This window comes from Trichosurus vulpecula, chromosome X (assembly GCF_011100635.1).
Source record: "Trichosurus vulpecula isolate mTriVul1 chromosome X, mTriVul1.pri, whole genome shotgun sequence".
Taxonomy (NCBI): domain Eukaryota; kingdom Metazoa; phylum Chordata; class Mammalia; order Diprotodontia; family Phalangeridae; genus Trichosurus; species Trichosurus vulpecula.
This window is the reverse complement of record NC_050582.1, coordinates 18052393-18124481: the sequence shown is the minus strand read 5'-3', so window position 1 is coordinate 18124481 and position 72089 is coordinate 18052393. Positions and strand designations below refer to the sequence as shown.

Here is a 72089-nt window from a genome sequence, read left to right as displayed (position 1 = left end):
GCAAATGACTGAGCATAGAGGACAGTGTAGTGTTTAAATGTTTAACTTTTAAGATCGACAAAGAAAGACAGGAAGGCCAGAGCAGGGGTGATGGCCTGTGGGAAAGGGGAGGAGTCATGATGAGGATGAAGAATAGGTTTCTGAGAAGTGAGGCATAGGATGAGACGGAAGGATGCAAAGTTATAGTTCAAGGGATTTCAGAGTTCATGCTCCTGAAAATGCAATGCTTCTTGGTGATGGTGAGAGCATAGGTATGGCCATCCTTGTCTGTGGCTGACGTAGAATGAAGGTGTACAGGAGCTGAGTGCGATGAACTCAAGGATGTTTAAAAGGATACCAATGTGTAAACTGAGCCTGTGGGGTACCATAGATAGCATTATGCCCATTGTATTGCTGAAAAACCGAGGCTTAGAAATATGAAGTGATTTGCTCCGAGTCACGCAGCTAAGAAGTGTCAACAGTGGAATTTGACCCGAGGGCTTCTTGGCACCAAGTCCAGGCCTCTCTCCACTATGGCATGTTTGGGAAATTTCTCCTTTTTTTTACATTCTCGATTTTTTATTCTGAACTTTAGAAATAAAACAAGCATTTCCATAACAAAGTGGAATAGAAAAAAATAGCATTGCATCTGAAACTGCAGATCTATTATGTACAACTTGCTGTTCCCATTAAATATACATCGAAGTTATCATGTAACTTTCTTCCCCTCCCCACCTTAGAGATGGCTACTATTAGACTCAAGTATGCGTGTGTGCATATATACATATATATATATATGTATGTATGTATATGTGTATGTGTATGTGTGTGTGTGTGTGAGTTCTTTCTCTGGATGCAGATAGCACTGGTTTCCAAACTCACTGAAGGAATCGGGTATACGGTAGTTAAAAAGATAATGATAACTACTAGCATCTACTATGCCAGACACTGTGCTAAAAATTCACCTTATTTGAGCCTTGTAACAATTCTTCATGGTAGATGCTATTATTAGTCCCGTTTCACAGTTGAGGAAACTGAGGTAGACAGAGGCTAAGTGACTTGGCCAGAGTCATGCAGCTGATAAGTATTTGAGGCTGAATTAGAACTCGAGTTCTTCCTGGCTCCAGGTCCAACACTCTATCCACCAAACCACCTTGCTGCCTCATTCAAAACCGAATCAAAAAAGTCTAAGTGACACATTTAACTATCTAACTGGCATACCAACCAGGGATTTGAGGTATATAGGGATCCCACCTCTTTCTAGAGAAATCAGAACTTTTCATAGTAATTTTTCATTTAAAAAAAGAATGCTCATCATCTATTTACCTTTGTCTAGGTGGCCAGCCTCAAACCCAGAGTCACCTCTGGGCAGGAAAATGAGCACGGAGACAGCAGATGTTCAGTGCAGGGGCTGCGGCTCCCACTGTTTTCTCTGGATGTTCAGATGCAACATTTTGTTCTCTTTTTTGAGGTTAAATTTCAGCAGCCTCCTCCAGTTCTAAATTCTTCTTATGTATGTACCTTATTGTCTCATTTGTGAATGTGACTCTTTCTTATTTTGAACAGTTATAATATCAGGAAACTAGTGAGCATGACTACTTTTGTCCAAGAGATTCAAAAAGTGAATATTAAAAGTTTGCCCAGTTTTGAACAATACCAAAGCCATATAGGATTTTTCTCTTTTTATTCATTTTTTTTCCATTTAAAAAATTCTCTCCAATGTCTTTTTTCGTGCCTCAGAGCTTCAGAATTGTGATTGGAACAAAAAGCCTTTAAGGATGCTCTGAGGCTAATTTCAAAAGAGCTTACATCTAGGTAACTTGCTACCTCCCCACTGAGAGATAAATAAAAGCAAAAGATGAAATCAGTAGATTTCATTATGTCACTGCTCATCCCAAGTTTTTAACATTTAAATAGCTCGAGTTCTATTCAACACATTCTGTACATTTTGTCCATGCCCTAATACTGGCCCATTATAGAAAAGAAAAAAAAAACACTGTGCTCTGTTCTGTCATATTTTACAATGACATTTTCATCTACTTAGTGGCAAGATATTCTTCTGAGAAATGTACAGCCAGGATGATCACCACCTAGAATGCCGGGGGAAGCAGGTACATCAATATTCGATTAGTGGCCTTTACCTATCTAAGCCAATCAGCAACACCATGAGTCCATAGATCCTAACTGGAGCTTGGAAAAAAACCCGATTAATTTTCATTTCAGCTTGTGTTAGTCACTAGCCTTGGGTCCCAAATGTCAACATAAGAATTTGTTAGCAAAATTTACTGATACGAAAAGCTTCATTAAGGAATTAGGAGAAAGGAAAGAGGAGTGCCTGTCCAGAAAGCCCAGAGGCTTACTCAGTTTCATCCTTATAATTCAATCTTGGTTCCGAGGTCAGAAATTCCTAAATCTGATTTGCCTGTAATGTGAAAAGTGTGCCCAGTTCACTTTGCCGAATTACACGGGGCAGAGGTGCAAACCTTCACCAAGTTGGAGTTCACATCTTTGTTCCCAAAATTCCTACAATTCTGGAGACCTGCATGTTAGCACATTTGCAAATGTGTGTTAAGAGAACTCAGTGAAGCCACTGGCTTGGGGGTGGCTTTGTTTTCTGACTATTTGGTAGAACCAAAAGGAATAGAGACAGCTGAGTGTTTGCATACCACTAGAGAACTCCTGCTTATCAGTTTCTAGAAAGTACAAATTGAAAATAATCTTAATATTCTGTTACTTTGTGAGAGGTGTCACAGCATAATGGATAGAGGGCCAGCCTTGAAGTCCTGCCCTGGGCATATACTGACTGTGTGACCCTGGGCAAGTCACTTAGCCTCTGTTTCCTCAACTGTAAAATGGAGATCATACCCATCTCATAGGATTGTTGTGAGGATTGAATGAGACAATATTTGTAAAGCACTTGACATAGTGCCCGGCACATGGTTGGTGCTTAATAAATGCTCTTTCGCTTCCTATTCTTCCATGAAATGCCTTGTTCAGAAGATCATAGCTTTAGGGATGAGAGGTACCTTAGATGTCATTGAATGCTATCCTTTCACTATACTGATGAGGAAACAGGCCAGCGAGAAGCAAAGTGTTTTTCCCAGAAGGGGCACACAGCAAGTCAATGTGTAAGGCTGGATTTGAAGCCAGGTCCTGCTGATTCCACGTGCAGGACTCTAACTACTACACTGTACTGTTTCCCAATTTCTATTCCATGGTTCAGAGGCTTCACAGTCTACTTAGTCTTTGAAGGAGTCCCCAGGATCATATTACTTTGCCACTAATTCTAGAAACTATTTCATGGGAATAGGCCATCTAGACATTACGGATTATTCATCATTGTGTGTGCTCAATCTGCCTAAAGATGGGACTCGGCAAGTTCAAGGGTAAACTAGCCCTGCAAACAATTTCCTGGGCCTCCTTTCTCCATTAGTTTCCCAATCAGTTGGGGGTGGGGCGGACTCTTAGCCCCAAGGCTCTCATGCTAGCACCTGCTCATCCCTCTTCCATTATTGGATACGATAAAATGAAGTCTTGCCCCTAAACCATATGTGGAAGAAATAGCTACTCTGTCCTAGTCATTGAATTAGACTAGCTTTGCTTGTCATCGGAGTCAGAAGTAGGAGGAATGGGTCAAAGTTTCAGAGACAGAGATTTCAGCTTGATAGAAGAGAAAATGTTCTAATTTTTAAAGTTATTCAAAAGGAGAATTGACTGTCTCAGCCATCAGGCAGATGGCTTGCCCTTCCTCACTGGCCATCTTAGAGCAAAGACTGGGTGCTCACTTCCTGTACTAGATGGTGGCCCCAGAGATTTCATCCAATTCAAAGTTTGTATGTTTCTATCACAGAGGATAGGGGCTTCAAATGCAATTGCCCAAGTTAAAACGAATTTGTAGGAAAGTATAGTTAGTTCCTCTTAGTTCAAGAACTGGAAATTGTGTTGGTGTGGATGCTCCCTGAACTGGCATAGAGCATGACCTCACAATAGACTAGTACAAGGTCTACAAGTGTCGTGATGGCCAAAGAATTCATCATTCCTTGATCAACCTGGCAATGAGCCAACTGTTCCCTAGAAAAAAGACAATACCATCTATCCCCAAGTACGTAAAGGAGTCAAGTTCTAATAAAATGAAATGCAATAGAGATGTATGGAAAGTCTTGTACATGGGTTTAAAAAATCAATTTGGCAAGTTCGGCATAGTGGAGACATGGCTAGGGAACAATTGATCTGAAAAAGATCTAGGGGTTTAAAGTGTACCACAAGCTCACTGTGAGGCAACAATGTAATACGGAAGCTAAGAAAGTAAATGCCATCTTAGACTGCATGAAGGGAGGCCCAGTGTCCAATACTAGGGAAGTGCTAGTCCAGCTGTACTCTGCTGTGGTCAGATTACATCTCAGGGGCCGTGCTCAATTCCGGGCACAGGAAGAACATTGATAACTAACTGAAAGTCTGGCATAGTCCAACTGGGAAGGTGAAGACTCTCAAGTACATGTTGTATCAGGACAAGTTAAAAGAAAAGGGGATGTCTGTTAGACTAAAGAAGAAAAGACTTAGAATCAATGGGATGTTGTTGTTCAGTTGTGTCTGATTCTTCATGACCCACCGGGGATTTTCTTGGCAAAGATACTGGAGTGATTTGCCATTTCCTTCTCCAGTTCATTTTACAGATGTGGAAACTGAGGCAAAGAGGGTGGAGTGAGTTGCCTAGGTTCACATACCTAGTAAGTGTCTGAGGCAGGTCTTGAACTCAGGAAGATGAGCTTTCCCAACTTGAAGCCCAGCACTCTATCCACTATGCCACCTAGCTGCCCCTGCATTTATTAAACACTTACGATGTGCAAAGCACTGTGTTTGACTTTAACATTGAAGTGGGAAACGCTTTGTTTGAAGAGTTAAAGGCTGCACTTCTTTATGCCACGTCAATTGCTTTTTTTAATTGACAAATAAAAGAAATAGCAGGATCTTATCCTCACTATGTTCTTATGTGCCATACTTGCTTATTGGGGAGTCTGTTCTTTGGTATAAAGTCATCTGGAAAAGTCTGGCCATTCCTTTTTTATAATAGATAATGAAACTGATCATTCTGAAGATGATTTTATAAACAGTAAGCATAGGAATGGTTCAGTCACTCAGCATTATTATCATCGATAATAATAATAGCTAGCATTCATGTATGGCTTTAAAGTTTACAAAACACTTTATATGAATCATCTAGGTGTTGTATACGATAGGGAACTGGTTCTGGAGTCAGGAAGGTCTCAGTTCAAATCCAACCTCAGAGGCTTACTAGCTCTGTGACCCTGGACAAGTCACTGAACCTCTACCTCAGTTTCCTCATCTGTAAAACAGGGATAATGATAATATGTAATTCCCAGGGTTAAAAGGATAAAGTGAGATAATATTTATAAAGCACTTTTCAAACTTTAACTCACTCTATAGATGCTAGCTATTATTATGTTACTGATAATAATGATAAAAGTGAGTAGCTACTATTATTATTCGTTGGCGTCGTCATCATCGTCATCACCACAATCATCTCATTTTACCCTTATACCAACCTTATGTTATTATTGTCCCCATTTTATAGATGAGAAAGCTAAGCCTGAGATAGATTAAGTGACTTGTCCAGGGTCACAAAGCTGGTAAATATCTGAGGGAGGATTTGAACTCAGATCTTCCCGACTCCAAGTTCGACACTATACACTGTTATCATTTCACTTAATATTGTAATGATTAAAATTTTACTATTTTGATAATAGCATTATCCATAATCTTTTCAATTCTTCTGTGATCTTCTATTCTTTGAGATATCCTAAAAAATATCACCTGAGTGGCTTCTAGCGCAGACTTTTATGCATACATTTGGCCAAATCCAGCTTTTTTTCTTAATTTCATATTAAGTTCCAGTTTCTCACAGCATATTATGATAGAGCCCAAATGAAGTGATTCCACTTTCATTGCTAAAGAAAGTGCTCAGCGCTGTACCTGGTACACAGTAGGTACTTAACAAATGTTTATGGACTGGCTATTGGCTAAAGAATATTGATCACTGTAGAAAAGCCAGCACAACTATTTCATTTCACGTATCTCTGTTATTCCTGTTTTCACCTACAAGTGATCATGGGAATACTTGGCTTCCCTGGGTATTATATCAAGCTCTCCTCTAGCTCAACTGGTTTTTGTTGGTTTGTGAGGTAATACTGCTCATAATCTTCCATCATCTTCTTCCTTAATGGGGGAAAGGAATTTGTTCTAGGTCTACGTACCTTGATTCCCCTCGTTGTGGTTAATACCACACCAAAATATTTTTTTCATTTTACATAGATTTGGTTTTTATGTATATTATTTGTATGTGTTGTTTGCACTAATAGAATGTAAGCTCCATGAGGGCAAGTACCATTTCTGTTTTTTTGTCTGTATGCCCCTAGCAGTTGGCACAGTGTATTAGTACATGGTAGGTGCTTCATAAATTCATGCAAAAATAAATGGTTGAATAAATGAAGAGTATTTTGAAATGAACATACACTTTCAACTGGTGTTACCATGCCTACCACATCTCTTCTCTAAAAAATGATAATAGAGTTAACTTTTGCCCATTACACATTTTTTTGAAAATGACAGCTTGTTTAAACAATTGCAGCTGCTTTTTTTGCTCACAGCGCCTCTTCATCTTTATTCTTTCCTTTAATTTGGTGTTGGGTTTGCCCTTTGTTCTAAGCAGTCAATGATGTGACTCTATACAGATAGCTTATGCTGACATGACTTTGATTTTGGTAACAATCTTTTCCTGCGTAGGGTATAGGTAGATATAAATTTGTTAATGTTGTTTGCTGTTTTTATGCTCTTTCTCCAAAGGAGGTCAGCCCAGAGAGAGTGAGAGATAATATTTAAACAGCCTGTATGTTATACAGGTCTCCAGGCAGTGTAAAAAAGCAAGGAGGCCCCCAGAACATTTCCTGCACCCCTCGTAGAGGATTTAGGAGAGGACGTAGCCAAGAATTGCCCAGAATGACAAAGCACAGATGGATGTGGTCTCCACACTAGGAGGGAATACCCAAATTGATGAGATCACAGATCCATAGAACTATCAAAATATGCCTATTACTTCCTAACTCTTTTCTAGAAAAAAAGGATTCATGCTGTACAGGTGTGGAACTTCTAAATAGCCTATAAACCTTTGATTTTTTACATTTTGGGATCTAGAATCTTATCTCCCAACATGTTTCTGTTGTTCTCCCCATTGCCACTTTCACAGTGAAGTCACCAAAGATCAGTATAGATGTTGACTTCATCCATAGGACCTTATCATTTTTTTCATAGAATTCCTCTACATTCTCACGCTCTGCAACAGACATTGACACATCTGCTGTAGTTAAGAATATGTTGGTCTGTTTGTATGTATCCACCATGAGTACCGGGAGCCAAGATGACTGAATATTCCATGAAAATGAGTTTCTTTTCGCCTTTGAGTAATGAAAGCACAAGTTCATCAACCTCCCTTGAGAAGACTCTATGCCCAATTCTTGCATTTCACTGCAACTTTATATCTTCTGGTTTCATGTGTGCCAAGGATATATAGCATATGGTTCAGCTCCTCCAATAGTAAATCAAATCATTAATTATTGAAGAAAGATCTCACATAGAGGACCAAGAGTTAAATTAGTAAATGTAGAATACGTAAAACCTTGTTGTTTTAAACATCTTCTGCCTCCTTTGCTACCATCTGCTACCATGCCTGCAAAAGTGGGAAAGGGCAGCAGATAACTATGGGACATTTTATATTTTAATCAATTTCATGAGTTGCCTCAGCCAAAAAAAATTGTGATGTTGTGGCCAACCTGCTGCTAACAAGCTTCTCTGTAATTTAATTGACTGTTCTCAGAGTTTAGCATAGTCTATCACTAGGCCTGTACTCAAAGCCATTCTAGCTTAGTAGAAAATGCTAGAGCTTTTTTGTCTTTGTATCCCCTGTGCCTAGCACAGTGGCTGGCACAGAGTAAGTACCCAATAAATGCTGATTGATTGGTTTTGCTCCGTTGGAATGGCTTTCCAGAGTTCAGGGTCAATTTCATGCCATGATAAGATATTACAGTCAGAATTTTGTGTAGGAAAAATACTATTACCAATATAAAAAATGTTACTACCCAAAATCTGTAGCTTTAGAAATACTTGCCACAGGCTGGATGAAATTAAGCAGTCAGTCAGACTCAGCCCCCAAGCCCCAGCTGTAGACAGAGCCTAATAGGATCTATAAGTTAGCAAGGGAACCCTGTAGTCAAAAAAGCAACATGAGGTAAATATTTAAGGATCATGAAAAAAGTCTCTCATTATAGACAGTACTGGTCACCTCATGACTAGTACTGTGTCTGCTTCTGAGATAATGTAGAACATGGGAAACTTAGAATTCAGAAGCAAGTAACAGATTATTTGAGTGAAGTAAATTAAAACCCACAAGGAAAGGGGCTTGGGATTATTTGGTTTGGAAAAGAGAACGTCAAGGAGCAATTTAGTAGCTCCTTTAAAATAAATGCAGTTACTGCACTAAGGCCATAACAAGTGACCATCAACTTCAAAGCCACTGTGAGGAGGAATTTCCTGAGAGTGAAGGTTCGACATTGGAATGAATCCCCAAAGGGTGTCATTGACTCTTTTCTGGGAAGAACTATAAAAGCATATTAGAGATGGTTTAAGCTCTTATTATAAGCCACAGAGCTGCTCAAAGGCAAGGAGATTGTTCTTTCTCTTTGATTTGGATTCCTGCTCAGGGCTGAGTCATAGTGAAAAAGTCAAGTTAAAAAAGTGACATAGTTATTATATTGCCTGTGGGTGGAGAGAAATACATCCTCTGATATCATTAGTCACTTTTAATATAAAGTTCAAACACAATATATTACAAAGATATCCCACACTGGCTCCAGATAAGGTTTTCATAACTGCCTTATGTTCTCATATGAGGGAACAAGATTTGGAGAGATGAGAGGAAAAAGAAGACTTTTGTTCCTTTGGGGGGGAAGACAAATGAATGAGTGTATAAATGTGCGCAATTCTGCCATCCCTCCAAGTTTCACACAACGTGAGAAAACGGAAGCACAAACTTGTAAAGGGCCACCCAGCTTAGAGTATTTAATGGAAGCAACAGCAAAACAGTCAAAGAACTTGGTTTTACATTCTCCAAGCATATATCCACACATTGTGATTGGAACTCCTCCTTGGAACCCCTTAACCCACCTTTCAAGGCTTTCCACCAGCTGCCAAACCCTAATTTTCCAGCTTCATCTCACACTGATACTGTCTATGATCCAATACTGCGGAATCCAGTCAAACTAGACTATCCACCAACCCTCATCCATTTTCCCTAGAATTAGAGTGTGAGAGCAGGAAGGGACCTTAGAGGTATCAAACTCCCTACTTGCAAAACTCCCAGGTGCAGCAGAACTAAATTAAAATGGCATGGGGGTGAGGGGAGGGATGTTTAACAAAATACATAAAAATTCAATGAAGCAGAAATAATGTTAATTTGCATTTTTAAAGCCAATATGTAGCCTGCAAGGATCCATTTCTATTTGAGCTGGCAACCCTGCTCTAGTTCAGTCTCTTTATTTTACTGATGATAACACCAAATCCCAGAGTAGTGTGGTGCATAGCCGAAGGTCACTCTGATAGCTGGCAGTTAAGTAGAAATACTTTTAACTCTGAATCTAGTGCCTTTTCTACTGTCCCAGCCTCTTCTTCCCTCATTATTTCTCCATCTCACCGTGCTGAATTCAGGCTTGAAGGCCCAGATGAAACACCTTCCTGGCCCTCCACATCCACATGCTCCTTTCTTGCTTCAGTCTTTAGCTAGCACTTTGTGCTTCTCTGATATTCAATTTTGCATTATAATTAGGTGTCTCTGGCACATCTCTACTATTGAGTTATAAGCTCTATGAGAGTAGGGATCATGTCCTAGGGATATCTGCGTCACACACACACACACACACACATACATACACGCTTACTGCTCTTCTACACTAAGTCAAAGCCCCCAAATTAAAGTTAATTGGGATAAAATGTATCCCTATGGGTTCTTGCCTCTTTATTTTTTTTTTCTCCAGATGCTAGGAATAACACTCCCCTCCACACACATATACAGACAAAGAAACATTGTTTAAATTCCAGCTCAAATGCCAGTTCCTTGTGAACTGGTCCAACCATCCTGGAGAGCAATTTGGAACCATGCCCAAAGGGCTATAAAATTGTGCATACTCTTTCACCCCACAATGCCACTACCAGGTCTATATCTCAAAGAGATCAAAGAAAAAGGGGAAAAGGACCTATATGTACAAAAATATTTCTAGCAGCTATTTTTGTGGTGACAAAGAATCAGAAAATGAGGGGATGCCCATCAATTGGGCAATGACTCAATGAGTGTAATGGCAAGCAGGATGGGACTTTTTGCTGTCTTTGTTTTAGAGTGCTTCTCAGCACTAAGGTAATCAAGTGCCTTTGAGTCTTGCCCTTGTTTCAATCAAGAGTCTTTGACTGAATTGGGAGTCTTTGATGATCTGCTTAAGTCAAGGAAAGGCCTAGGTCACATGGATTTGAGTCACATGGTTGTGATACCCTCTGACCCTTAAGAAGTGTATATATACCCTAAGGTTAACATTTTGCTTGGGGCTCACTCATTGGAAGAGCATTCTTGTGATTTGGCCAGACAAGACTCTGGTTAGTGGTTAAGGAACCCCCAGGTTTGAAAACCTAGATGTTGTTGCTATTCCCTCTGATGACCATGTATGTATTGCTATGGTCAGAGAGAAGCCTGTCTGTCGATTTGTGTTATTTTTCTCTGTTTATAAGTTTTGCTTGTAATTTCTGTTTGTATTCTCTCTGAAGTCCAGGGTGCTGACTTTTCCCCCTGTACTAAGTAAATGATATATGTATGTTTAATTGAAGTAAGATTGTTAATCCTTTAAAATTGCTTTCCTTAGAAAAGAAGATCAAAGACACTGTGCTAGCAGCCCTCCTGTGTGCTGGTGTTATTGGCCTTACACAGCCACAGTAGCTGCAAGCAACATTGTTGTTACAACAAGTTGTGATATAGGATTGTGATGGAATATTTTTGTGCTATTAGAAATGATCGGGAGGGTTCAGAAAAACCTGGGAAGACATATGAATTGAGGCAGAGTGAAGTGAGCAGAACCAGAAGAACTTTGTGCACAGTAAAAACAACATTGTTGTGATGATCAACTGTGAAAGACTTAGCTATTCTGATCAATATAATGATCCAAGACAATTCCAAAGGACCCATGATGAAAAATGCTATCATCCTCCAGAGAGAGAATCGATGAACTCTGAGTGCAAACCAAAAAAAAAATTTACTTTATTTTTTCTTGCTTTTTTGGCAACATGGCTAATATGGAAGTATGTTATGCATGATTTCACATGTAAAATTGACACCATATTGCTTGCCTTCACAATGAATGGGGGAAGAACTCAAAATTTTTTTAAAGAACCTTAATAAACATTTTTAAAAGAAAAAATCAAAAACAAATGCCAATTCCTCCAGAAAGCCTCGTGTAATCCCCCAGTCACTGAAATTGTTCCTTTTTCAGATCTCACTTAGCATTTCATGTAAACAGCTCCGCTGCATCTATCCTGTTATTTCTTGTATTGTGGTTATTATCCTCCATGTATTATGGCTAGGATTGTGTAATATTTAATCTTTGCATATCCTTCAGTCCCTCACACAGTGCACTGCACATAATATACTCCTTGAGGGCAGGGGCTATTTTATTTTTGTTCTTATATCTCCAGTGCTTGGTACATAGTAGTTACTTAATAATGCTTGTTGTTTGAATTATCAAATTGAACAGACAATAGCTTTCTCCATGTTTGTTTCACACATTTTTTTCCTTTAGATTATAGCTCGCTGCATTTAGTACTAGGGAACCTGCAAGAGACAAAATATCACTTTTTCTTGAATAGCTGTGATTGAAATCAAACTGTTTATCAGGCTGCTACTTCTGAATTCAGTCAGAAATACCATTTCCTCTTTGATCTAGGCCACTCTGTCCTATGAAGAGGAAGCTGTCCAGGTGTAGACATTAATGCCCAAAATGTGCGGTTCCTGTTTTGGATGCATTACCTTCAGATTTCAGCCAAGCAGTGTCTCCAGAGGCTAAGCTAAAACATGTATGAGCTACGAATGCCTTCATCAAAGAGGGAGGACTTGACTAGGATATTCAAAGATGGATAGGATTTCTTTAAGCAGAGAAAAGGGAACCAGAAGGAACAATCCCAGATGCTCAAGAGTTGGAAGGATTTTCAGACATCATCAAATCCAATAGGTGTATCTACAAGAACCCCCAAAACAGCTCTAACAAGTGGTCATCCAGTGGACTTCCTTTGAAGGGGAACCCAGAGCCTTCTGAGGAAGCCCGTTCCATTTCAGGACAATTCTAATATTTAGCAAGTTTTGCCTCCCACCAAGCCAAAATCTGATTCTCTGTCCACCCTTCCTCCTAGTTCTACCCCCTAAGGTAAAGAAGACCAATCTAACCCCATCTTCTACATAACCCCCTAATGTAGTGAATAGAGAGATAGCCTCTGAATCAAGAAGACTGGAGTTCAAATCCTGACTCTGACATGCACTGGTTCTTTGACCCTGGGCAATTAATTTTACTGGGAAGTTCCTAATCATTGTGTTGGTAGAGGTAGTTCCTACCACCTGCTCTCTAGACCAAAGAAATCATGGTCCTTATGCCTATGGCGGAAATGGAATAGACAAGACTTTGAAACTCATTTGATATGGAGACCAAGGCTAGGAAGGAAACAAAGATGACCCCACCCTTATGAGCATAGGTAACTAGGAAAATGAAGGTGTCATCAATAGGGAGATTAGCAAAAGAAAATTTCTGAGGAAAGATGAGTTCATTTTGGACACGTCAGGTTGGTAACAGGATATCAAGGTGTGATGTCCAATTGGAAAAGGGGGCTGGGAATATAAATGCAGGAGTCCCCCAGAGGTGATAGTTGAAGCTGCCATAGAATTTGACTTCACCAGTGGGAGGTAAAGAGGACATAGGAAAGAGCCTAGAGGAATGCTTCCATGAAGGAGTAAAAAGGAGAAAGGGCAACTAAGGAGTAGAAAATCAGGAGAATGCAATGTAATGCAAGCCAAGAAAAGGGAGCTTATGGAGGAGGCAATTGTCAAATGCTTCAGAGAGGTCAAGTCATATAAAATAACCAGGGTATAAAATAATGTCAACTGAAGCTAAGAGTCCTTATACATTTTTGTTTCCTTGAGCCCTCTGGCACCCTGGGGAAGCCTATGAACCCCTTCTTAGAATAATGTTTTAATAAAGGGCAGCTAGCACCAGCCCTGGAGTCAGGAGGACCTGGATTCAAATCCAGCTCCAGATACTTAATAGCTGTGTGACCCTGGGCAAGGCACTTAACCCAATTGTGGGACTGCAAAGGAAACAAATCGTATGGAAATAAAGTGATCAAAATGTTTTTATAACCATTTTCACAGATCCCTGTTTAAGAGCCCCTGATAAACCATTCCAAAAATATTTTGTTATCTTTAGAAAGAGTTTCATAAGAGTGTGGCATCTTTCCTCCCACAAATTAAGCCTTTTTTCAGCTCTGGAATAGGAATGCTATGATATATCTATCATATATCTAATATATCTTTCCATCTTCCTTCAGCATTTCCCTTTTTGTTACTGGAAGTAACGGGCTTTCACTAGATGGCAGCATCAGATTATGAATATTAAAAAAAGTTTCCCAACTACTTTTTTTGTAACTTGTAATAGCAATATTAATGCATTTTCCTCCCAGGCATATTTCACAATTATGTTTCATAGCATGTACATGAGAATGTTTGATTTCATTTTTTAAATTTTACCCAATTGCTCTAACTTTTTTTCCCCAGACTAGTAAGTTATTTTAGACTTCCAAATTCTAATTGTCCTATTTAAAAATGTTTTTTAAACCCTCTATTTCAACCTGCTTATCTGGAAGAGATTCCTCTGGAAATGTTCATGTATTAAGGTGATACTTCAAAGAGTGCTGTGACTCTCCTAGATGCATGGCAATTCCTAGTTGCCAAGCCATGGGCCAAAGAACATACTGGGTTTTAACTCACAAAGTGAGAAAGATGTGGGAGAAGAGGTCCAATCTATATGTAGTAAAATGATACTTCCAAATTTCAATGGAAGGACCATTTGTTGTAATGGATGAGTCCATTCTATGGTCAAATCCAAGAGTCTGTAAAATACAAATCAAATCAACTGGATCGATTTTTTAAAAAATGTGTATATACAGTCTGTCTCTGAAGGAACAGCTGTGTGGCAAATAAACTGCAGGAAACAAAGAGCTATAGAACGATCCTACTCAATTCTCACAGGGCTTGGAAAAATTGGCAGCCCCAACATCTCTGGAAGTCAAAGTTCCCTTTGAAACACTGGAATCAAGAAAAGAAAGAGCAAACTTTCCCAGAGAAAACAAACCCCTCTGAAGCAGAAAAAGCTGCCCACTGACAAGGAGTGAGCCATTCAGAAGATAGGAGAAGATAGGTACAAGGTCTAAATAGGTGATCTTGAAGGGCTCAGAGGGAGATGTGGGGATTCTACTTAGTCTACTGGCCATTTTGATCAGATGTATCAAACAGAGTGAGTTATTGAAGTGCTAGCAGCTTACTGACATGTGCTTTATTTCATCATCTCCAGTATTTTTTTTCTAAAAATCAGCTTCACAAGTATAGGATGGGAAAAACAGTTAAATAACAGCTGGCTTGAAAAAGATCTGAGGGTTTCAGTGGACTACAAACTTAATATAAGTCGGCAGTGTGATGTGGAAGCCAAAGAAGCTGAAGAAATCCTGGGCTTTATTAATTGGAGTATAGCTTCAAGAAATAGGGAGATCAGGTATCCAGACCTCACCTGGAACATTTTATACATGTCTGGGAAACATTTAAGAAGGAAGTAGAAAAGCTGAACATTGTCCAATGTGAAGACCCTTGAGTCCATGACATGTGGGGATTGGCCAAAAGAACTGGGAACATTTATCCTAGAGAAGAAATAATTCAGTGGGACATAATAGCAGGGTTCAAGGATTTGGAGGACTGTCATGTGGAGGAGAGATCAGATTTGTACTGTTGGGATCCAGAGAGACAAATTAAGGCTTAAGGTTAAAAACAAAACAAAACAAAAATACAAACAAAAAACCCCAACAATTTCCTAACAATTAGAGCTATCCCTAACCATCAAGTAGAGAATGGCTGAACAAGTTCTAATATATGAATGTGATGGAATTCTATTATAATGTAATAAATGATGAAGGGAAAAGTTTTAGAAAAACCTGGGAAGACAAACCCTGATGCAAAGTGAAGTGAGTAGAACTAGGAAAACATTGTACACAGAAACAATAATATTATAATAATAATCAACTGTGAATAGCCACTCTGATAAAATAATGAACCACAACTACAAAGGATTCATGATAAAAAAAAAAAAAAACTATCCACCTCCAGAAAGAGAAATGATGGACTCTAAGCATAGATTGAAGCATTTTTTCCTCTTTCTTTATTTTTCTTGCTTTTTTGATAACATGGCTAATGTGAAAATAAGCTTTACATTACTTCATATGTTTAATGGGTATCTTATTTCTTGTCTTCTCATTGGGTGGGGGAGAGAGGGAATTTGGAACTGAAAATAAATTTTTAAACCCCCTCAAAATTAAACACACACACACAATTAGAGCTACCCCAAAGAAGAACGAGACACTTTGGGAGGGAGAGAAACCTCTTTCATTGGAGGTCTTCAAGCAAAAGCTAGGGGTCCACTTGTTGGTTATGGAGTAATGGAACCTAAGTTCAAATCCTGGCTCTTACGATGTACTGTCTGTATGACCTTGGACAAATAATCTAATTTCTCTAGGCCTCAGTTGTCTCATCTGTAAATGAGGGGCTTGGAATAGAGTAGTGGTGTCAAACTCAGATACAAACAGGGCCCACTAACATAATAAGGATCCCTGAAGCCATGGATTGACGTGGTTTAAAATGCAATGTTATCTATATTTCGTTGTATTTTTATTTATTTTGTTCAATATTGCCCACTTACATTTTAATCTGGCATAGGCACACTCAGGAGTTGGGGGGGAGGCCCACCTGCCCATGCCATTCACGTCTCTGGCCTACATGACTTCTGAGGTCCCTTCCAGCTCTTGATCTGTAAGCCTACGACCTAAGATGGGCAATGAATGGAGAGAGAGCAGTTTGTCTGAAAAACACCTGGGCAGTTTCAGCACAAGTAAACAGTGCAATGTGGCCACCAAAAAGGTTTGTCTCATCTTACTTTGCATTCCCAGAAGGGGACTGGCCACGTCACAGTGTGCGTGTTGTATCTTCATTCCTGGTCAGAGTACACATGCACTGTCCCATCATACCGTATAGCATTCAGGGTGCAACAGCATTCTAAGAAGACTCTTAGATGGGTGGAATGCTACAGAGGAGAGTGAGAAGAAGAGGGAAGGACTTTGAGTTCTTGCTCTACAAGGACTGTCAGAGGAAACTGGCAAACCTACAGAAGACAAGGGTGGAGGAACTGGCTGAGGGAGTGGGAAACATGAATCATACAGATCTTCCTAACCAAAAGGACTCCTTACCCCAGGGATTCCTTACCTTTCCAGACTGCCCCTCACCCCATTGGCAGTCTGCTGAGGCCTATGGATACCTTCTCATGGTTTTAAATGCATGAAATAAAATACAAATGATTACAAAGGAAATCAATTATATTGAAATACTATTACCAAATTTATTTTAAGTTCACAGACCCCAGGTTAAGGACCTCTGCTTTATGCAGATTTAGGTTCTGGCTGCAAACACAAGCCACGGTGGATGTTTTGGCTGGCTTGACCAATTGAAGTAGTCAAACAACTTATTTGACTTTTTAAAGTGACCTGACTAGCTTTCAGCCTTGACAGAGCCCACTAATGAAAATGTTTTGTGCATAAGGGAAGAATTCTGGGATAGATTGACTAGGTAAGTTTTCCCTTAAACTTAGACCCTCACAATAATATCTGAAATTAAGGCCGAAGAAGTAGCTAAACCTATGACATGCTGAGGATCTATCTAATTGATTGCCCTACCCATTTGACTAGAGAAGAAAATTAAAATAAAGGCCAAGATTATTTAGAAAACCCATCATGACAATAATTATATTAGCAGCTGTGGACACTGAGTTAATAATGTGCAGACGGCTTAGACTTCCCAATGCCTCCTCCCCTAAGAATTCAGCCTCATCTTGATGGTTACAGAACATTTATTTTGGAATACAGTGATCACTCATAATTTATACTGTAGAAATAGTAAGGCTTAATAATTATTTATTACTGGCTAATTATTCTCCATAGCATGTAAACTGACACTGGAAAATGGAGCAGCATATGATCTAAGGATATGGAATCTGAACCTTTCTTTGGTTAGATGGCAGCTACCACTCCTTTTTACATCATGAAAATGTCACTTTTATGACTGAGCTATCTTCAATCAACTATGAATTTGTTGGCCACCTTTTTTTTCTTATTATATGAATCAAAGCAACCCAACCATGGCAGCTCAGTAGACAGGCAAATATCCTGTGTGTCTTCAAGGAAGAAATGTTTCCATAAATCATGTTGATAGGTCAAAATTCTCTCTGGGGTCAAATATGCTTAATTAGCACTTTGGAGATTTACTACACAATGGATTGGGTTACAATGGATGGGACTCAACCCTCAAGGTAAGAAAAAGCAATGGATTTCAAGTTCCTCACCCTGTTCTAATACTGTACCACCATCCCTACTAGCCTGTTTTGGAGTTTTATATTTGCAGACTAGAAATCAAGATTCAAAATCTAGAATATATTCATTGGCAATCATCAATGTTGTCAAATAGGCTCAATGGTGGTGCCCTTCTCAGTTGTGTACCACTGTGTCCAACTCTATTTTCCTGTGGCAGAAGAGCCCAGATAGTGAAATATTTTCTCTTGCTCTCCTGCCCGACACTTTGCTATTTGTTGACTTATGCTTAAACTCAAGAAAGAGATAAAATATTTGAGGGTCTTTTTTCACCAAGGGTAGCAATAGGTTTGGAAGTTGGAAGACTTAAATTGATAGAGTTTGGACCTGGTTGTAGATTTAACTTTGCTCCAATTGTCATATGTAAGTGAAATTGTCTAGACCTGCTAGTCAGTTTGAGAGAAGAGAAGGTTAAATGTATTCAATCAATTGGTTATTTTGAAACTCATCAATTAGTAACCAGTAGTTTGATTTCATTTGTTCCAAAGGAGAACATGGAATAGTGCTTGGTGGGGGGAGAAGAGTTCAGATCACTTGAGGATGGTAAAGCAATATTCACTGCTGTCATCAGGATGTGGGCGTGCTTCACACTGGCAATGAAGGAAAGTGAGAATATTTTAAAATTAAAACCAACTTTAATTTAAAAGATAAAATGACACCATTCCAGCAGCACAGTGCATTCAAGAAGTAGAATCAATGTTAAATTTCCATAATGATATGAAAAGGTATTTAGAACAGCCATCAATTTAAAAATACAATGGCCACTAAAATTATATTCAGTGCAAAATTTTAAATCCACTGCTATTTTTTAAGTCAATTAAAATTTTAAAAGATGACAGCATCCCTAAGCCTTGGGAATCCATAAAATGATTGCTTTTTATGTATGTATGCAGTTTTTGATATTCTACCAAACCCACATCTGTTTGTTCTTTTGAAAAATATCACTAGCTGACAGTTACGTTAATGCTTCAAGGAGGTGTAATTTTGTTAGGTAGGGCCCCACCCTCCACCCCTTCTAATTTCATAGGTGGCCTTTGAGATTTGCTGTGACCAGTGTGTGTGTGTGTGTGTGTGTGTGTGTGTGTGTGTGTGTGTTTGTATGTGTGTATATACACATATGTGTGTGTATATATATATATATATATATATATATATATATATATATATATGTATATATACAATAGCTAACATGGTGATGAGCCTCCCCTGGCTCCCCAGATAATGGACATAGAGTCCATTATATCACTAGACCCACAACTGAAGCTTTTGCATCCTTGCAGTGCCATCATGACTTTGCACTTGACTGACATGAACTTTGAGAATCCAAGTTTACCTTCATGCCACATGATGTAGCTTCTAGAATTGCTAACAAGGGTTTGATGAGAGAACAGATCCAATCCAATATAATCCAACCAGAATTTATTAATTACCATTTAGTCCAATCCATTACCTGAAGGAGACTCTTCATTACAACAGTGACAACAAGTGGTCAAGACTCCAGTAAAGGGAAACCCATCTCTTCTTGAGGCAGTCTATCCCACTTTAAAACAGTTCACATTGTTGGGAGACTTTTCCTGACATCAAGTCTAAAGTTGTCTCTCTGCAACTTTGCCCTGGTGCTCTTAGCTCTGCCCTCCAGAACAAAGAAAACCAAATGTAATTCCTTTTCCAGATGGCAGCCTTTCAAATACTTGAAGACAGCCATCACATTCTCCAGCATTCTCTTCTGGACTCTAAACATCCCTAGTTCCTCCAACTGATCCTCTTATAACCTGGATTCCAGGCTTTGCTTTCTAGCTTCTGAATGGCCCTAGTAAAACGTGGAGCCCAGAACTGAACAGCACATACCATGAACCAGATGTTGGTTTGACCAAAGCAGAGTACATTGGGATTTTTATCTTGTTCCTGGAAGCAATACCTCTCTTAGTGTAGACTGAGATCCCATTAGCTTTTTTCATTGCTACATCACAGCACTGACTTATACTGAGCTTGTAGTCCACTAAAACTCCCAGATCCTTTTACAAAGAAACTGCTGTATAACTGGGCCTTCCCCTTATTGCATTCATGAAGTTGATTTCTTTAGCCCAGTGCAAGGCTTGACATTTATCACTATTAAATTTCATCTTATTAGATTTTACCCCATTTTCCTAGCACTTTCTAGTTTATATTAAAGCCCTATTCTAAAATCTGTAGAAATGTGATTGAAAAGTTAGATTGCTAAGATGGGAGAAGAGTAACAAAGGGGCTGACAAATAGGAGTTAGCATAGGCTGTCAGGAGAGGAATATCCTCCCAGTACCCAACACAGAATGGTAAAGATGGGCATCACTCTGATCCATTGTCCTCTACTCTGAGCCATTTCCAATTTCAGTTTCATTTGTAGCTCAACTATGAGAGTTTAAAGGCAAGAATGTCTTAGAAGCAGAACTGCTGTCTGCCAAACTGACCTCCTTAAGACTCTGACAAGTGGTCCCATATTTTAGATTTCTAATCTAGTGACTCCAGACTGAAAAGTAATTATACTCTTTCTTCATGCGATTTGAATGCACTGATTTGAATGTGATTTATATTTCAGAATTGACTTTTTACCTTGCCTCAAGATAACCATTGTCCTTTGTTTCTAGACAATCTTTTTCATTATTTTATTGGCAGGTCTAGTTTATCCTTGACATACACACATGAAACACACATTATTCTTCCAAGGAATTATGGACATGCCTCCTTGTTGTCTAGTTTGCAAGAGGAGTGAAAAGATGAGCATCTGAATTATTGCCTGGTGGTATATTTCACCTTGTGCACATTTGAGGTTGATATCATTCTTGCTGATCATTTAAATGAATTAAGTTTTTATTTGCTCACTGTGCTATGTTTAAAAAAGATGTACTGACAACTTCAATCAGTCTTCTAAGGTATTTTTAAAAACCCCAACACTCCCAGATAACTATGAAAAATTAAGCAATCTGTTTATTGATGGATTGAAAACATCTGACTCTGATGATTTTCTACTTGTGATCAATTCTGAGCAAAGGCTGTTGACTGCATCAGACCAGATAAAAATAACAAGTGTAAATTTCCCTGAGGTTTTGTAACTTGAAGAAATTGGACTACCACATATAAACTCTCATTTCCATTTATTTTGGAATTATTCGAGAAAGCAAATCAATAGCTTAAATAAAAATAAAATATAAATAGCTGACTTTAGAATAATTATAAATTCTAGGACGTCCATTTATTATTAACTTATAAACAAATCAGAATAGCTATGTCACAAATACATTTTAATATATACATAACCATTGAATCTCAGAGAATTTCAGGGTTTGCTTGGAGTACCCTCAGCTGACTAGAAGGCACACATAGAATGATAACCCTACTGCACCTATAGATGAGTGGTTGTCTAGTCTCTTCTAAACACCTCTCTTGAGGGGAAACCTGTTGTTTCCTGAGGCAGCCCACTACACTTTCAGAAAGCTCTAATTGTTAGGAACTTTTTTCTCTGACATCAAGCCTAAAGTTGTCTCTTTGCAACTTTCACCCAGGGCTTTTGGTTCTATACTCTCGGGTGAAATGGAGCAATTCTAATCTTTCTTCCCAATGACAACCTTTCAAATAAGACAGCTTTCTCTTTTTCAGGTTAAACATTTCTAGTTCCTTCAATTAATCCTCGTGTAGCATGAACTCAAAGGCTCTTCACCATCCTAGCTGACCACTTTATCGAGATCCTTTCTAAACTACGGTAGACAAAACTTAACGTGCTTCTTACTCTAAATACAATGTGATGAAACCGAGTTTTCGGGAGATTATTGTTACCTTATTCATGGAAACCGTGTCTATGTTCATTTAAACCAAGATCACAATAAGTTTTTTTTTTGGCTGCTACATCATACATACTACTGACTTACCTACAACTTTTTCCAACTGCTAACTATACCCCTCCTCCCATATGGTAATTGCAAAGTTGATTTGTTTTACCCAAATATAAGATTTTACAATTATCCCTGTCGAGTTTCATCTTGTTAGATTCTTCCTAGTGTTCTGGTCTGTCGATATCCTTTTGGATCCTAACTCTATCATTCAATATGTTAGCTGTCCCTACCAGCGTGGTACAACCGGCAGATTTGATAACTGTACCAATTCTGCCTTAACCCAAATCACTGATAAAAATGTTAAAAAGAACAAGACCAAAGACAGATCCTTGGCTCTTTCCACTAGGCTCTGGAGATACCCACCTTGAAAGGAAGATAGATGTTTGTGGAAAACAAAAGCAGTTAACAGTTTCCTACCTGCTAATTATTCCCCCAGGATATTAAGGATATGTAATAATGGGGAAGTTCCACTATTTGGACATTTGTTGGAGGTTTTATGCTTCCAGAATTAGAGCCAGTGATAAATTTGAGCTGCTTTAATGAAATATCCTCCTTCAGAAGGTGGAAGAAACAAAGGGGGGAACTGTTGTCATAGACCTGACTCTAAACAACCAGGAGGAGCAATTCACTAAAATAAGAACAACAGGAATGAGAATGCTGGACAAGCAACCACTCCATTACGGAGTTTATGAGAAAGATAGAGCCAAACACTGACAGACTCAAATGTGGGGTTGATTTCATCAGCCAACTCAGATCCTGAAAGCACAGATACAGAAGGTAGAAGCAATGTCAAATTAATGAAGATGAATTCAAAAGAATAACATGTTTCATTGGTGATAACATTTGGAACAAGGTGAAGCTGATAAAGAGAGCTAAAGCTGACAGAACAGGGGAAAGGAGGAGGAAGTGGCTTGTGACTTCAGGTGGACAGGACAGTGAAAATGGATGAGAGAAGGAAAATAGAGCTGCTCCAATCTGATTTTGTTTCAGTTTTCTCTGTCCAAGAGAATGATGTGTGCAAAGGGCAGAACAAAAATGGATAATAGAAAGTTGAAATGTGGGATAAATATGGAATTGAATGCTAAGGACAACAACAAGGAATTTCATTTTTTCTTGTTTATTCTGAACTTAACAATCAGTAGCAAACACAAACATTACAACCTACAAAGAATAACAAAAAAGGATTACGTATAAAACTGTGAGTGTCTATTACATACTCTGCTTTTAACAATGAGTATTATATTTAAAATGTACCCAGATAAATTCCTAGAGAGAAGAGATTTTTAAACTATGTTGGGGACATCAGAAAAATCAGAGAAGAGACAACTATTGTTCAGGGGAGATGATGATGATGGATGACAGTGAGAAGGCTGAAATGCTCGAGTCTCACTTGCTTTCTGCTTTCTTTTCCAGGTAGAATACTCTCTGGACTGGGAAAAACAGGTCAAAAATAGCAGGGAATGGAAAGTCAAAATAAATGGCGCAATGGCTGAAGAACATCTAGTTGCCTACCGTGAGCTCCCCAGCCCCAGACATACTGTATTGTAAGTACTGAAAGGTCCACCAAATGTGATTACTGAGCCACTGTCACTGTTTTAAAATAATTTTGAAGAATATTACAGCTTCCCCAGCGATGAAGAAGGGCAAATGTCCCAATTTTACAAATAAGAGAATGCGGTCTGCAAATTGAACTTGATTTGTACTGGGGGACAAAATTCTAGAACATATTATTAAAAGGATGGGTTGTGAGCACTTGAAAGGGAAGCACTGAAGGCTAAAAGCCAACATGAATTCATCAGGTACAAGCCATGCCAGACTAACCTCATTTCCATTTGGGACCAGATAGAGGGGCAGGAAAGACCAGGGTAAAACTACAGATAGTTTAAGTAGATTTTACCAAAGCATCTGATGCTATGCTAGTAGACAAGATGGAGAGATATGGGCCAAATGACAGCACAGTTAGACTTTTCAGAACCGTTTGAATGGCTGGATCCAGCCATTTGAATAGCAGCCGTCTGGGTTGAGGCCAATTTGGAAGGTGGTCTCTAGTGGAACATCTCAAAAATCTGTGTTTGACCTTGTGCTGTTCACAATGTTTAACAATGGCCTGAATGAAGGCAGAGGTGGCATGTGTCCCACATTTTCAGAGACATTAAACCAGGAGGGATTACTAATACATTGGTGGACAGATTAAAAAACATTCTGGTCAATGCTTGTGCCCAGAACACACACACACACACACACACACACACACACACACACACACACACACACATTCTCTCTCATTCTCATTCTCTCTCTCTCTCTCTCTCTCTCTCTGTCATTTTAAGGTGATCTGTGTTCAAAGTACTTAATATTTGAGTGCTCTCTCATGTCTAAAAATACAAGGAAGAAAACAGAGTTATTACACTTGAAATAATTCCATTCATTGAGGTTGAAGCCTGAATATTTAAGCTAAAATGTAGACCATTTCTTGAAATTTAAGTTGAACACTTAAAAAATGATTCTTAAAAATATTTATTTTGTTAACAATTCCAAACTAAAAGCAAACCATAATCTTAAACTAATAATGTTTTCTAGATTGAGTAAATATGTATTTGGGGGATTTAAAAAAATGCAGATTATCCCAATTATGCACATTTTAATTTTATTAATATAGGTTTACAAAAGTGTTCTTATGCAGAATAACAGCTATGAAAACTATAACAGCAACTGAAATAAAGAACCTGAAACAATCATGGGAGAAAAATTCAATTGTACCCAAGGAGTACCTTGTGCTGTACATATTTATATGTTATTTTGCTGCTTTGAGACTATGTTACTATTAGCACATTATATTATGTGCTTCTCAAGGGCAGGGGTTGTCTTCTGCCTCTCTTGGTATCCCCAGTGCTTAACACAGTGCCTAGAACATAGGTACTTCATAAATGTCTCTTGCCTGACTTACTGAATTGGAATTTTTCATAGATGTAAATGATTTCCAATGTTCTGCAAATTAACAGTGAACCTGATTTCTCACTTTTAGACAACAATCACGTAAGGAAGAGGGTAAAAAAGCTTATTCTCTGGTTTCAACCCTCAGGGCTTGTCCCTAGGATCCTATTAGCCTGAAACACTTCTGGAAGTACCAGATAGAAAAGCCCAATTAACAACAAACCCTGGAGAAAAACGGAAAACTTCTTAAAACTTCAGGATCGATCCAGACATAGAATATTTGGATTTCAATGAGGCCAGAAAAGAACACAGTCTTGCATAGTTGTGTAAGACTGGCAGGGCCTGATGGAGTAGAGGTCCCATATAGACATTCCCTTTAACCACTCACCGCCCTCAAGAAAAGAGGAAACCATCTCTCTGTCTCTTTGGGCAGCCTCCTCTCCTCACGGAGAACCAGCTTCTCGCAAAAGCTGTGGCAATTTAGTGGACAGCTCCTGGTGCTGACAATCAACTTTGAATTGGAATTCATTTCATTGCTTCGGTTGTGTCTGATTCTTGGTGACTCCATTTATGGTTTTCTTTTTTTTTAAATTTACTTAATATATTTAGTATTCAGCATTGATTTTCACAAGTGTTTGAATTACATATTTTCTCCCCATTTCTATCCTCCCCCCACTTCAAGATAGTGTATAACTTGGTAGCCCTGTTCCCCAGTGAGCCCTCCCTTCTGTCGCCCCACTCCCCTCCAATCCCCTTTTCCCTTCCTTTCTTGTAGGGCAAGATAAATTTCTAAGCCGCATTGCCTGTGTATCTTACTTTCTAGTTGCATGCAAAAACTTTTTTTTTTTTGTTTTTGAACATCTGTTCTTAAAACTATGAGTTCCAAATTCTCTCCCCTCTTCCCTTCTCACCCACCCTCCCTAAGAAGTCAAGCAATTGAACATAGGCCACATGTGTATCATTATGTATAACCCTTCCACAATACTCATGTTGTGAAAGACTAACTATATTTTGCTCCTTGCCAACCCATCCCGCTTTATTGAATTTTCTCCCTTGACCCTGTCCCCTTTCGAAAGTGTTTGTTTTTAATTACCTCCACCCCCATCTGCCCTCCCCTCCATCATCCCCCCTTTTTTATCTTCTTCCCTCTTCTTTCCTGTGGGGCAAGATACACAATTGAGTATGTATGGTATTTCCTCCTCAGGCCAAATCTGATGAGAGAAAGATTAACTCATTCCCCCCTCACCTGCCTCCCCTCCACCCACAGAACTGCTTCCTCTTGCCACCTTTATGCGAGATAATCCACCCCATTCTATCTCTCCCTACCTCCCTCTCTCAATATATTCGTCTCTCATCCCTTAATTTGATTTTATTTCTTTTAGATATCTTCCCTTCATCTTCAACTCACCCTGTGCCCATTCTCTTTCTCTCTCTCTCTCTCTCTCTCTCTCTCTATATATATATATATATGTATATATATATATATACACACACACATATGTACATATATATACATATATATGTATATACACATACATGTATACATAAATACACACTCACATATACATATATATATATACATAAATATATATATATATATATATGCATATTCCCTTCAGCTACCCTAATACTGAGGTCTCATGAATCATACACATCATCTTTCCATGTAGGAATGTAAACAAAACAGTTCAATTTTAGTAAGTCCCTAGCAATTTCTTTTTCTTGTTCTTTTTCCTTATTACCTTTTCATGCTTCTCTTGATCCTTGTGTTTGAAAGTCAAATTTTCTATTCAGTTCTGGTCTTTTCACTGAGAAAGCTTGAAAGTCCTCTATTTTATTGAAAATCCATATTTTGCCTTGGAGCATGATACTCAGCTTTGCTGGGTAGGTGATTCTAGGTTTTAATCCTAGCTCCATTGTCCTCCAGAATATCGTATTCCAAGCCCTTCAATGTCTTAATATAGAAGCTGCCAGATCTTGGATTATTCTGATTGTATTTCCACAATGCTCATATTGTTTCTTTCTGGCTGCGTGCAGTATTTTCTCCTTGATCTGGGAGCTCTGGAATTTGGCGACAATATTCCTAGGAGATTTCTTTTTGGGATCTATTTGAGGAGGCAATCGATGGATTATTTCAATTTCTATTTTGCCCTGTGGCTCTAGAATATCAGGGCAGTTCTCCTTGAGCATTTCTTGAAAGATGGTATCTAGGCTCTTTTTTTGATCATTGCTTTCAGGTAGTCCAATAATTTTTAAATTATCTCTCCTGGATCTATTTTCCAGGCCGGTGGTTTTTCCAATGAGATATTTCACATTGTCTTCCATTTTTTCATTCCTTTGGTTCTGTTTTATAATATCTTGATTTCTCATAATATCACTAGCTTCCACTTGCTCCAATCTAATTTTTAAGGTAGTATTTTCTTCAGTGGTCTTTTGGACCTCCTTTTCCATTTGGCTAATTCTGCCTTTCAAGGCCTTCTTCTCCTCATTGGCTTTTTGGAGCTCTTTTACCATTTGAGTTAATCTATTTTTAAGTTGTTTCCTTCAGTATATTTTTCAGTATTTTTTGGGTCTCCTTTAGCAAGTCATTGACTTGTTTTTCATTGTTTTCTTGCATCCTTCTCATTTCTCTTCCCAATTTTTCCTCTACTTCTCTAACTTGCTTTTCCAAATCATTTTTGAGCTCTTCCATGGCCTGAGACCAGTTAATGTTTTTCTTGGAGGCTTTTGTTGTAGGCTCTTTGAATTTGTTAACTTCTTCTGTCTGTATGTTTTGGTCTTCTTTGTCACCAAAGAATCCAAAGTCTGAGACTGAATCTGGGTGCGTTTTTGCTGCCTGGCCATATTCCCAGCCAACTAACTTGGCCTGTTGAGTTTTTCAGCAGGGTATGACTGCTTATAGAGTTTAGAGAACTATGTTCCATGCCTAGGAGGATGCACCAGCTCTGCCACACCAGCACTCCTCCTTCTCCAAAAACCCCCAACCCAGACTGGACTTAGAACTTCAGCAGCCTCTTCACTCCTGCTCTGGTCCGCCACTTAATTCCTCCCACCTGGTGGGCCTGAGGCCAGAAGCAACTACAGCTGAACTTCTGTAGCTGCCCCACTTCCGCTGCCCCAGGGTGGTGGCCAACCACCAACTCCTTCCACTCCCGCAGCTTTTCCCACTAACCTTCTCCACTGTCCTTGGTGTTTGTGGGTTGAGAAGTCTGGTAACTGCCGCAGCTCACTGATTCAGGGCGCTCCGCCCGGCTCCTGGTCTGGTTGGTCCGCGTTGCTCATGCTGGGCTCTGCTCTGCTCCGCTCTCAGCTCCCAGGTCCCTGCTCCCAGCTCCATGCGGGATAGACTTCACCCAGAGACCATCCAGGCTGTCCTGGGCTTGAGGCCTGCTTCCCTCTGCTCTGTTGTGGTTTCTGCAGTTCTCAAATTGGTTCAGAGCCATTTTTTATAGGTTTTTGGAGGGACTCGGCGGGGAGCTCACGCTAGTCCCTGCTTTCCAGCTGCCATCTTGGCTCTGCCCCCCCCGCCCCCTGCCATTTGGGGTTTTCTTATCAAAGATACCAGAGTGGTTTGACATTTCTTTCACCACCTCATTTTACAAATAAGGAACTGAGGTGAATAGGGTTAAGTGACTTGCCCAGGGTCACACGGCTAGTTAGTATCTGAGGCCAGATTGGAACTCAGGAAGATGAGTCTTCCTGACTCCAAGCCTGGTGCTCTATCCACTGCACCACTTAGCTGCCCTGAAATGGAATAGGTGAGTGGTTTCAATTCACTCCCACTTCTCACACTTGTTGGGAAGAGGAAGAAAGAAACTATTTGTACCTATTAGCATAACAGAAAAAACTGGGAAGCAAGTGGTTTGGGTACAGAGACCCACCAGGACACTATTTCTAAGCCACAGGACTCAGTTTTTCAGGTTTGGAGAAAGGGAGTGGAGATCAGCTCCTCTCATCCCATCGACCAGTAGGAATTTTGCTAACAGGGCAGTAAGAACAATAATATTAATGCCTAACATTAACATATCTCTTTAAGGTTTGCAAAGTGCCTCTATATCGTTATCTTAGAAATAGAATTAGGACTATTATATACTCTCATATTGTCCCCACTAGGTAGGAATTTTATGTATTATTACCTCCATTTTAAAGATGAAGAAACTGAGGATAAGAGAGATTAAGTGACTTAGAACATTGATCATTTCAACCAGCAAGGATAAAATCCAGGTATATCCCCGGTACTGGTATCACTGAGTTGAAAGGCATACACAGCTTAGTAAAGTATTATTCCAAGCTGCTTTTCAGAATAGTTAGATCAGATTACAGCTTCACTGAGAATGTATAATTTTATCTGTCCTCTCATAGCCTCTCCAACAACTCATTTTCCTCTTTTGCTGAGATGTGCTGGAGCCAGCTCTAACTGGCTTGTAAAAGCTGACTGTTAAATTTTCAGTGTGAACCTTTATGCTTCAGAAACTTCTACAAGGGGCAGCTAGGTGGTGCAGTGAGTAGAGCACCAAGCCCGGAGTCAGGAGGACCTGAGTTCAAATCCGGCCTCAAACACTTGACACACTTACTAGCTGTGTGACCTTGGGCAAGTCATTGAACCCCAATTGCCCTGCCTTACTCCCTCCAAAAAAAAAAAAACAAACAGAAACTTCTACAAATTGGTGTTTGATTTATTATTTTGTTGATTGTCTGAGCATAAGAAAATATTAATAATACAGATGAAATTTGTTAAACGTTTACCAGCATACCTCTGTCTTTCTCTAGAAACATTGATTGAACTCAGGAGGAGTGCAGTGGAAGGCTCAGAGAATGAAGTCCTCAGCGGATGAAGATGTAGTAACTATAGACTAATAATGATGATAATGATAACTGGCATCTGTATAGTTCTTCAAGGTATGCTTTACACCTGTTGTCTCATAGAAACCTCATAGCAGCCCTGCTCTTTTGCCAGTATTGCTAATCTAATGAGTGTGACGTAGAACCTCAGAGTTATTTTAATTATCATTTCACTTTTTAGGAATGATTTGGAGCTTTTGGTTGTGAATAGCTTGCCTTTCTTTTGAAAATTCCTTGTTTACATTCTTTAACCATTTATCATTCTAGTTCTCATATATTTGGAAGAGTTCCCTATATACCTTGAATATGGGACCTTTATTGGAGAAATTGCTCCAAAGATTTCTTTGCCACTTAATTATTTCTCTTGTAATTGCACCTGTATTGATTTTGCTCGTATATTGTAATTTAGCCTTGCTATTTCTTCCTCTACAACATCTCTCACATATATCCTCCCTTCTCTACTCACATAGCACCATGCTATGCTAGTTCAGGCCCTTATCACTTCTTGCTTGAACTATTGCAATAGGTTTCTAATTGGTGCCCCTGTCGCAAGTCTCTCCAAACTCCAATCCATCTTCCACACAGCTGCAAAAATGCAATGATATTCCTAAAGTGCAGGCCTGACCATGTCATCCCCCTACTCAGTAAACAGCCCTATTACTGTAGGGCTAACTCCTCTATTGGGCATTTAAAGTGCATTACAAATTGGTCTCGTCCTATCTTTCCTGTCTTTAATGCATTATTCCCCTCCAGGAACCCTCTGGGCCCACCATTCTGGCCTATTTGCTGCCACTTGAATATACAGTGCTCTACCTTTCATCTTTATCTCTTGGCACTGGCTGTCCCCCATGCCAGAAACTTTCCTGTGTATATGTATGATACTATATATCAGTCCATAAAAACATATACAGAGTATATGGAAGGTAATCTCAGAGGCTGAGGTACTAGTAGTTGGAATAACATAGAAAACTTCCTGACAGAGGTAACCCTTGAACTGAGTCTTGAAGGAGGTGAACAGTTCTAATAGGCAGAGGTTAGGAGCAGGAAAGTTTCCGGCAGTCACTCGAAGAAGATCACTTTGGCAGCTGAGTGGAAGATAGAATGGTGAAAGAATTGAAACAAGGTGGTTGATAAGGAAGCAATAGCCCAGGTGAAAGGTCATAGGATTATAGATTTAGAACTAGAAAGGACCTTGGAGGATGTCAAATCCAACCACCTCATTTTTCAGATGAGGAAACTCAAGCACAAAGAAGTTAAATGACTTGCCCAGGGTCACACAGCTAGTAAGTGTCCAAGGCAGAGATAGACGTGAGGTCATCCTGACTTAAGTCCTGCTGTACTCTGTCTACTGCGTCACTGGCCTGAAATAGGGTGGAGGCTGTATGAGTGGAGAGTATAGGATACATGGGAGAAATACTGTAGAAATAGAAATGATAAGACTTGGAAATTGACTGTATAGGTGTGATGACTTAGATGGGGTATTCAAGCATGATTCCAGGTTTGCGAGCTTGGATGAGTATAATGATGGTGGTGCCTTCAATAATAATAAGGAAGTTCAGAAGAGGGGTCATATGGCATGGTCTTGAAGTTCTTCACCATACCAGCTAGCCATCTCTAGATATTCTCCAAGTTATCAATATCCTTCCTAAAATGAGGTACCCATTACTCCATGTGTGATCTGACCAGGACAGAGTCTGCACCTTTCTAGTCCTAAATACTAAGACCTCTCTTAATGTAGCCCAATGGTTTGGGCTGACATATCACACTACTGAACTCATATGCAGCTTGCAGCCCACTGAAACCCTCGGATGTTTTTCAAACTCCTGTATTTCCAAACCTCTTGCCTTAAGAAACTGAGTATTCTTACCCAAGTGTAGGACTTTATACAGACCTGTATTAAATTTAATCTTATGGGGGTGGAGCCAGGATGGCAACTGGAAAACAGGGACTTGCTTAGGCTCTCCCCCAAACCCCTCCAAAAACCTGTAAAAATGACTCTAAACAAATTCTAGAGCTACAGAATGCACAAAATAACAAAGAGAAAGAAGTCTCCAGACCAAGACAGTGTGGATGGTCACTGGGAAGGGTCTATCACATGGTTCTGGGATTGTGGGCCATGCCAGGACAGACCACGCCAGGAGAAAATCGGATGGAGCAGGCCTAATGGCCATGAATCACTAAGCTGTGGCAATTTCCAGACTTCTCAACTCACAAAAGCCAAAGACCACGGAGCAGGTCAGTGGGAAAACTGCTGGATCTGGGTGAGAGAAGTGCACAGTCTGGCTCCAGACCCAGGGGTGGTGGAGGTGGCATGGCAGCAGCAGCAGGAAGTTCCAGCGGCTGCTTCCAGAGCTCCAGCAGTAGCTGCTTCCAGCCTCAGGTCCACGCAGTGGGAGGAATCAAGCAGCAGATCAGAATGGGTGTACAGGAAGTGCATTGCTGGGACAGAGTCAGGGTTCTCTTGCTTTGCCCTGCTTGGGTCTGGGTTGCAGTCCTGGTTGGAGGTTCTTGTGGGAGGAGGAGCACTGCTCTGGCAGACCTTGTGGTGACTGTGGGGAGGGAGTCCTCTTGGTAGTTACTCGGCAGAAAGGAGTGCCTGCACTCACAGACCAGAGCACAGGCCAGGAGAGGAGTATCATACCATCTCAGAATAGAAGTAGCTCTGAAAACAGCAATGCAAAACCCCTGAAGCATGGGACAAAGCACTATCCACTCTGAAAGTAGTCATACCCTTACCAAAAGCTCGAAAGTCAAGTAATTGGCTGGGAAAATGTGTTGGTAAGCAAAACAGGCTCCTTAGCACTTAGTTCAACAAGTGCCCTTGAATAGTTTGGCTTTTGTTCCCTTTGAGTAATTCATTGAGCCTTCCTAGGTGCTAAGCCCCAGGCCCAAACCCCTATTAGGTGTAAAACCTTAGTGGATGTGGATTGGCAACTAAGGTGGGGCCCAAGGTGGGGCTCCACCAGGGAGGGCCTAGTTTACCTGTCTGGGAGAGCAGAGGCTTTTAGACCACGTGGGTTTAAGTCTGCCTCTTTGTGACGATTCTAGGTCATGTGGGTGAGTCGAATGTGTGACTCACACCTGACACTGAAAAAGATATAAAAACCAGGGGTTGGTCTGTTCCTTGGAGCTCTTTGCTGCAGCAGTGGTGGCACGTGACTCTGGGACAGCCCTTGTTCTGAGCTCCTGGGCTGAACCTGATGTTGGTAACTATGAATTGTATTGGGTCTGTCTGTTGATATTTGTAATTTGTTTGTATTTTGTTCTGAAGTTCAGGGTGCTGGCTTTTCCCCTGAACTAAATGAATGCTGTCTGTACGCTGGATTAAAGTAAACTTGTCAACCCCTTCACCTTGCTTTCCTTAGTTAAGCAGATCAAAAGAACCTATGCTGTTGGCAGCTTTCCAGGTGCTGGCTGTGGGTGGATCTTACACCCCCACAGAAGCTGCTAGCCAGATTGTTGAAACAGAAAATGAGAAAGCAGTGTAAAAGAACTCAGACTCAGAATTTACAATCTTTTTTTGGTGACAAAGAAGACCAAATATACAGCCAGAAGAAGTCAACAAAGTCAAAGATCCTACATCAGAAGTCTCCAGGAAAAATACGAATTGGTCTCAGGCCATGGAAGAGATCAAAAAGGATTTGGAAAAGCAAGTAAGAGAAGTGGAGAAAAAATTTGGAAGAGAAATGAGAGTGATACAAGAAAATCATGACAAACAAGTCAACGACTTCCTAAAGGAGACCCCAAAATTACTGGAGAAAATAACACCTTAAAAATAGACTAACCCAAATAGCAAAAGAGGTACAAAAAGCCAGAAGAAATTAATAAAGTCAAAGAGCCTACAACAGAAAACTCCAAGAAAAACAGGAACTGGTCCTAGGCCATGGAAGAGCTCAAAAAGGAGTTGGAAAAGCAAGTTAGAGAAGTAGAGGAAAAATTGGGGAGAGAAATGAGAAGGATGCGAGAAAACCATGAAAAACAAGTCAATGACTTGCTAAAGGAGACCCAAAAAATACTGAATAATACACTGAAGAAAACAACATCTTAAAAAACAGACTAACTCAAATGGCAAAAGAGCTCCAAAAAGCCAATGAGGAGAAGAATGCCTTGAAAGGCAGAATTAGCCAAATGGAAAAGGAGGTCCAAAAGACCACTGAAGAAAATACTACTTTAAAAATTAGATTGGAGCAAGTGGAAGCTAGTGACTTTATGAGAAATCAGGATATTATAAAACAGAACCAAAGGAATGAAAAAATGGAAGACAACGTGAAATATCTCCTTGGAAAAACCACTGACCTGGAAAATAGATCCAGGAGAGATAATTTAAAAATTATTGGACTACCTGAAAGCCATGATCAAAAAAAGAGCCTAGATACCATCTTTCAGGAAATTATCAAGGAGAACTGCCCTGATATTCTAGAGCCACAGGGCAAAATAGAAATTGAAAGAATCCATCGATCGCCTCCTCAAATAGATCCCAAAAAGAAATCTCCTAGGAATATTGTCGCCAAATTCCAGAGCTCCCAGATCAAGGAGAAAATACTGCAAGCAGCCAGAAAGAAACAATTTGAGTATTGTGGAAACCCAATCAGAATAATCCCAGATCTGGAAGCTTCTACATTAAGAGATCGAAGGGCTTGGAATGCAATATTCCGGAGGTCAATGGAGATAGGATTAAAAGCCAGAATCACCTACCCAGCAAAACTGAGTATCATGTTCCAAGGCAAAATATTGACTTTCAACAAAATAGAGGACTTTCAAGCTTTCTCAGTGAAAAGACCAGAACTGAATAGAAAATTTGACTTTCAAACACAAGAATCAAGAGAAGCATGAAAAGGTAATCAAGAAACGGAAATTGCAAGGGACTTACTAAACTTGAACTGTTTTGCTTACATTCCTACATGGAAAGATGATGTGTATGATTCATGAGAACTCAGTATTAGGGTAGTTGAAGGGAATATGCATATATATATGTTTATGTATATATATATATATATATATGTATATATATGTGTGTGTGTGTGTGTGTGTCTGTGTGTGTGTGTGTGTGAATGTGTATGTATGTATGTATCTATGTGTATATGTATGCATGTGTATGTATGTATATATATGTGTGTATATATATATATATATATATATGTGAAAGAGAGAGAGCAGACACAGGGTGAGTTGAAGATGAAGGGAAGATATCTAAAAGAAATAAAATGAAAATTAAGGGATGACAGAGCAACATACTGAGAGAGGGAGATAGGGAGAGATAGAATGGGGTGGATTATCTCGCATAAAGGTGGCAAGAGGAAGCAGTTCTGTGGGAGGAGGGGAGAGGGCAGGTGAGGGGGGAATGAGTGAACCTTGCTCTCATCAGATTCGGCCTGAGGAGGGAATACCATACATACTCAGTTGGGTATCTTACCCCACAGGAAAGAAGAGGGAGGAAGATAAAAAAAAAATAAAAGGCAGGGGGATGATGGAGGGGAGGGCAGATGGGGGTGGAGGTAATCAAAACAAACACTTTGGAAAGGGGACAGGGTCAAGGGAGAAAATTCAATAAAGCGGGATGGGTTGGGAAGGAGCAAAATGTAGTTAGCCTTTCACAACATGAGTATTGTGGAAGGGTTATACATAATGATACATGCGTGGCCTAGGTTGAATTGCTCGACTTCTTAGGGAGGGTGGGTGGGATGGGAAGAGGGGAGAAAATTTGGAACTCAGAGTTTTAAAATCAGATGTTCAAAAAAAAGTTTTTGTACGCAACTAAAAAATAAGATACACAGGCAATGGGGCGTAGAAATTTATCTTGCCCTACAAGAAAGGAAGGGAAAAGGGGATGAGAGGGGAGGGGGGTGATAGAGGGGAGGGCTGACTGGGGAACAGGGCAACCAGAATATATGCCATCTTGGAGTGGGGGGGAGGGTAGAAATGGGGAGAAAATTTGTAATTCAAAATGTTGTGAAAATCAATGCTGAAAACCAAATATGTTAAATAAATAAATTTAAATAAAAAAAATTAAATGAAAAAAAAAGTTCTAGTCTTCCAAATCTTTTTGGATTGTGACTTTGTCATTCCACATGTTAGCTCTCCCAGCCAACTTTACATCACCTATGAATCTTACAAGTAGTTTTATGTTGTTTCCCTGATAGAATGTAAACACCTTGAGAACAAGAATTGTTTCATTGTTTTCCTTTGTATCATCATTGCCTGGCAGGCATATGGTAGATGATTACTATCTGCTTGCTGATTTATTGACCTAGGCCTTCAGACAAGTCACTGATAAAATGTTGAACAGAACAAGGCCAAGGCCGAATCCTAGGGAAATTCTAGTAGAAGCATACCTTGAAACTGACATTAATCAGTTACTGATTTCTCTTTATGGTTACTCATCATCAAACAGATGACCAAATAACTATACTATCATATAGCCCATATTTTATCACCTTGCTTTGCTAAAATCTACAGCATTCTCCTGATCTACCAGTCTAATAATCCTGTCAAAAACAAAAAAGAAATTAGTCTGGCATGATATGTCCTTGAGCACCATTTTCTCTTCTAGAATTCTGCCAGGAATTGAAGCCAAGTTCTTTGGTTTTGGCAGATATTTGGCAGATCCATTCTCTTCCTTTTTTTGAAAACTGGGACAATATTTATCCATCTTCAATCCTTGAAGTATCTCTTGTTTTCTCCATGTTCTTTCAAAGATCACTGATAATGGCCTAGTAGTCCCATTGACCCAAAAAGGTCATTCATCTGGGCCAGGTGACTTAAATTCACTAAGAAGTATTAGGTCCTCTTAAGAATGGATAGGATTTGCCTCCTTGCATTATCTTTGCTATCAGTTCCCTATTGGCCATTTATGTATTGGCCTTCCTGGTCCAAAGATCATTTTCCTTGACAAAGAAATGGGAAGCCAAATAGCAACCACAGCAATAAAACTTTTGCATCCTTTTTATTTGCTCCCCAGGCTCAGCTCAATATGGGCTTTAGCATTCCTGACTCAAATTTTTCAGGTTCGATGTGCCTTTATTCATTCACTTTTAACTGCCCTTGCTTCTATCTTCCCTGTTTATTTTCAAAGAATTCTCTGTGCATCTACATTTATCTCTTTAGACCAGAGATGTCAAACACACAACACTACCGAGTATGGCCAGAACCAGATTAAAATGCAATTGGGAAATACTGAACAAAATAAATAATATACAATAGGACATAGATAATGTTAACATATAGTTTTCTCTATCAATATATCTCCTGAAGTAATCCTTATGCATGGGGTACAGGTTAGTGGCCCCTATTTCTATTTGAGTTTGACACCACTGCTTTAGACAACTGCCCCTCTTCTTGTTCGTTAGATTTTTTTTTCTTTGTACCTTCAGAATTTAATTCTTGAGAGTTGCTATCCCTCCCAGTGCTACTTCCTCTGTAGAATTTGAGGTCAGTGGGATCTGCTTAGCCTTTCTCTTAACCCTCAAGCCAACTCTCCTAAAATTAAGGGTACATGTCAGACTGTGTCTGGCTTTTCTCTTCTTCATTTCAAGCTCTGAGCTGGAGGGCTCACTTCCTTCCAAGGTTCCCATCATTTCCACCCTAACAACCAGTTTCACTTTATTAATGAGAATCAGATCCAGAAGAGACATCTCCACCTTTTAAAGAATTACATAATCATTAAGGCAAATCAAGAAATTATTAACTGGTTTACTTTGGTTGGAGACAGAACTCTAACAGATGACCAAATAATTGAAGTCCATCAACTTGCCATGGAAGAAATACAGACATTCCTCATACTATCCATGTCCCTGCACAACTCTCCTTGATCTATTAGGCCATTAGTCTGTGGAATTGGTGCTTTGATTATCTTATTGTAAAACAAGAATGAGAACTGTTGTGCACTTATAAGCCTACTAATTGAGGCAGCTTGGTGGCATGGGGTAGAGTCCTGGACCTGGAGTCAAAAGACCTCAGTTCAAACCCTGCCATGTGGCCCTAGGCAAGCTGTCTACTGTCCCAAAGCTTCTGTTTCCTCATTTGTAAAAGTGTACGATTATGGAGAATAACTTACAAGGGTGCCGTGAGGCTCAAATGAGATAACATTTATAAAGGGCTTCACAAACCTTAAAGTGATATAGAAATGCTAGCTGTGGCATATGTGTATCATTATTATTAAGTTCCTTTGCTACAGAGAAATCTAATTCTCTGCCAAATGTCAAATTTGTACCAGCAGCACCTTGCCAAAACTAATCAAATATCTGGCCAAGATTGACAGTTCTATCCCTCTAGCCTTTCCTCCCCACTACCTACGCAGATTTCTTCCTGAGACTCACTTGGAAGGGAGGAAAAGCCTGCTCAAATATTGCAATAATTCTCAGGTCCCTCTCCCTCCAAGTGATTCATCGATTCTTGCTCTCCCTCTAGCTTCATCATTCTCTACCAGAGACAAAACATTCTCTGAAATACTATAGCAAAAACATCCCCAGGTCCTAGCAACGATTCAATCTTCCAATTAGCATGACCTTTAAAGGTTTTGCCGAAGGAGTTTGACGTAAATGTGACGCAAAATCTAGGACTAAGTTTTCTTCGGAGAGCAGTATTGAGATGTCTGGCAGGAGGATGTGTGAGAGGTTAAGTCTAAAGCTGGTTCCCCTTTAACACCTCTAAACAGTAAGAAAGGCTCCAAATAATTTAGAACGGTAAGGAAAAGAAAAAAAAAATCTTCACAAGGAAAATGCTAAGAGGAAAACCGAAGAAATGAGTAAACAGCAAACTATCCCCTAATAAAATGGCCTAAGGTTAGGTGCTTCTTAGTCATCTCTGTTTATTCTGTTGTAGTCATCATATCTAGGTTGGCTGGTCCCTGGATTCTTCCTTATTGCTAGCGGGGCACTGGGCAGAAATCCACTAGATGATTTTGAAACTACAAGGATACATTTTTAGAGAAGGAAAAGTGGAAAAGTTATTAGCAATTGATACTTTTTTTTAGAAAAGTTAGATATGATAGACTTTTTTCTGAGTGTCAATCCCTCCCCCATTCTCCAAATTCCAGTTAAAACTCTGCTGGCAACGTGAGCTACATAGCGTCATTTTAAAACTTTGTAGCTACTTCTTTCCTGAATTCTGCCCCACTGTTTCCCCTGCTCTAATCCAGCCCCCTACATAGCTGCTAAAATCATTTTCCCAAGGCATATATCCCAGCATGTCATTAGCTGGCTCCAAAAACCTTCAGTGGCTCCCCATTGTGGATTGGATAAGATCCAGTCTCCCTACACTGCTGTTTAAAGCCCCCAACAGTCTGGCTCCCTCCTTCCTTTGGGGCCACATTTCCTACTGCTCCTCTTCACAAACCCTACATACAAAAACCATATTCCATCTACAATGAACTTTTTACTACTATCCAAACATGATGTTCTCTCTCTGGCCTTGCTGCATTGCATATGCCATCCCCCCGAGCTTAGAACTCACTCTCTTCTCATCTCCTTCAAGGCATAGTTCAGGTGTAACTTTTTGGAAGCTTTCCCTCATTATCCCAACTGTTACTCCTCAGTTTTCCTCATGCTGTCCTCACTTATGTTCATATTGTATCCTCCCAGAAGGGATTTTGGCAAAGCCTTTTTTATATCTACAACTTAGGAAAGTGGCTTGTACATTAAATATATGTTTATGTTTAAATATGTGTATCATTTCTATATATTTAACATATTGTTTATATTTCATGTATCTACACATGTGTGTATATGTGTATATGTGTATATGTGTGTGTGTGTGTGTGTGTGTGTGTGTGTGTGTATTCCGGACCTGTGATTTCATTGATGTAGAAAATGGCCAGCGAGTAAATTCCCTCTACCAGTACAAATCTGCAAAATGTAGTCTTATAAATTTGCCTGGGGCACTGAGAAATTAAATGACTCACCTAGCGTCACACAGCCAGCCTATGTCAGAAGCATTATTTGAACCCAGATCTTCCTGGTTCTCAGACCAACTACCTTTTACCCCTTATCCCATGCTGCCTCTCACTCATATATAGTAAGTACTCAAGAAATGTTTCTCGATTTAAAAAAAATGCTTGCTGGTCGAATGATTGATTTGAAGGTTATATGTTGTTCACTTCATGCCAGTTTCCATGCTTCCCTGAATTTGTCCTATTTGTCCTCCATTATTGCATAATACTATTCCATGTGTGATAATTTATTCAGCCATTCCTCAATCGTGGGGCACATATTTTGTTCACATCTTTTTATGATCACAAACAATGCTTTTATGGATATTTTTATACATCTGGGTCTTGTCTTGTTTTCAGCGACGTACTTGAGCTATTGTAGTCCACATACGTAGTAGGATCTCTTGGTCAAAGGATATGAACAGTTTTGAAATTTTTCTTCCAAATTGTTTTCCAGCCCAGTTGAACCAGGCCATAACCCCATCAGAAGTGACTTAGGTTGCATGTCTTCCTAGAGTCCCTCTAATCAATGTTCTCATCTTAGTCAATTGTATGAGATATTATTTTGGTTATGCTTTGATTGGCATTTCAATTGAGTACTTGAATCGAGGGATTATTAGTTTTCAACAATTTCACAGATGATTATTGCAGCTCTTTTGAAAATTGTTCATATTTCTTTTTCTTCAGTATGTATTTTTTTCATTATTCTATCAACATTAGGGTTTGGGGAGAGGAAGGAAGCTTCTTAACTTTACATAATCAAAATGACAGGCATTATAGTGTAGTGGATAGAGCTGGCCTGAGAGCTAGGAGGACCTTGATTCAAGTACCACACTTTATATATTCTATGTGCCTAGTACACAGTAGGTACTCCATAGATGTACTATCTAGATCTATATTTATCTACCTATGGACCATCTGTCTACTGGTTGGGTGATCCTGGGCAAATCACTTAACCTCTTAATGCTCTAGGTCAGCGGTATCAAACTCAAATAGAAAAGGTGGGTCGGGGAGGTTGGTCTGGTACTAAATCATACATAAAGATCCCTGTAGGCTGTATATTGGCTTAGTTTTTAAATGTAGTATTCTCTCTATTTTATTGCATTTTTATTTTTTTAAATAAATTTCCCAATTACATTTGAATCTGGTACAACTCACACTTGGGAGTATTGCGGACTGCAGCTGCCGGCAGCTTGGTGTTTGACACCTCCGGTCTAGGCAACTCTCCAAGTTTCAGAGTAGGTGGTGACCTGAATTGATAGAAGGTTCTCCCATCTAGGAGTTCCCTAAACCAGTAAAATTGCAGGTCCAGTCCTTATTCGTCTAATCAAAATAGTCCAGCTTTCCTTTTAAAAGTTTCGATTTCATAGCTGGTTAAGAATCTTTGTCCTCTCCCCAGCTATGAAAGTGAAAGATCTAACCTTCCAAACCACTGTCTTTTTTAATGGTGTTGTTTTAGCCTTTTGTTTAAACTGTTTTATTCACTTAAAATGTATTGTGGTATATGGTATTAGATAGTTGAAAACACCAATTACAAACTGCTATCCAATTGCTTGTGAATTTCTTTATTTCTGTAAAAATCATTTTCTAATTTTGTGTCTAAGTCCTTGATTTGTCCTACTAGGTTAGTCACTGGATAGTTAATGTATTTTGTTATGTTTTATAAGGGAATGCCTCTACCTATTTCTTTTTTCCTGCATTTTTAGAGCCATATCCCAAAATGCTGTCTTATAGATTTATTTTATATCCTGTTCTTTTATTGAAACTATTTTCTCATTTCTCTAGGGTTCTTTAAATAAACCATCACATTTTCCACAAGAAGGTATTATTGCCTCCTTTTGCATTTGCTTATTCTTTTTTATTTTTTTGGCAAATGATAGTAAAGACAGTGGGTACCCTTTGTTTCACTTCTGATTTTATTGGGAAAGATTTCAGTGTTACTGCGACAAATAATGTGATGAGTTGATTTTAAATAATGGTTTTTTATTATATTAAGGAAAACGCCTTTTATTCCTATGCATTTTAGAATTTGTTGGCTAAATTAATGGTTTTGTAAAAACCAATAACAATCTCAATTTTAAGTTATTTTTCCTATTAATATATTATATTAATAATTTTCTTAATCTTAAACCACTTTTGCATTTTTAATATAAATTATCTGGTCATAGTGAATCGTTTTAAAAATATTTTTCTGTGACCTCTTTACTAATATTTCACTTGATGCCTTTATATCAATTTCATTAGTGTTCTTGGTCAGTTTTCTATATCTTAACTTCTCTTGTACCATATTTCTCTCTTAGAAGTTGCATAAGGTACCTTCTGTCTCTAATTTTGTAAACACCGGAAGTGGTATTCTTTGGGAATTTTAATTCATGGTTTGCTAATTTTGACTCTTTTCTTTGGGGGCAGGGGAAGGGCTTTATTTTCCATTTTGTTATTTTAGGTATTTTAATTTTTAAGAAATATTTATCAGCCGTATTTGAATTTGCAGTCATGCTGTAACACAATGGACATTTCTGCATATAGCTAGGCTGGTCCTCCCTGAATAGGTCCATGGTCCATCACTTGGCCCACACTCAAAGTCTTTTCCCAGCTTGTTAGGACTTGCTAGGGGCAGGTAGGTGCCATAGTGGATAGAGCACTAGGCCCAGAATCAGGAAGAGGTAAGTTCATCTACTAGCGTTGTGACCCTGAGCAAGTCACTTCACCCTGTTTGCCTCAGCTTCGTCATCTGTAAAATGAGCTGGAGAAGGAAATGGCAAACCACTCCAGTATCTTTGCCAAGAAAACCCCAAATGGGGTCACAAAGAATCAGACAGGACTGAAACAACTGAACAAAAGAATGGGCTGAGAACTTGTGTTCCAATGGACTAGCCTTGAAGAACCCAGGGTCACTTACATTCTAGTTTAACCTTGAACAAAAAAACTTTGAAATGAACAATGAGACATTATATGTCTAGTTGTAGAAGTCAAAAGAAGATTTTAGTAGACAGTTTAGTTGGGGTGCTATAATCAGTACGTTTCAACATGGAAACTTCTTGCAGTCAAGTGTGGCAGAAAGACTACTGGACTTAGCATCAGAGGACCTGGGTTCAAATTCCAGCTGCTACTTACTAGGTGTGTGATGCTGGTCAACTCACTTCCCTTACCTGGCCCTGTTTCTTCATCTGTAAAATGAGGAGTTGCTCAAGAACAGTGGTGTCAAATAGAAATGCATTCCTGCTGTCTGCATACTAACTTAGAAAATTACATTGTATCTATATTCTATTGTATTTTTTATTTGGTTATTTATTTTGTTAAATTTTTCAAATGTATTTTGAGTATTTTGTTAAATTCATTTTGTTAAATATTTTATTCTGGTTCTGGCCTTGCTTGAAGAGCTCTTCCACAGGCTGTCTGACACCTCTGGTCTTAGATGACTTCCTAAGGTCCCTCTCAGCTCAGGATTTATGATTGTTTCTAAAAGGTCTCCAAATATCAAACACTTACACACCTGGCTCCACGCTAGAATCCCTATTTTAAGTAAGTAGAAAAATGGCTAGTCTGGTAACAACATTGAACACACTGAGACAACATTTTTCTAGGATGTTGTTGCACTTTATTGAGTAAATAGCATTCAGTTAAAGGAAAATGAATCATTAAACAGGAGAGTGGGGGGCATGAATGGAATGAAGGGGGACGTGTATTTGAGGGACATAGGAGGATCTTCTTTTGCTTCTGAAGCAGCACCAATGATATGAGAAGAATTAACCATCTCTTTGGCCACCACCTTGGACCCTCCCACCTCAGCTGGGCCTCTTAGCAACAACTCCCCCACACTGGCTTCACAGGAGAGCTGTCAATCTTGAAGTTAAGGAACTCTTCATCGGAAATGGGCATGGCTCTTACGTGTCTCTTGATCTTGGTGGCCATGGTGAGGAAGACTTGCTCGACATTAGTGGCGTTCTTGGCGCTGGTCTCCAGGAAGGGGATGCCCAGGGAATCAGTAAACTCCTTGGCAATGACGTGGTCCACCACCTTCTTGGTAACAAGGTCGTTCTTGTTGCCCACCAGCAGCATTTTGGTGCTTTGGCTGCCAAAGCGCTCCACCTCCATCAGCCACTGCTTCACGTTGGCATAGGACGCAACGTCACTGACATCATACACCAAAATAATGCCATGGGCCCCATGGTAGTAGCTCGAGGTGATGGTGCGGAAGCGCTCCTGGCCAGCCGTGTCCCAGATCTGCAGCTTCACAGTCTTACCATCCAGTTGGATGGTGTGGATCTTGAAGTCCACCCCGATGGTACTGACATAACTGTCAGTGTAGGTGTCGTCCGCGAAGCGCAGCAACAGGCAAGACTTGCCCACACCAGAATCCCCGATCAGCAGCAGCTTAAACAAGTAATCACACTCAGGGTCCATGGCAGCCGGATGGCAGAGGTTCAGGCTCAAGAATTAGGGGGCTTAGCTTTGGCTCCACTTCCTCCTCGAAAATGGTGCAGGCTCTCTCAGGCTCCGCCCCTGGAAACCGTTAAGGACAAAGTGCCTTTGGAATTCTTGAATCTCGAAGGAGCTTAAAGGGGTCGCAACAGGCCTTTGAGCACTGCTTAAGGATTGGTAGAGTCTTCTGAGGTCAGAGGTCACAGAATTCTAGATCTGGAACTGAAAGGGACCTTAAAGGTCATCCAATCCAACCCCTTATTTTACACATAGGGAAATTGAGGCCCAGGGAGATCGCATGACTAGTATTATATACAGCAATAGAGTTTAATTATGTGGACTCCACATGTGTAGAGAGACCCACCTGTGTTGAGGAGGCTATCATATGTGGCCCAAAGGAAGGCCCAATGGATATCTCTAGCTTCTTCTCCCCACACCCTTCTCCAAGGGCAACTTTCATTCCTGCCAGGCCAGAAAGTAGGAGGTTGGGGCCAAGGCCACTACTCTGCTCTCCTCAGTGAGTAAGGGGTACTGGGCTAGAATTATACCTTTCTGCTCCCTTAAATATTGTTTGTCTAAAGGATATAATTGGGACCCAACCAACTTTTGAACACTTTGTCATTTTCGGGGGAAGGAGGACCCCCAAGGTCTATATCCAAGGCTTGGCCCTTTTCCCACCTAATACCAATTCGACAATGAACACATAAAGAGAATAGCAAAAAAAAAAAAAAAAACAAACCCAAAACCATTTATCCACGTCAATAACAAAACAGCCATCAAAGAAGGTATATGTAGGAGGATATATACCAGACAAAAGAGGGAAGGAACTCTGCAATTAGGAATGAGCTAACTCACCTCAACCAAGAAAAAGTCCTGGATCTCCCCCAAAAGGAAACTCCCTGAAGTTGGATATAGACATGATGGAGAATGCCAGCTCCTCTCAAGTCTTCCCAAAGTCATTTCCTTCAGAAAGGGTTAAAGTGGGATTGGCCTCTTGCATCTTTTCCCTGGAACCCCACTTGCTAGAAGACTCTCTGGAAGATCTCCCTTGTAGATTCCCAAAGGGGGACTTCTACTTGAGGAGTTCCCAGAGGGGGATGGCTGAGAATTGAAACTCTTTCCTGTAGACAACTCCCCCCACCCCTTACCCTATGCAGAGCCACTGATTCATCTCTCCCAATGAGGGAGTCTCATACCAATGGGCTTTGGGACAGGGGTTACATATGTAAAGGTCATCCAATCCAACCCCCTCATTTTATACATGATAAAGCCAAGGCCCACAGAGGTTATATAACTAGGACTCAGGTCATGAAGTCTAGCCCTCTTATTTTATACATAAGGAAACTGAGGGTCAGAGACAGGAAAAGTATTGCCCACAGTCACAAGGATAGTAACAAAACCACCACTTAACCCCAGGCCTCTGGTTCCAGACTCAGAGTTCTTTCCACTAAGCCTTGCCATAGAATTCCAATGGACTTCAGAGTTTGTTTGTTTTGGTTTTGCTTATCCTTGTTAAACAGAAAAGAAAAAAACAAACCTGAAGTTACTTATATCCACCAAATTGCTAGAATTGGGCATCAGTTACAGTTCTTGCACTGTCAGCAACAATCAAAGAAGCATTTCTTAAAAAAACAAAAAGGAAAAGTGGAAAAGCTATCACTAGCAATTGATTCGTTTTCTTCCCTTTGGGTTCAGACCTGAAATTTCACTGATGTAAGGAACTTGCATCCATAACTTACGGTCTTAGAGTTCTGTGGGGCCCTTAGAGGTTAAGTGACTCGTCCAAGGGTCACACAAGTAGCATGTGTCAGAAGCAGAACTGGAGCCCAGTTTCCCCTGACCCTAAGACTAACCATAATGGCCACAGTGTCTTTCAGGCTCTAATTAGTGCACCTAATTATGGACCACCACTAGACTAGTGAGAACCAAAGGGATATGATGGCCTAATGGAATAAGGTCTGAACTGGGAGTCAGGAGACCTGGATTCGGATCTCACCTCACACATCAATTATGTGACTATGGGCAAGTCACCCCTGGCTGGCTCCCCGTTCCCATACTTGTACTACCTAGCCCACTATGCCAGTCACAGAGAATGGGCTTTGCAAACCTTGATGTGTTAAACAAGTGTGAGGTAAATATTATAATTGTACTCCTCAAAACATAATCTATACAGAGATGTTATTTTAACCTTTAAGATTATTAAAAGGGGATTTCTTTTTTTAAAAATTTTTTATTTTGTTTTGCTGGAATCTCTAAAGAATGTCTAAGAAATCCCTGGAAAACAGAAGACTGTATTTTGGAAAATAGGACAGGGTGTCCCTGAAGTCTGGACACACAGGAAAATTGACAGCAATGTGGAGCTATTGCATCGAGTTCACGTGAATCTTGCGAAGCGCATCAACCTTTGCAGCACAAATGATGGAAATCATATTGAAGGTATTGTGACTTACTGAACGCTCAGATCTGATGGTTAGCAATTTTTAGCAATAAAGTATTCTTTACTTAAGGTATGTACATTGTTTTTAGACATACTATTGTATACTTAACAGACTACAATATAATGCAAACATAACTTTTATATGCACTGGGAAACCAAAAAACTTGTGTGACTTGTTTTATTGTGATATTTGCTTGATTTCAGTTGTCTAGAATGGAACGCATAATATCTCTAAGGTATGCCTGTAGCGGATGGAGTGCTGGCCTTAGAGGCAAGAAGTCTTGGATTCAAGTCCTGCCTCTGACACATATTAGATACATGGTCATGGGCAAGTTATGTAATGCCTTTGTGCCCCAGGCATCTAAGACTATTAAGTTGTTGATCTGCACATGTGAATGAAGTTTCCATAGTAAGCTATACAGAGTTAGTGTTTGGCACAGCACACCAATTAGGTAAGGAGTGAGTCACTTGTTTGTCCCTGCTTTTTCTTCTCACTACGTACAACAATATTTCACCAGAGTGGAGCAGCAAGGAATAGGAGAGATAAGGATGGGTACCATAAATCCTGTGGTTTCACTTAGCATCTTATCATGCCAGACAGTGATAGAGTGGCGAGGTGGCATGGGAGAGAGGTTAACCAAGGAAGTGCCTGCAATCACAGAGCTGCATCTCAGCCTCCAAGCAGTGAATGCCAAGCTATCCTATCAGCATACAAGGCTGTTCTCAGCAACTTCTGTATGAGACATGCTGCTTTTCTCTCTAGCAAAAGCTGGCTGAGAGTCATGTCTCCATGTCGATGGCTGCTGACTGATCAGGGGGGTGGTTTCTGAAGGTTGGGGTTGTTGCCGGAATTTCTTCAACTGAGACAACAATGAAATTTGCCTCATTGATTGACTCCTCTTTCACTTGAACACTTAAAGACCATTGTAGGGTTATTAATTGGCCTACTTTAAATACCATTGTGTCTCAGTAGGACTAGGGAGACCGGTCAGTGGAGCAGTCAGAACACATTCAACATTTATCGATTAAGTTTGCCATCGTATATGGACTCAGTCAATGGTGCCCCAGAACAATTACAATAGCAACATCAAAGATCACTGAGCACAAATCACTATAACAGATATGATGATAATGAAAAAGTTTGAAATATTGTGAGAATTACCAAAATGTGACACAGTGACAAGATGTGAACACATACTGTTGGAAAATTGGTGCCAACAGACTTGTTCAAGGCAGGGTTGTCACCAACCTTCAATTTGTTAAAAAAAATGCAACATATGCAAAGCACAATAAAGTGAGATATGTCAGTACTTCACATTCCCTCTCCACATTGTTAATATCATTCAGTTAACCCAAATAACGCATGAGATCTGATCATTTCCATTGGGACCATCATATTAGATCAGCTACCCACCAGTCTCAACAATTTGTTTAGCAGCTGCCTCTCTAGACATGGCCATGTACTCCAAAATGTGGTGCCAAAGCTTCGTGATGTTGAGGACTTCTGAACAAAAGGACCCTTTTACAGGCACGTTTTGATCAGTGGAATCTAGTGCTTTGTTCACATACCCACCAAAGGATTTCAGGCAGCCTGTGAAAAGTGTAGAAAATGTAAAAGAAAGTAAAGATGTAACGAGTGCTTTGTCCTTGCCCTGCTTAACCTGCCTTCCAATAGTCACGATTGTGCCCATCATGTAAATGGCAGGTGGATTACCACTACAAACTGTCTCCTGTTTGTCACATGACCTGTGGCAGCCAACCATAGTCAGTCTGTCTCTGAGTATTGATTTCATGATAAATAAAAATTTTAAGTAATAAGTGTAATTAATTGATATTAATTGAAATTTTCCTTTTTAAAATATGGTTTATTTGCAGAATAGTTTAATCATTAATTATACCTTTACTTGGAAAGTGAGCCACCAAAAACCTATCTGCAATCTGAAGAAGTTTAGCCCATTTTAATTTTGGCCTCCAACCACTGCCAAGTTGTGCAGGTCTGACATATGTAAAAGTCTCATAGAAATCTAGTGCTTGCTTCAGGAGGTAATAAAGCTTCATTGTGTTTTAAGCACTAGCCTGGTAGGGATCAGTGACTGAAAAGATGACTGGGCATAGAATGAATGGCCTGCAGCCTCTTCCATATTCAAAGAAACAATTGCGGGGGGAAGCTGACCCACTGGGCACACAGCATGGTCCCACGTCGGAGATGGGAATTACAATTCTGCTACTTTTTCAGTGTCTGGCTGCTATTCAGCTCTCTGTCAACATTGATTTCATATTAATGCAAGAAACAGGCATGCCACTACAGAGGTAATGTGTCATCCAACTGCACTCACTGTTTATATGGGAGGTGGCATGAAGGATAGGAGACCTGGCCCGTATTCCTGAATCTGATACTTATTGGAGAGCCTTGGGTAATAATAATAGAGTTTGTACAGCGCTTTGATACCCTGTGAGGCAGGGTATGTATGAAAGGCAGTATCATGACCACTTTACAGATGAAGAAACCAAAGTTCAAAGAGGTTAAGGGACTTGACCATGGTCAAACCACTAGTGAGAGCTAAAGGCAGGATTTCAAACCAGGTTTCTCCTGACTCCAAGTCTGGCCCTCCATCCACTGTACCCTACTGCTTCCATATATAAAGACAATTCACAATTATATAGCACTTTCTCCTAGTGACAACCTTGTATGACAAGTATTGTGACCTCCATTTTACAGGAGAGGAAACTGAGGCTAGGATCCCAACGCACCTGCTGACGGCATGCTCCTCGAGGGCAAAGTCCCTTGGAAGACATGACCCAAGAGACCTTTGTAGACAGCAGGAATTTGGGACCCTTTTTGTGTCCTGGGCACCTTTGGCACTCTGGTGAAGCCTAAGGAGCCCTTTTCACAATTATGCTTTTAAATGCATAAAATAAGATAGAGAGTATTTCAAGGAAACTGATTATATTGAAATGCAGTTATCAAAATATTTTTTAAAAACAAGTTTATAGACCCCAGGCTAAGAATCTCTGCTTTAGAGTCTCCCACTTTTGGGCTCTGAGGCCACCACCAGAAATTGTGAAAAATATTTTTTAATCCATCACTGAGACTCCGAAACATTTTCTTTATGGTTTGCACATGCGTTTAATAGTTGTTTATTGTTCAAATGGCTACATTCCCTAAGTGCTCTTTCTCCCTCTTTCAGTTCTGAGCTCCTAGAAGGCTTTAATTCTCTGATGTTCTCTATAACATTTTCGGCACCCAATTTGAGTCAGCAAGAGGGTTTTTTTGAGCACTGATGTTGGGTCCAGCACCCTGGGGGTGGAAGAGATGCGTAAGCCACGGTCCTTGCCCTTTGAGAGCTTCTAGTCTTGTTGAGGGCACAAAACAGAGTGGTCTCAAAATCTGAAGACCTTGGTTTGAGTTCCAGATCTGCCACAAACTTGCTGTGTAACCCCAAGTCAGTAACTTTCTCTTCGTGGAGCTCAGTTCCCTCATCTATGCAAACAGGAAGGCTGGACTGACTAAATAAGGTCTCTCCCAGCTCTAACACTCTATGATGGTTTGAACTGAAGAACAGGTACAGGCAGAGCTAATTAAGTGCTAAATCAAAATGTATATTGTGATAACAATTACTCATAGATTCCAGAAAACGACATCACCGTGAGCCAGGATGGCTCGTGAAGACTTCAAAGAGGAGGCGGAAAGACTTGCAAAGGCAGGACTTCCAAAGGATGGGTTGGTTATGGACAGGGGTGGGCAACCTAGAACCCGGAAGCTGCATGTGGCCCTCTAGGTCTTCAGATGCGGCCATTTTGATTGAATCCAAACTTCAGTCAAAGGGCTGCACTTGAGGACCTAGAGGGCCACAAGGGGCCTTGAGGCCACAGGTTCCCCACCCCTATATTAGGCACTTAATTACACGATGGAGAGACTGGTGAATGATAATGGGAAGAATGGCAGCAGTGCCTACCCAGTACCAGAATGTCTAGATGAAAAGTAAACATTTCATCTTGTCAATCCAGTGTTTCAGCTACACAACACTAGACATCTAGAGGTTTCCAAATTCACGTTCATTTAGGTACAGTATTAATGATAAGAGGCGTAGAACCTACCTTCACGTTGTTTGGGAAGCAGTTATTGGGAGAAAGAGGTTTCTCAAGGTAGCCTTCGGTAACATCCTGAGTACTCAGAGCATGGCTGCTCCCACATGAGGCCAGAGCTGTGCGTAACCTGCAGTTTGGGCATCCAGGGAAACACTTCCTCAAGTCACTTGGAGAGGAAGGGGGATGGTAGATATCTCAGACACCATGAAGTCGGCTGCTGTGAAGAGTATGAAGGGGGCTCAGGGTCGGCCAGGGTGACCCAAGCTAAACTGAGGTGCTGGGGGAGGGAGTCACCATCTGGTAGCATACTGTTTTGGGTAAGAATTCTTGCTATTTAAGGGCTAAGCTCAGTTGGTTCTGTGCTGCTGAATGGCTGAAAGTACTGTCAGGAGCCCTCTAAATTTTGGTGCCCAGCAACAAAGCCGCAGTTCCCCCAACCTAGTTATAGCTTGGCCTCGGACGCTTAGGAACTCACTAGTCTGAGCTGGTTCACTGATTCTAAACTCTCTGTGCAGGTGTCTAGTATGAGGAATAAATTCAGAGCTGTGCTAGATCCAAACATGAATTAAAACCAAATATGTTGTAAAAGAGTTCGGTTGTAGTTGACGGCATTACCTAGATCTGTTAAAAGAGTCACTAGGCTAATTGTGATCAAGATAGGAAGGAGTACAATTCTTAGCCCTGTTTTTTTATAGAATGAAGCTTTTTTTCCCCAAGTTGGAAAAGTACTGAGTATTTTCAAAAGCCTATTGTTTTCTTCTATACCATCACCCTATGAGTCCAACGCAAGCTAAGATTTGCAGGCATTCTTCATGTTTTTTTCCTCCCCCGGGCTCGGCCTGGTGTAACCCCTTGAAACACAGTTACTTTTTGTTCCCTGAGTTTCACTGTAGGTAACAAATAAGGACAAATCCTTCACAGGCAGGAACATGCAGAGAGGGAAGTAAATTTTGGTATCATGAAGAAAGAGAAATAACTCAGATCAAAAGCCTGAGAACCCAGCGATTCCCAGAACAATCAAATGAGTTCCTGGGGCCTTGAAATTCCCAGAGCAAAAATACAATTTTAGAGCAAAGTCAAAAAGCACATACACAGAAAAGAATTGGGGCTGTCAGAGAGGGACGAAGGTGATCAGTGAATATTTCTACATACAGAAACCAAATAAAAGCAAAATTATCTACTATGGATATGAAAAAAACTTGTAAAAGTTAAATTGGGCAGCTGATTGGCAAGGTGGATAGGGCACTGGCCTTGGGGTCCAGAAGACCTGAGTTCAAATGAAGCCTCAGATATTTACTAGCTGTGCAACACGGACTAAACCACTTAACCTGCTTAAGCCTCAGTTTCCTCATCTGTAAAATGGAGATGATAATAGCACCTACCCCTTTAGGATTGTTGTGAGGATCAAGTGAGAAAGTATTTTTGCAGCTTTGCAAACCTGAACTATTAGTTATTACTATTATTAAAATTTTACATTGAAATGTGAAATGTGAGTCTTCTTTCTTTCAGACACTCTGACTGTAGATGCTGGTTCCCAAAACATATGGCGGCACAACTCCACAGGGTGCAGTCAAGGGGAGCCTGGCTTTCCCCACCATTCACCTGGATCTCAGGTAGTTCTGCTCTCTCGCTATCTGCTGTGATCTACAAGTGAGAGAACCCCTCTGATCTGAATTCTGCTGAAAGCTAAAAGACAGTGGCCTCCATAGAAACCCAGGGGGCTCGGATGTCTACTTGGAATAGGTGCTCCAGGCGGCGAAGGAGCCTCCACCATCCCTGGCCACTCTTCCTCCCTTGCAAGCTCTCTGAAGTAGCCTCTCCTCTAGTGTCCTTCCTTACTTCTTGGCTTTATTCTTGTTACCTTCGGTTTAACTTGGTGTGTTTCACAGTGAGCTCACACCATTCCTGACAAGTTAACCCAGCTTCAAATTCAAAACAAACACTGATCAAAAAAGGGAACGAATATGGCAGTGGTTGGCCTAGCAAATTGGATTAGTACTTACTGGCTATGTGACCTAGACAAACCACTTAACCACTCTCATCCTCAAGGTGCCCAAATGGAATCTGATTATTCCCAGAGAGGCAGTGTAGTATACTGGATAGTGCAATGGACTTAGAATGAAGAAGACCAGGGTTCAAATCCTGCTTGTGACACATACTGGCTGTGTGACCTGGGGCAGATCACTTAACCTCTCTGAGCCTCAGTTTCCTTAACAATAAAACAGGAATAGGATAATAAGAGCACCTATCTCACAAGGTGATTGTTAGGATCAAATAAAATATTAGATTCAAAATGCTTTGCAAAGCTTAAAATGCTATAGAAACACATTGTTATTAATAATATTTGTTATTTATTCATGAAAAATAATAATACATGGAACCATATTGTTAGCTACAGAGCTGGCATCAGAGGTAGGAAGCCCTGGGTTCAAGTCCTGCCTCTGATTATCTGAGTGATGAGCAGCAAGTCATGTACACATACTCTTAGTGTCCCAGACAGCTGTCTAAAACCATAAATAGCTGCAGAGATGGTCCTGACCTGCACCGTGTTCAGTATGGTAGAATGTTCCCCCACCGAGGAGGTCTTATGCTAATGAAATCACAGGTCCATCCATATCTCTATTATTATTGCTAAGAAATACTTCCCTACAGAGAAGGGAAAGGGAGGGGAATGAGCATTTCTATAGCACCTACTATGTACCAGACACTATGCTAAGCACTTCATAAATATCATCGACAGTCATGTTCATCTTCCAAAGGTTTTTATACTGTTATTTATCTGGCTATGTTATTTATATTGACTAGTATTATTACCAGAATTGTTTTTAGCCTGAGACTTAATAGCATGCTCCATCTAGGCTCTATAAAGTTATGGGATGTGATTACTGTGCTCTGCCTTCTCTTAAGAAGCGATCACCAATTTTCCCTCTCACAAATCCCCTCATTTCAGCTAATTCAATCATCACCTATTTTCTCTCTACAAAAAACAGCCTTTGATTCATCTTCTGAATACTTATAAATTGTTGCAGAGTTTATACAGCTTAAATGATTTATTTCCAAATTGAAATTCACAAAATGAGTCTGGCATTAGAATTTTGCCATTAATATTCACAAGCATCCAAGATCGCTTATAATATTGCTTAGCCCTAATAAAGGCAAATTCCATCTTGTGGATTAAGTAGAGACATATGGAGTAATTAATTAAGATGCTTCTGCTATAACTTCAGAAGAGTAATCTGACATTTCTGTCACTCAGCCCGACAAAGGTGAGGAGTTCAATGTAGTGGGGCAAACTGAATTAAACTTGAATTACACTTCCAAACTCTTTTGGCAATCCTAGAATTAATGAGAAAGGACCTTAGAGATGATCTAGCCTTAGGGTTCTTAGCCTTTTTTGTGCCTTGGACCCCTATGTCACTCTGGGGAAGCCTATGGATTCCTTCCCAGAATGCTGTTTTAAAAGCCTAAAATAAAATGCAGAGGACTACAAAAGCAACCAAAGGGTAGCAAAAATAAAGATGCCATTTTTCCCATAGAAGTTCACACAGTCCTTAAGATCTGTCCAAAGAGGGTCCATTGACACTCGGTAAAAAAGCATGTATCTATTCTTACCCCTCATTTTACAGAAGAGGAAACTGAGTCCTAGAGAATGGAAATGATGGGTCCATGGTCCCAAAGTAGTGAAAAGTAGAGCTTAGTTTCAAACCAGTGTCATCCAATTCCACAGCTAGGGTTTTTTCCACCATACCAGAACGTCTCCCCTTTTTTCTCTGAATAAACAGGTCCAAACTTTGAGACATTTATCTGAGACACAGAGAGAGGCCAGTTGCTGAGAGGTGCTCCTTCCTGTAGCTGGCACAGGACAATTAAGACCAAGCATTAAACTGAGCAGGGTATCTTTTTTTGTTGTTTTTAATTCTTTTAAACTCAGTATTAAAGGTTAATGTGTCTTAAAAACGTCTAATAACTTTCCACATTTCAATTAATTAATTTCAGCACATGAAATATGGTAATTTTTCTATCTCTGTCTCTAGATTTCCATCAAGAAATCTTTGTCCTTTTTTCAAGTCTGTTTATGCTCTCATAAACAGCATCCCAAAAATCATACTGCCATTTAAAGCATTAACAGCTTAGAACTGCACTGATATTTTTGGGACACGCTGTATTTGGAATGAGTGTCTACTCCATGCTTCTGGCTCTGCTTTATTTGATCAAATCCTTTCCACATTTCTTTATATTCTCCATGTTTGTCAGCCAGTTGCTTTATATCATTCCATTCCATTAACATCCCATGATTTATTTAATCATTCGCCTATTATTGGACGTATAGGTTATGGTTGAGGCAATGCACTGCAGTGGAAAGAACACTGGATTTACCAGAGAAGCTGGGTTCAAATCCTAACTCTGTCATTGACTACCTATGTGACTTTACTCAGGCTGTGGACCTTAGTTTCCTCATTTGTACAATGAAAGAGTCGGACTAAAAGACATTTAAAATCCTTTTTAGCTCTAATAAAAAAACTATGATCTTTAATCAAGATGGTCAAATTATGCTTTGCTACAAAGTCTTGACACTAGTATTTATTAGGTACATCCATTCTCATAGACTAGGCATTAATTACTCACAAAGAGCTAGAGGAGCAGGGTTCTAGTCTAATCTATGTGCAAATTCATGTTTGTTGATGATTAAGACCCAGGTTCTAGTCCTGGCTCTATCACTGAATTAAACAAGAGCTTAGTAAGGGCCTACTAAATGCCCAGCACTGTGTTTCCTTTATGTGGGTTTTAGGTGCCTCCTCTGTAAAACGAGATGTTGGACATAGGATCACTAAAGCCACTTCTAGCTCTAACATCTGGGGCAGAGACAGTTACACAGTTTCTGTTCAAGCTTACCTCCTATCTAGCTGGCCCAAGCAGCCTCCTCACTCCCAGAGTTCTGGTCACTTATTTTGTGTTGCCTCTACCTGGACTTCTACTTGCTCAGCTGTGTGTGGCTCCTTATGGCTTCCTTCTCCATCCCCTCCACCCCAACTCATAAAGATCAGCCAGAGGTGTGGCCTATTACTCTTCATCTCTTCATCCTGCAGCTCTTGCTTCCTTTCGGATTCACCCAAAGGAATCACCTGGTGGACTGGTTACATTTTTGATTTGGTTTAACACCTCCTCATCTGGCCCCTTTTCTGTGATTAGGTCTGTAAAAGACCAACTCCCTTATATACATATGAGAAAATTAAGGCCCAGGGAGATTGTGACTTGCCTGAGGTCAAACAGATAATAAGTATCAGAAGTGGGATTTGAACTCAGGTCCTCTGGCTCAGAGTTAGAGGTGACTTTCCACTGTATAACACTGCCCCCTTGGATAGGTGTTACAGATTGAGACTGATTAGGTCCGAGAGTCCATCTGGAGGAGGCTCAGAGAATTGTAGATTTAAAACCACTGAGGTTATCTGGTCATCTTGCAGAGGAAGAAGACAGAACTGGATGGCATTCTGAGAACTACAACAATTTCCTAAGCCATTTGTTGCTCCAAAAGCCCATCTTTTTAACACCAATATTATACCAGTAATGCTACACAGGACCTGTATGAGCCATTAGCAAGAACAACAGAGAACCTCAATCGCATTGTTTCCCCCTCCCCTTCCCCCCCACCCACACACACTCTTCCTCCCAATGGTCAGAATGGATCTGTTGGACAGATAAATGGGGTCAGAGATCCTGGCATCCTTGGGCAACACTCCAGGGAAGGAGAGAGGAAGCCAAGAAGGCCATGGATTAAATCCCAGAGGTCTCACTGACAATGCTTCCATGTCATCTGCTTTCCATTCCTCTGCCTAGACCTGGTTGGTTCTTATCTTGCTCTATACCTCAGCTCTGGTCTGGATCTTCTCATCTTCCCTGCCCTCAGCCTATGACTGCTAGATGAGAAATAATCATCGGCCATTACTCTGCTCCCTGCTCATGTGACCAAGGAAGAAGAGAAGGGGAGTGTGTCCCAGCCAACATGGATATGGGCTGCCATGGACTTCGGGAGCAGCACTCCTTCCTTCTCCTCTCCCTGTCTATGTGGCCAGCTGACTTCGGATCTCCCAAGGCCACTGGAAACCAGAAGGACTTGCAGATTTTTAGGTTCCACTTAGGATCCTCTAGCCTTAGTTCCTATCATATCTCACTGATAATGTCACTAGAAGGGGGAGGGGGTTACAAAGTTACGTAGAAGGACGAATATAGAAAGAATAATGCCTTATATTCCCCTTTGCTTTACATTTTATGCCTCAAATGGTTCTCTTTTATTCTCTGATCCCTATGGCAGTGAAGGCCTATTTGTTCTTTAATGGTTTGACTACTTTATATTTGATCTCTGTTGAAAGTCTTAACAATCCATTTTAGATATTGGCTATTATGATTGATGATTCAAGAATATGTAAATTAAAAAATATTAATCAGGGCATACTCTCAATATGCAATCTCTCTCCAATGGGTTGATAAACTTGGAGGAACTGAAACATACTCATGAGATGAACTGTTCAAATAGAATATTGGTACCCCAAAACACTAAGACAAAAGGGAAAGGCCTCAGGTAACTCCTTTATTAAATTTATGGGAAAACAGAATTCACTGACCAAAATGCACTGAATGGGTAGGCAAGATGGAGTCAGTCTCAAAATCATCAGTAGAGGGAATATTAGCACAGTTGAAACCAGAGATATTTCAAGGTAAGTAAGATAGATATAAGCATTGTAATTTTTTTCAACTGATTAGGGGAGGCAAATGTTTTAATCTTTAAAACATTGCTCTCTGTGGTTTGCTCAGTTGAAGTCGAAAATCTTGGGAGCATTCTGTATGTTCTGTTTTCTGAAACCACTCAATTCTAGTAATTTGATTTTAGTCATCTGAGAATAATTCTTGTAGTGTTATAATGAAACAGCAAGCCACATCCTTTATTATATAAAACAGTTCTAGAATGGATGTGAAGAGAGGAGATTAAAAATGGAATATAGAATATTAGCTGCTTATGTAAAAGATGTAGAAGCTGGATTTAAATCTTGAAAGTGTTAGATTTTTCCATCATTGTGACATTCCTTAAATAATGCAGTTTAGGAAAAAGTGAGCACTTGATGTTAGAAATTGAATACTATTGCGAAGAATTGTGTAAGCATCACATAAGGTGATTAGAGGCAATGCTATCTATGGAATAAAATTTTGTAGGGGAAAAAACTCTATTACTCACAGAACAGTCACTTTAGTCCATTTTGTCACCAATGGTTTTCAGCAAGCAATCCAATTTTTATTTATTTTACTAAAGAACTTTGCATTGTACCAAAGAAGATTCGGGTCTTAAAACTTATGCTATTACTTATCAAAAGTGCATAGTCAATGGTTATTTCCAGGTCTTTGTTTAAGAGCAATTCAACAGAACAGGAGAAATGATTGAATACGGGGTACCACAATCCCACAAACTACTCAGGGAAAAAGGCAGGAATATAGCTTGCTATGAAGTCCCCAGGTATAACCAATCAGAAGTTAATAGATCAGGGCATGAAGCCATTGAACAGGTAAGCACTGACTATAGAGCTCAAGAAAACAGACACCATTAGGCAATGGATTTAATTAAGTGAATTAGCCATATAGGTGTTTAAGGTGAACATATGGAAGGGGGAAATAGAAGCTGTATACTCTCGACAATAGCATCAAGCAGTCTGTCAACAATCATTTATTAAGTACCTACTATGTTCCAGACACTGTGCAATATACTAAGAATACAAAAACAAAAATGGAAAAGTCCCTGTCCTCAAGGAACTTACGTTCTATCAGAGGAGAAAACATGTACAGAAATAAGTGCATACAAAATATATCAAACAAATACAAGATAAATGTTTGTGGGACAGGGCACTAGGAGTCAGAGGGATGAGGAAAGTATTAAAGGAGAATGTGGCAAATTGAGCAGAGTTTGAAAGGCAACAAAGCAATCTAAGAGGCAGGGGTGAGGTAGCTGCTGAGGACAGCCAGTGAGTACAAAGGTACAAATGGATAAATAGGATGAGGATCGGCAAGAAGGCCACAGAGTGCAGGGAATAATTTATAATCAGGTGGAAAACTAGGTTGGCTGCAGATTGTGAAGGGCTTTGAAAGCCAAACAGAGGAGCTTAAAACTGTTCTTAGAAGCAATAGGGAGCCATTGGAGTTTATTGAGTAGGGAAGTGACACGGTCAGCCCTGGACTTTTGGAAATTCACTCTGGCACTTATGTGTAGAATGGACTGGAAAGGGGAGAGTCTTGAGGTAGGGAAACCAAATTTGATGCTTTTACAATAGTCCAAGTGAGAGAGGTGATGAGGTTATGATATGGAGTAGAGGTCATATGGGTAGAAAGAAGAGGACTGATGTGAGAGATGTAGAGGTAGGAACAAGATTTGGCAGCTATCTAGGTATGTGGGGTGAGAGAAAGGAAGGAGTCAAGGACAGCACCTGGGTTGCAATCCTGAGTGACTGGAATGTTGGCAGTGCCCTCAATAGAAATAGGGAAGTTCACAGGAGGACAGGCAGGCAACAAACATTTATTAAGTGCTGACTGTGTGCCAGGCACTGTGCTGCTAAGTGTTAGGGATACAAATACAAGTGGAGGGGTCAATTTTGGTGGAAAAATAATGAGCTCATCTGAACAATACACTGACCAACCATAATGGATGATGAGGCACATTACCTGCCTCCTGACTGGAAGGGGTCAGGGTGCAGAGTGAGACAGATATATGTCTTGGACACAGCCAAAGTAAAAAATTATTGTGTTTGACTATGTTTGTTAAAAGGATTTTGTTCTTTTTTTCCCCCAATGGAAAAGGGAGAGGTAGAGAAAATAGATTTTTTGTTCATTGAAAAACAAATTAAATCTATCCACAAAAAGGAGAAACATAATGAGTTTGACTCCAAATCCATTGCTCTTTTCACTATATGATGCTGCCCTCTCCAGTTGACATATATTATTTAAACAGCACAGTTTTTGAAAGGTAGATGGGCAAATTCCCATGATTCCAGGGGCATAGGCCATTGCTACAAAGGTACTTGTTTGCCCATAGACCTAATTGTTTTCTGCAAGAATTGGATTCCAACAGGTTAGGACACCTGGTCCTCCAATGACATGCCATGAATTTATTATATGCTGTCTCTTCTTTACCCAATTCCTGACATGAGTTGATACACCTACTTTAATTTGTTACGTTACAGCCATTGTACCTCATTCCTTCCCTGAGCTTCTTCCCATTTCCCCAGCATGATACAATGAAAAAAAAAAAACTATGGACTTGGAGCCAGAGGACCTGGGTTTGAGAACTGACCAGCAGTTGCTAACTGTCTTTTAGCCACTCTGAATCATCCATTAGATTGTAAACTCCTTGAGGGCAGGGACTGTCTTTTGCCTGTTTTTGTATTACCAGGGCTTAGCACAGTGCCTGGCACAGTAGGTACTTAATAAATGTTTATTGATTGGTCGATTGATTGAATCTCAATTTCTTCAGGTGGAAAATAAAAAGGGTTGTTATCAGAAAGGCCCACTACATATACTGTTTTATGATACTCCTTTCCCTATAAATAAGCTTCTCTCCTATCCACTTTTCTTTTGCATTTGAAGGGGGGAAAGGTCTTTTCAATAGAGAAAATTCTTGCTCAACATTATGTCTTATGGCGCCTTTGAACCCTATCTGGTTCCCACTTTAAAGGCCTGTGAGCCTGCTGTCTACTCTCTATTCTCCTCTTAACTCTCCAGCAAAGCAACTCCATCCTAACAGCACAAAATTGATTGTGACCTCTCCACAACCAAGTCCAAAGAATCAGTTTTCCAACCTGTTGGTTGGTTGTCATCCTTTGTGCTCACAGAGGACCAAAATGACATCACTGTGTCGGGGTTAAGGTACAATGTGTCTGACTGTGGCTGATAAGACCCGTGTGGGCTCAGAAGGCTCTACCACAGGTCAGGCACAAATAGTCCATGTGAACATTCAGAATGGAGATGTATCTAAATTTGCACATCTCATGTTTCTTTTGCGCTACTGCAATTCTTTGATACAGGCACACCATCCTGGGTGGTCCTGTGCCAACTATCTCCCATGTCTCACAATCGATTCTAGACTTCTTCAGAGAGACCCTGAATGTGTCCTCATTTTGTTTCTTCTGACATCCATGAAGCTCTTGCCTTTTGTGAATTTTCCACAAAATAGTCTTTTAGGCAAACATACATTTGGCATCTGAACAACGTGGCCAGCCCATCAGAACTGTGCTCCCTGCAGTAGAACTTGAGTGCTTGGCAGTTCGGCTTGAGAAGGGACCTCAGCGTCTGGTACCTTATCTTGCCAAGCGATCTTCAGAATCTTCCTAAGACAAATTCAAATGGCATCGATTCAGTTTCCAGGCATGGCCCTGGTAGACTGTCCAGGTTTCATAGGCATACAACAATGAGGTCATCACAATGGCCCTGTAGACCTTCAGTTTGGTGGGCAATCAGATACTTCTTCTTTCCCACACTTCCCTTTGGAGCCTCCCAAATACTGAGCTAGCTCTGGCAGTGTATGTATCAACCTCACTGTCTATATGGACATCCCTGGAAAGTCTATTGCCAAGGTAAGTGAACTTATCCACGGCCTTCAAAACTTCTCCATTTGCTGTGACTGGTGGTTGTTTTGTCTGTTATTGTTCCAACCTATCAGCTGGCATTTGGTGACTTTCTGGTGGAAAGATACGAGTGGCTTTCAAAGACTTTCTTTACTCCCCAACAAAGCTTTCCTTAAGATCCAACCAGCAAGTACCATTTTAAAGCGACAGCTACTCCAAGGGATTCTGGAGAACATCCCACATGGACAACAGTGGCATCGAAGTATTTCAGTTCCTCCTGGCATTCATTTCCCAACACTACTACTCACTTAAGAATTTGCATGGCCATGCAGTTCAAACACCTCCTGTCCAGGGAGCTAACTAGTTCTCTTTTTAACCATTAAAAGCATTAAATAGAAGTAAGAGTCAGGACATTTCCTTCTAATAATAACACCTTACCGACCAACTTGTAGCTCAGTCTTTAAATGAGATTTTTTAGATGTCCCAGTTTTCTTTTGACTATACAAAGGCATGGTACGAAGTACATTTCTGTATTCACTCACAAGGCATGGGGCACTTGAGAAATAGTTAATCCTATTAAAATAACATCAAAGTATATGTTTCTTTCGTCTGAATTTGATAGGAAGTCTAACCATAACCTAAGCTCACAGCCCTCAGCCTAAAAGGCCACCCCTAAATAGAGCTGGGTTCCTAAAATGAGCATCATGAAATGAAGTAGTTAAGATCTCTAAAGGCCGGGCGGTGCAGAACTGAGGTGGAGGTTGTCCCTTCCCTCTCAGATATCCTGTATTGGAGTAGATAAAGAACTGGCTTCAGAGTCAGGAAGCCTCCCATCCAATTCTGGCAAATATTGGCTGTGATATGGGCAGGGTACAGGGTAACTTTCTGACGTACTAAGTTGCAGAGACGTGCTTCTTTGCTTTAGTGGAGGTAATTTGCGAGCGTGCGTGTGTACACACACACACACACACACACACACACACACACACAGAGTTCCGCTCCACCCCCAATAACAACAAAAGGTTAAAAGCAGGATTGATTCTGTATCTAGAGACTCTGCTAAAACAGGTTTCCACAGAGGAGGGCATAATTAAGGGCTGAAAGGAGGTAAGAGGGAGAATTAATGACTGGCCTTGCTTGCTGCCAGGGAAACGTGCGCTTTGTAGATAAGAGGGATTTTTTTTAAAACCCACTCAACACACTCAGTGACTTAAATGGTAGTTTAGGAAGGGGACAACGGTAAGCCTCCTCAGAACCGGAACGCTGGACTTATCCTATAGTCTCTTGTACATGTTTAGCTCTTTACAAAGAAGCAATTTTCCAAAGATGAAAAAAAATCTCTCTAAGCATATATTCGATCCGGGCATAAAAAGAGAAGACTAGCTTCTTTTTTAAGTGTAGCAGCTTCAGCGGAAGAGACACGAGCTTAAAGAACTGCCAGAAGGAGGTGAGGCTCACGTCTCCCTTGTATCACTCTCGGCATTAAGCACAATCCTAGGCACAGACTAATACCGGAGAGGCTGACTGTTGAAGATGTACACTACATAAAGAGAAGGCTACTAATGAACAGCTTACAGAGAAAATACTAGCAATTCAAGATACGCGCAAAGAATATAGTTTAAACTAGCAACTCTTGCCAGGGCAGCACGGAGAGATCGCTAAGTATCAGAAAAATTCCACCGGAAAATTCATTCCAGTTTTAAGGTGCTCTGTGCGAAGGGTGAATCTAAATCTCAGCCACCGTTTACCTCACCCTTGAACTTGGAAATTAACAGGTGTGCCTTTCAGACCTACAGATTACAAAGAAGAGTCTAAGAATCCTACAGAGGGAGACCTTCCACTGGTCTGTTCAGGGAGAAAGGAGGGCTCTCTTGCTGATACTATGTATGAAGAATCTATTAAAAATAGTTGGGACTCCACTTGAAGACTCAGATTTGTAAATTCAGAACGGATTGAAACCAAGAGGCTAAATAATGTTGTCCTAACAAACAAATGGGTCAAAGAACAAAGCAAAGAAACAATAAAGAATTTTATCAAAGAAAATTATAATAACTTTTGGGATGCTACCAAAGGAATCCTCAGGAGAAAAGATATCTCTAAACACTTGTGTAAAGAAGAGATGAGAGATTAATAAATTGAGTGTGCAAATCAAAACACTGGTAAAACAACAAAAAAGTTAAAGTGACCATAAACGTAGAAATCCTCAGAAATTGAAGAAGAAATAAAATTGAGGAGAGGAACAATGATTTAAGTAAGAGGCATTTTTTTTAAAAAAAGGCTAATACATAGAAAAAATTAGCTAATTTTAAAAAATAAGTTAAATTATCAAAATAAAATTTTTAAAAAGAATTCATGACAGATAAAGAGGAAATTATTAGAAATTATTTTGCCCAATTATATGTCAACAAACCTGATGACCCAAATGAAATAGATGAATATTTATAAAATATGTAATACCCATATTAACATAATGAGAAATAGAAAATATTTACAAACCCTGTCCCAGAAAAAAAATCAATGAGCCATAGTGGAACTCCTAAAAGGAAAAAAAACCGACAGAACTAGATGGATTTACAAATGAATTCTATAAAATATTCAAAGAACAATTCCAATATTTTATAAATTGTTTGAGAAAATGTGGAAAGAAGATATCCTATCAAACTCCTTCTATGAAACAAATGTGGTTCTGATACTTAAACCAATGTGAGATAGAAAAAGAAAACTATAGGTCAATATCTCCAATGAATATTGTTACAAAAATATTGAATAACATTTTTAGCAAAGAGGCTAAAATAACATACAATAAAAAACTATACACTATGACTGAGTTAGATTTCTACCAGGAATGTAGGGTTGTTTGGCTCAGTATCAGTAAAAACATAAACATAATAGAACATATCAATATAGTCCCTCAGGCTGACAACCTAGGTTTTATCCTAGACTCTTCACGACCTCTCACTCCTTGCTCCACATCCAAGCTGTTGCCAAGGCGGACTGATTGCACCTTTGCAACATCACTGGACTACTCCCCGTTCTCTCCTCTGACACTGCCACCACTCTAGTGTAGGCCCTCATTACAACATGCCTCGATTATCGAAATGGTTGCTGGTGGGTGTGCCTGCCTCAAATCTCCCCCACCTCCAGATCATTCTCCACTCAGTCACTAAAGTGGTTTTCCTGGAACACAGATCTGACCACGTCATCCCTCTCATTCTCCACTCCCACCCTCACTCAATAAACTCCATTGGCTCCCTATCACCTCCAAGATCAAATACAAAATCCTCTGGCATTCAAAGCCCTCCAACCAAAAAGCCTGGCATCCAAACCCACCATCACCACCACCTTTCCGGTCTTCTTACACCTTACTCCCAAACACCTACTCTTTGATCCAGTGACACTGGCCTCCTGGCTCTTTGATGAACAAGAAGCTACATCTCTCTGTTCCCTCTGCTCATCTCTGCCTCCTGGGTCTCTAACTTCCTTCAAGTCCCAACTAAAATACCATCTTCTACAATAGGCCTTTCCCAAATCCTCTTAATTCTAGGGCCTTCCCTCTTTTATTATTTCCTATATAACCTGTATATAGCTCATTTGTACATGATATTTGCTTGTTTTCTCCCCCATTAAATTGTGAGCTCATTGAGGTCAAAGACTGCCTTTAGTGTCTTTTCATATGCCCAGAACTTAGCACAATGCCCGCACGTAGCAGGTGCTTAATACTTATCGAATGTTTGTTTACTGACTAATAACAAAAACAAAAATTACATTATATGAATACATGCAGAAAAAGTTTTGAGAAAATGCAACCCTTTATATTAAGAAAAACCATTTTAAAAGGATAGGAAATAGAATTTCTTAGGAGGACATAACTAGCTATTTAAAACCTAGAGCTAACATTATTTGTAATGTTAGATAAACAACAGCTCCTCTCAAAAAACGAACACAACACGTTTTGGGTATTGTTCAGAAGCACAGATGTCTCCTGCAACCCAGTTGTAGAAGGTAGCCCAACGACTAGAAGGTATACAAAGCAAGAGACCCTACTAGTAACTATTCTTACACTTGCACTAGAATTTAATTATAAAACCATAATATTTCCTAGTAAAACACACTCTCATAAAAACTGTTCTCTGTAGTATTACTCCCCACTGATATAATGTTCATGCACCAAGCAGTGGCTGGCTTGCCAAATGACCTATCTGGCCAGTTCTATTATCTTAATAATTAGATTAACCTTATAGCATCTATATATCAGCACCATTACCTGAGAATCCACTTTCTTGGAAAGACTGAGCCAACAGATCACGCAGCCGGGTGCCCCGTTGTACCCGCGCCCAAGATTTCTCCAGTCTGTCTGCCATATAACATGAAATTAGGGTCACCAACATTAGGTTGGCTCCACAAGGCTCCTCAAGAGGCTTACATACATTTTAGCTGAGTTAAGGCATAATATTTGAAGGATGACACAAGAATCTGCTAACATGTTGGTGGGAATTGGTTTATTTGGGTTGCTTGGCATTAACCATTTCCACATCAAGAGTCCAGTCCAGTGGGAGAGAAATGTATGTCAGGGAAATTTTGAGAAGAGGATTTGGGGATGGGGACGGGAAATAGAAATCAGTAGTGTCCCATTCTTCATGACCCCGTATGGGGTTTTCTTGGCAAAGATACAGAGTGGTTTGTCATTGGATTACGCCAAAAAGAGGTTAAGTGACTTGGCCAGGGTCACACAACTAGTGAATGTCTGAGGCTGGATTTGAACTCAGGTCTTCCTAACTCTAGGCCCAGCACTCTATCCACTGAGTCACCCAACTGAAATCAGGAACACAAGCCCAAGCATGGTGGCACCAAGGGATAGTTGTGGGATGACTCCTCGACAGCTTGAGCACTAAGTGTATGGAAGTAGGTAAGAGAATGTTGAAAGGGGGTATCAGGACATCAAAAGGAAAATCAGAAGGGAGCCCTCCCTCCTTTCAACCCTCCTAGCTCTTTGAACTTCTTACCTTGACAAAATAAAACGGAAAACTGCAAAACAGTTTTTGTTCGTATGTCTTATCATCCCTCCCTCTCCTTGCTCACACCCCCAAAAAACAACGACCCTCTAAGCTGTCTGAGGGCAGGGACTGTCTCCCTCATGTTGACATCATCCTCAGTGGCTTGCAGGGGCTCAGGAAAGGTTTGGCCCATTAGATTGGAGGGTCGCCACTGCCAAACATCACTATTTAATCATGTCGTCCAGGTGATCCTTGTAGGATGGCTCACTCACTTTCGCTCCCATCACTCCCATTAACATAAAGGTGGATCCTTCGGGGATCCATACTAAGGTTCATTTTGTCTTTTCATCTAATACTGAGGATGCTGCTGCTGCTGGGTTGTTTGTTTGTTTTAACTCCAAACAGTTCTCATACCCAGCTCTGCTTTACTAGACTTTGAACTAAGCATCATCTAAAATCTTCAATTTAAAGTAAGAAAGAACACACAGTTAGATTTAGGGATCCATCTCTTCTATTTTGGACAGCTGAGGACTGCTGAGTTGGGAGAAATCAAGAGCCTAGTCTGCACAAATGGGGGGTAGGGGAGGTTCTCTTTCCCAAGATCAAGATTTGAACTAGGAACTTGGGAAGTTACAACCCACTGCCTGAGTCACTAAAGGCCTTCACATTACCCTGTCTCAGTTCCAGGACTTGTCTGAATCTTATCATGTCCAGGTTATATTTCTTCAACATTCCTTTGAAAATATGTCCTCCTCACCTCCTCAAAGAAACCTAACCACAAGCCAGAAACTCTACCATGTTATCAAAGCACATATCCCCATTTGCCCCCCCCCCCAAAGGCAGATAAAGACCCCACAGATCTTCCGACAGACTGCAAGAACTGGTTTGAATTCAACCAGTTCTTACAATTCTCATTTATCCATGGTGAAATATGGAACTGGATTTTTTGTGTATTTTTGCAGAGCCTACTGACCACTGGACCATATATTGACCAGCTGAATTCACCAAACATTTCTTAAGCATCTGGTATGGAAATATACTACGCTAGATGCTTCAGGCATAGGACAAAAAATGATTCGGTCCCTGCCTTCAAGGAGCTGACATTCGTGCTCTCTCTTATCTCCCCATGCCTTCCCTCTCTTTGGGAGAACTTTCTTTAAAAAAAAAAAGTCTGGCCATAGCACCTCCTCTCAGTAACATCTACTGCCTTCCCCAAACTTAGTTTACAATACGTAAGCTGTACTCAGTTTATGTTCTTTGGACTATCTCAGGGATGTCTCTGCTTTAAGTTGGCTCCTTGGGTTAGCTTCTGTATGCCGAGTTCTACCTACAACCAATTTTTTGCATATTCATGACCCAGACAAAATAAGGTTTGGAATGGAAATTCTGACAGATATTTAATTACAGCAGCACGAAATCTGACACTATAATTACAGGTGAGACTATTACAGTAAACACCTAATTTCCGAAGTGTCAAGCAACAAACTTCTTAGCCAAAGAAACCAATAAACATGACCACAGCGGATGGTACACAGAGGAGCCATATACTGTCTGTCTACTCTCCTTCCTTCTTGGTTGCTTTCTTGGAAAAAAAGCAAACAGATGACTAGAAAAGACTTGGTGATGAAATCTGGTTAACTTTGGCCTATGGTTGGTGGCCAAAGTTGAATTAATGTGCATGGCTCTCTCGTGGCTCCAATAAATAACATGTTTATATTTCTAGTGAGTATGCTTTGGCTAGCTACATCACTCCCTCAGGGCTCCAGGGGGTACTCTGAGGGGTTGGGGTGCCTTTCTCTAACTGTTATTGGCTCAAGTCCCCATGCTGGTGTGTTCTTCCCATTGCTAGCCACCAGAGATTGACTAGAATCCCATTTCCATTTAGCCAATTAACATCAATTAGTTTTTACCATGGGATATTTATTTCAAAAATATAGGAAAAACAAAAGTATAAACATTTCCTCCCAGTACCTGGGCAGGGAGGGGCACACTCCGCCCCTCTATTGGCCCCACCAAGTTCAGGTCCAGATGAAACATTACTCCAAGTGGAGTCCTCATCTCAGAAGTTTGCTGTCATTCTGCTTTGTTGTCAGTAGGACTGATTGCCCAGAATGTGCCAATGTTCTCCTTAGATTCAGGTGACTTGTTGCTTGACACTTCGGAAATTAGGTGTTTTAATAGAGTCTCACCTGTAATTATAGTGTCAGATTTCATGCTGCTCTAGTTAAATATCTGGCAGAATTTCCATTCCATTCCTCAGCTAGGTCCACAAACAAACCCAGCTCACCATGCCCTTAACTACTAGATGCCTAGATGCTGAAATATCTCATTCTGACATTTTGAAACTTAAAAGGTTGTAGCCAAGGTCCATTTTTATGGGACCCATATGTTGACCTTAGAGGGAGAAGGATAAGGGCCTCTCCCCTTACACTATTGTCTCTCACTGGATGCCTGTCAGCAAAGGAGTCCAACCAAGAGCAGACATCCACCTGAAAAGGGAGGGTGAGGCCAACTAAAACCTTTGAAGGTACTCCTAGTACTGTTTCTGCAACTGCAGCTAATCAAAGAGGCCATTGTCCACTATGTGGTTAGCAGCCAAGAACCATACACAGAGTATCTGCACGTGCTCCAAAGTCTCTCCAACACACTTCCAATACACATTGGTACAACTTTTTCCCCGCAGGGAGTAGCATAGGATATGCTCTGCACATGTATCAGTCCCTGTTACATATTTATGTAGGTGGACTGAGGCTTTCATTGGCCAAAATACAGCACCAAACCATTCAGGCTTTGCTGCTGGCAGATATCCATAATAAAGACAGGAGTTCAGGTGAAAGAAATTAAGAACGCATTGACCTTGTAGTTAAGCCGGAGAGAATCTTGGGAATGTAGGGGACTGTCTGAATCCTCTGTTACTGCAGTATGAAATTTAATATACATATTTTTAAAAATTGAACATTACAGAAGGTCACAGTTTCAGATACAATACTCTTTTTGTTCTTTGTATATTCGAATGTTTTATTTGTTGGTAATTTGTAAGTTCATCGTAAACAAATAAATAAGAGAAAGAAAAAACCATGCCATACATACTATATGTTTGCTTCCTGGAGAGGCAGCAAGTAAGTGTCGTGAAACAAGAAAAAGCCTGGGAGCCAGGAGACCTGGCTTCAAACGTGAGCTCCATGAGCTCCGATATGTCACCATCCGGAAGTCACTACAATTTCGGAACCTCAGTTTCTCCATCTGCAAAATCGAAATAACAACTTGTACTGTTTGCTTCACAAGATTTCTGTGAGGAAAACATTTACAACACTTAAGTTGTCATTGCTATTTTGAATTATTCAAATACTTAGATTTCCCTTTTGGGCTTACACTGAGCCTCTGTAGATATCTTTCCTTTTACATGTTCTCCATTAATCCTAGACTTCTGCTGCTGGCGCTTTAATGGTTACACACCAAAGAAGGATGGGAAAGAAAAAAGAAATCTGAGAACTTGTCTCTTTTTACTTCCATAATAAAACAAAGGCTTCAGACATTTACTAAACTCCTACTACCCAGACACTGTGCAAGGTTTTGGGGATACAAAGTCACAAATCAACAATCCATGCCCTCAAAGAGGTTACATTTACACAAAGAAGTAAATACAAGATGACGTGATGGAGGGAACTCTGACAACTTGGGAAGAATCAAGAAATGCTTCTGATAGCGGATGGTACCTGACTAGCACCTTGAAGGAAGCTAGGAGATCTAAGAAGCAGAGGTGAGGAGGGAGGGTATTCCAGGCATGCATTCAGAGCAGCCTGTGCAAAGACAAGGAGGCCGGAAATGGAAGCTAAATTCAGGAAGTGGTGGGTAGAGCACTTTGGCTGCCATGTCATATTGTGGAGGGGAGTAATGAGAAATAAGTCTGCAAAGGTAAGCTGGAATGAGATTGTGAATGGCTTTAACTGCCATGCTGAAAAGTTCATATTTCTTCCAAATGAACAGGGAATCACTGAAACATCTTGACCAGGAGAGTGATTTCAGAATATTAACTTGATAGTTCTGTGAAGGATGAATTAGAGAAGAAAAGGTTGAGAGCAGGGAATCCAATTACGAGGCTAATCTATATTTCCCAGTAAGTGCTGATGAAGTCTTGAGCTAGGCTAGTGATCATTTAACTGGAGAGAAGGGATGAGAGGAAGCTGTGGAGGTAGAATTTAGATGACTTGGCAACTGATTGGCTATAGAGAGTAAGGAAGAAGGATGGTGGACAACTCCTAGTTTGCCAATCCAAGTGCCTAGAAGGATGATGGTGCCTTCAATGGAAAGAGTGATCTTTGAAGGCAGAGGCAGTTTAATACTATGGATAATGGGGTCCATTTCAGACATACTGCCTACGAGATGTCTGTGGGACATCTAGGTAGAATTGTTGAGCAGGCAGTTGGAGGTATAGCACTGGAGTTCAGTACAGAGATGAGAACTGGATATAGATAGACTTGGAAATCAACTACATAGTGATGACAACTGAAATGGGAGCTGATGATATCACCAAGAGAGAGTGTAGAGAGAGAAGAGCAGAGGGCCTGGAGCAGAACCTCAGGAGCACTCATGGTTAAAAGGTAAGAAATGGAAATCCAGCCAAGGGAACTCAAGAGTCATCAGACAGGCAGGCAGGCAAGAGGAGAATAAGGGGGGAGCAGTGTAGTGAGACAAGAAAAGAGAGAGTATCCTGGAAGGAAGACTAGTCGATAATATCAAGAGCTGCAGAGGGGTCAAAAAGGAGACAGTTTTTTCGAAGAGATTGAGAAAAGAGCATCAGAGTTGGCAATTAGGAAAGCATCCATAATCTTGGAGAGAAAGGTTTCAGTCAAATGATGTAGTCAGAAGCTAGATTGCAAGTGGTTAAGAAGTACATGAGAGCTGAGGAAACAGAAACAAGGAGTATTCTAAGGAGTCAAATATAGGTGGCACAGTAGATAAAGCCCAGACCCTCACTAGTTATGTGACCCTGTGCAAGTCACTTAGCCTCTGTCTGCCACTTCCTCATCTGTTAAATGGGGATAATGGCACATACCTCCCAGGCTTGTTGTGAGGACAAAATGAGATAATATTTGTAAAGCTAGCATAGTAGCTAGAATATAGTAGGAATTATGGAGTAGAATGCATGGTATCCTACATAGTAGAAGGTACGTGTGTGTGTATGTGTGTGTGTGTGTGCATGTGCGTGTTTGTGTGTACGTGTGTGTGTGTGTGTAAATAAAATGACAGCTTAAGGGCATGGTGACTCTTTAGGAGGGCTGCTGTCCCAGGAAAGTAGTTTCCACAGAATTTGGCTCATCATCAGGTAAGGGAGGCTCTGGTGTCCAAAGAATTGATCCCATGACCTTGTGCAGCTCTAAATTACCAAACATTCTCCTCAAGCTCGGTAAGTGGCAGCAAGTAGGTTTCTCTATGTTAACAATTTTTTAAAAGTTAAAATTGATGGCCAAAATAAGAAAACATTTTTTTAAGAAAACATTGCCAGTAATTTTGAAAAGAACATTTCCAAAATTAGCAATTCTTAGCAACATCGATAAAATTTCATAGAACTAATGTGAGCACGGGAGGTAAGTTTTATGCTGTGTGTCATGAAATGGAGATAAATGTCAATAAACACCTTGCATCTTCAAGGAGCCTTTGTGTGAAGAAGACCAATATAATAGAAGCAAACTATGAGAGGGCATGTTTTCAGCATTTCTCTCCACTTGACAGTAGGAAGTATGTTGTCCCAATATTCTAAATGGTTCCTGTAGCCTTTTTGTGGTGGTTAGGAGGTCAATGATGTCAGGAGTGTGTCAGTTTAATCCATATGACTACCATTTTCTCCATCACTTTTTTAAGTCTAGACAATCAACAGAACACTAAATTAAGCCCTGATTTGGAGCTTTTTCCATTTCTGAGTTGTAAATGCTCATACTGAAAACTGAATTGGTAGTTGATAGAGCTGGCTCCGACATACCCTTGGTCCTCATCTGACATAGAGCTAGGTTCCAATTAGCACAAATAATGAGTCTCCTGAAGGGGTCACATGTATTCAAAGTTGTACTTTTTGAAATTATAATTATGTAAAATACAGTTGTTGTTTCCAGACCAACAGAAATTTGCAGGACAAATGTAGACATTTGACGCATTTCTGTCTGTACCTTTGACACAGACA

The 72089-nt window shown here is 40.2% G+C and overlaps 1 protein-coding gene across 1 annotated transcript; it reads right to left on the bottom strand.

Moving 5' to 3' along the window:
* Positions 1-43169: 43169 nt before the first annotated feature.
* On the bottom strand, positions 43170-43775 carry LOC118832720 (ras-related protein Rab-1B-like). Its single transcript, XM_036740049.1, has one exon. The coding sequence runs from the start codon at positions 43773-43775 to the stop codon at positions 43170-43172; it is 606 nt and encodes a 201-aa protein (XP_036595944.1).
* Between the last annotated feature and the right edge of the window lie 28314 nt (positions 43776-72089).

Excerpts from the sequence above, each read along its gene's own strand:
- LOC118832720 (XM_036740049.1), bottom strand. The coding sequence starts at position 43,775 with ATGGACCCTGAGTGTGATTACTTGTTTAAGCTGCTGCTGATCGGGGAT.